At 41.6% G+C, this 72,089-nt stretch overlaps 1 long non-coding RNA gene across 1 annotated transcript; it reads right to left on the bottom strand.

The window, feature by feature from the left end:
* Positions 1-32,561: 32,561 nt before the first annotated feature.
* On the bottom strand, positions 32,562-57,189 carry LOC138067728 (uncharacterized). Its single transcript, XR_011142105.1, has 3 exons — positions 57,052-57,189; positions 56,650-56,745; positions 32,562-32,689 (listed from the first exon to the last, which is right to left on the bottom strand). It is a non-coding gene; the product is annotated as an uncharacterized lncRNA (long non-coding RNA).
* Positions 57,190-72,089: the final 14,900 nt, after the last annotated feature.

Below are 72,089 nucleotides of genomic sequence, written 5' to 3'. Positions count from 1 at the left end.
TATTCCTCCTTCTAATCATTACAGAAAAAACACCTTTTCCCCACGTTTTAGACATTTTACAGTATTTTGTCCTAGTTCTTTGCCTTCCCTCAGAGATCTCTTCACTTATTTCTTTCACTTTGACTATTATTCATGTTGCTGATCACAAGGGCATTGACTCAAATGAACTAAAGGGAGAAGAGTTTATCTTCCGGCCTGCAGGACTACCTCTATTAAACCTCCTCAACTTTATTTGAGTAAAATGTAGTGAAACATTCTTTCACCTGTCGTGGGAATTAGCCAATGATCTGAGTTAAGACAAATTCCCCTACCTTTCTGTAAAGTGCTGTAATTCATCTTTTTCACTTTACATGAGGATTTTTCTCATGGTCTGTGAAGCAGGTCAGATTACCTTAGATACTTTGTCAGTAGCTGAACGGATAGGATATTATAAACCCTAATTTACAGTCTCCTGTAAAGTACTGAATTATAAAATACTGAAAGATTATAGATTCACTTCAGTTAAACCCCTAAATGTCTGCATGCTTATCCAAGTTTAGTCATGGATTCATACATTTTAAGGCCTGCAGGAACCCTAATCTGATCCCTCCTGAATAATGTGGGCCACAGCGTTTCAGCTCTCTTGGTTTCACCTGGTGAGGTCCTGAACTGCCCTTGGTTATTCTGGATTCCTGACTTTGCTCCCTCTATGGCTTCAGCCCCCGGAGCTCACTGAAATCCATATCACCAGCCCCTGTGGTCTCTGGGTCCAAGCCCTTCTGCATCATATAACAGCAGCTCTGAATACTGGTGTTTTAGCACGATTGTGCCTTTTTGAATCAGCACAGTGCACTGCAGTGTGCTCTAACAATTCCTTTCAACCTTTTGTCCTCATCCACTCCTTCTTCCACATCAGTCAGTTTGTTCCCTCCAGATGTAGCCTTTCTCTTCTCTTACTCTTTCCACACTTTGTTGTCTCATCCGTGACAATGGACAGGATATGGCAACTGGGAAGGTCTAAAAGCTTTTGTTCGCTCTGACTTTCCCCGCTCTGCTCTCCTTTGCTAAGATTTGGCACAGTCCACCACAATATCTTAGCAAGTCTGACAGCTTCCGCTGCTTTTGAACCTTGCCTGTTCTGGGAGATGCAGTACCTGGTGCACAAGGTATAAAATACTCTTTAGCAGCGCTCCAGCTGCTTGCGTCAAGCAAGACGTCAAATCAGCTCCCGACTCCAGAAGCTGCTAGACCGGCTGCAATGGAAGTGGGGGAAATCGACAAAAGCAACAGAATTTCTCTGGGAAATGTACTTGGAGATCTCAGCGCTGTTCCCAGTGGAATCTTCCCATAATAAAATCTAACACCACAACTGACACTAATTACAAACCTTGTTACTAAACTAAATTACAGCCCTTGCTGAGGAAGCAAGGAGTGAGCAGACATATACTGCGGCAATAAAACCTTAGGCTGCTTCGTTCCTCCCCAGCTTCGAACAAGCCTATCTGATGCCGCGAGGCTCCGCCGGCTGCGTTTGCTATTGCATCCTCCTCATCTTCGGGACACGATCCTCGCAGCCCCGAAACATCCTGTTGCCACTGAATTCTCCGTGACGAGGGAGCACGGACTGGTATATACCACCGTTATCTACACTGCAACAGGGCTGCAGACAGTGAGAAGACTTGAATCCGCAGCATCTCCCATGAGCACAAAATATACATGTGTGCGAGAAGCCTTTTCATAATCATGAGGAAAAAGAGAGAAAGAAAAAAACCCCAAATTCTTAAACGTATTCAAACTCAGCTGGAATTCGGACCAAGAGATGGACTAGCTCTTACTTATCCCTGAGGCACATTCACCCCTCTATATAATTAAGCTCTTGGGCTGTTTTGTTAGTGTTGTGAAGCAGGCATTGCCAAAAGTCATCTGGCTTTTTCCCTTAAAACAGTGACAGGTTTTTTTCCCCTCCTTGCTAAAGAAACCTTTCAATTCCATTGCTTATGTGCTTTAGGTATAATTATTTTTTTACCTTTCACGGTGTTATTTCCTAACCATTACACTATACAAAAATGGTCATCAGCGAGCCTGCTGAAAAGACCGACCGCCATACATTGCAGAGAATAACCTTGATATTTATAAAAAAATAAAGACCACACTTCTTTTAAAAATCTTGCTCTAAACAAACTGAATTATTCATGCATAGAATTGTACAGCATTAGAACACCTGTTTTCAATCATGCATAATGTAAAATCACTCATTACCTCACAAGAGCCTCTACATCTCCAGCAATCAAATGGCATTGAAACAGCGAAACAGGTGCTTGGCAGGTGGATCCAAACAGATGTTTTGGGCTTGCTTGTCTTTTCTTGTACAGGTGTGATGATCTTGTTTTCAACGGCGTAATTGCTATTTAAATAGGTAATATTTAATTCTTATGTGCTTTAATATTTATTTTTGCTTCTTCAATTCCTTTTTCCACTTTACAAACTGCATAGGCTTGAAGCAGCCTATGAGACACGTAAAAGCTTCCAGTTTAAATGCGAGGCGGAGTAATGCCTACTGAAAGTGCAGCTTCTCGTACTTAGACTTTCATTGCACAAATCCTCGCCCAGCTAACTTTTCCCCTTCTCTAGACAGCTTATGCAAAAATACTAAGCCTAGGGCGAGCGCCACATTCGCAGCCATCCGACAGTGGCCAGAGGCCGGGGTGCCTTCCCTGAGGAATATTTTAAAGTTGGGTGTATGTCGATAGGCTAATCTTTCATGGGAACAATTCAAACTGGAGAAGGGAGCAGACGTTTGCAGCTTTTTTTTTTTCCAGGAGTTCATGATACACCATTTAAAGGCATCTGAAAAACCTGACAGCTCTGGTGCCCACAGCCCGAAGTTGTATACGAGCAAGAAAGTACAAACCTCGGCTCTGCTTCTGCAGCAAGCTCCTGCCTTCTCCAGCGGGCTCTGCGATGCACTGCGGCCACCTGTGCCTCGGTGACGCACCGCAGTGGCCTTTGCTGCAGTAGCCTGTGGGCATCGCACTCTATGACAGCTGCAGAAAGCTCTGAATCTGTAGAAAAAAAAATGGTTGGAATTTACAGAAAATGAATCAACAGTGGCCAAAAAGGACTTTGGTGTTCATAGTATTCAACCAGCGACTATTAGTTGGCCAAAACAGACATGCTCCTGTCTTAGTAGAGTTTTCAGCAGCAAAGTGACAAATCGTTAAAAAAATATTTAAATTTGGCACTCTGTTTAGCAGTCTCCACAGACATGCCAAGGACCAGCGAACCATGGTTGAGAACTCACTTTTGCGCAAGCTATATCCGCACACACCAGGAGCTCCTCGTGGGTCTGCACCTTGGGAGACAGAACGAAACTTGGGATGCGGTGCGCCCCATCCGTGCCTCACCCAAGTGGGTGAAGAGCAAAGCGATTTGGGGTGGTTAGGGGAGCCTTCTGGCATCTAAATGACTGGCTTGCTACATGGCAAGCTGTCCTGTATTATGGACAAGGAAAAATAAGGGCAGCAAAATTTTTGGACTGCAACATACCACCATGGCGATTAGCTCTGATCACACAGACAAGAGTTTACTCTGCGTTGAGAAGAACCCTAAAAGCTGCGGTCCAGCTGAATGGAGCTGAATGGGCCTATTAGTCTCTGGAGGGCATCCAGCACACGTGAGGGAGAAAGCACTCCTGACAAATGGATGGTGACTACTAAAATAATACATGGGAATATTTAATTCACAGGACTCTTCTCCTGTGATAATAGAATTTAAAATGCATTTTTGGCCTAATTTTTGTATATCGTAGTCCGCCATTTGAAAGTAGCCACAGGAATAGTGTAGGAAAAGCTGTATAATATAAATTATTGGATATGATGCCCAGAAACCATGAAGAGAAGTGTGATATCAAGAAGCAGATGTATTCGAGATAGCGCACTCTCTGTGCGCTTAGCCAGTAAAATGACATCTACCTCGCAGCTCTCAAGGAGGCTGGAAAGTATTTCATGGTGTGCAGAGGTACTGTAATGCACAGGCAAACATTACTACAAAGGGGTTTTGCCTTTTTTTAACTGGGATGGACACATGAATAGAGAAATAAACAGAAATTGTTAGCCAGAACATCCATAGTTACTTCCTTTCCTCCTCCCACCCTACCTAGCTGTGGACAGCCATCAGACATTGCTATTTTTAAATGGACCAATACGTTGGAAGCATATACAGGTACACATGTACAATCATAAAGACGATAATAACAGTATGGTTAGCATTAGTTCTTCATGCCAAGTTATGGAAAATCGGTTGTACAGTTGTACAAACAAATTGAATTATTCTGCCTCAATATACCTAAATAATTAACTCTGCTGTATTTATTAGTGTCAGAGATCTCATTTTTCTTTGAGTATAAGTAGCTCATTATTTTTAAGTAAAAATGGCCAAAAAAAACACTGGAAAGATATGGGATTTATTTTAGATCTACCTCAATGAAATAGGTGCTCAGATGCCAGAGTAACAGGAACAGTTAATGAGTCTGTCCTGAACTGGCAGAATTTAAATGACTGATACACAATTACCTTACCAAGTAAGATAAAAAGACTGATAATTGTACATACATATGTACATATATATAGTTCACACTTACATGGGCATGCACTATATCTAGATTAATTTGTGTGTTTATTCATGTGTAGCATTTAAAATATGTAGAAATCTCAGGGGGAAAAAAAACCCAAAAAACCCTACAAGTAAATGATGGCTTACCTATTCAAACTGAACACATGCCTCAAAATAGAAACTCTTCAAGAAATGACAGACGCCTGCAGTGATTGCTACACACCCTGTCTTCACACCAGTTTGTAAGACCTCTCTTGGGTTCGTCAGTTCACTCTGCTGTGAGCCACGTGAACAGGCGGATGCTGTTCCTGGCTGAAAATCCGGGTGAAGTCTTCAGCTCCAGAAAATCTTTCTTCAGCACATTTCCTCAGGGATTGTGAAAATCCTCTCTTTCTGGGTCAGATACATGCAATTCTAGTATAACAAAGGTTACCTTAAATGGGAGAACTGCATAGGGAAACGAAGGGAGAACCAGTGGATCCTGGGTGAAATTAAATCTCATCAAACACCTCCCAAATTCCATCCGGGAATAGTTTCTTATTGGCTTCTCTACGTTTTTTAAAGCAGAAAATACACAATCTCACATTTCACAAAATCAGGTCGATCTCATGAGCTCCAGCACAGACGTAGCCTCAGCTGCAAGTCTGAAGAAGTCTCCTCGTGCTTCTCCTTTGACCTCCTATCCAGCCCCAGGTGCTAGAATTCACCCTCATCCTAGGATGAGGTTTTTTTGAACATTTACACAAAGGACTGTTTGATCTGGAGTGCTGCCTTCAGGAAAAGGAACTGCTGTTGTCCTCCTTGTAAGAACTTTTGACCACTTTTCGCTTCAGGAACTTTTCCCATATCCTTGTCTCCATGACCAAGCTTCAAAGGACAACACGCCTACTCTTCCCTTTGACGCTCCTCACCAGCCACACGGGTTGTCTTTTGAGGCATATGTACAGTTTTTCCTCATGCCTCATATTTAGTCTGTGTCTCAGCTGATCACAGAGGTAGCATGGATTGGTCTCTCCAGGATGCTTCTGATCAATTTTCCTTTCACATGAAGTATGAATTATTAACAACTGCCAGGCACTCCAAAACAACTCGCTCCCTAAGTCTCCCCAGTCCACGTTTTGCAAAACCCTAAATAAATAAATAACTCTAACACCTTCCGCAGAAGATCAGTAAAAGGGGACTGCGTACCGTCAAGGTAGGAGGGGAAATCCTGAGATAAAGAACTTCTAATGAAAATCATCTTTTTCATTTATGGGCCAGTTTCAGCTATTTTGTGCCTAAGGCCAGAGAAGTCATTTTATATCTTTGTGACCGTTTATTCACCAATAAAATGGTCATACTGTTCATCTCACAAATATGTTGCAAGAGTTTTATAAAGTATTTTGAGAAAATAAAAGGATTTTGTCCAGGTGCAAAGCACTGTTAGGACTCCACTTATCTGAAATGCATATTGACCAGTATCTTAACCCAGTTGTGCCTTCTGATTGCAGCAGCCTCCAAACACATTCCTATTGCACCATCAAAGCCAGGAGCTTATATTGCACACTCGGATGGTTAACTTTTTTTTTTTTTTTTTCTGATGGCAGTGGATGGTCTTCAAACACAATAAATCAGTTTGGGTGGGCAAGAAAGGGTGGAGTCACTGCTAGAAAATCCACGAGCTGGAGCTGCACAGGATTTTTCTCTCCTCATAATTCTTGATCCAGATGCAAAGCCAGGAAGGAGGGAGCTGGGACCAGTCCACCTTTCCTGCGACTTCCTGAGCTGACCTAACGAACATGAGATGATCACCGACAGAAAGAGAAATAACCATGGTGCAGCTAGCTCCAGTGGGGCTGTGCACGCAACGTTGCTATGGTTCCTGTGTTCGATGCAGAGGCAGCAGCTCGAAGCGCAGCCCAAGGTTGGAGGCCACCTTGGTTAGATGCTTAACACATTTTCCTTGCATGCATCGTTAGTGTCTGGGGAAACAGGGATGGGTGCAGCCTGTCCTCCAAAATCCTTGTCGCACGAGGGAGTGAGCACTTGGAAACTTTACTGGTTTCCTGCCCTGTGCTCCCAGACTCCCCGCACAGCCCACGAGCTTTGTGGTGGGAGAGATCAAACCCTGTGGTTCAGTTTCACGCATTCCAACATGATATACTGTTACCCAAACCTTGCTTCCAGCCCACAGAAGGAAACCTTTCAATCCGTGTAAATGTGCTCAGATACTACATATATTCCTGAAATATTGGTTACTACTCTAAGGCAGTGCAGAGCAAAACTGTAAATCATCCAGAGCAAAGATATAGCATTACAAAATCTTGGTAAGACTGCGACATCGTGGGCTTGATTCTCCTCATTTACACAGGGTTTGCACACTTCTGGCTGTGGTGGGGTTACTCCTGATTTATGCTTGTCTCAGAGTGAGGAGAACCAAGTCCCCGGTCATAGAACAAGGGCTTGCAGTGATGACATTCATGCAATGGCAATACTTATTTCAAATCTTTTATATATGCATATATATGTGTGTGTGTGTGCACATATATATTATATATATATTTTTTTTAACATAAAATGGAATGAAGTATTAAATATCACAGCTAGCTGTGCTCCAGCAAACCACACCACTCGGGCTCCCTTTATCTTTTCCGCAGCTGCGGACGCGGGAAGCGCTGCCCTTCGGGCGCCCTGGGCACGGGGTGGCCACGGCACTGCGGCATGCCGGGGCTGGTGGCTCCGGTGCGGGGCTGGTCGCAGGCAGCTCCCCTTTCAGCCTGACAGCTGTGGATCCCAGGTGGTCTGACATTTGAGATAGAGGCTGCGGATAAGATTGAAGGTGTTTTAGGGGAGAAGGAGGCTGTGAATAACACCAAGCCCTCATCCAGATGGAATCATTCATGAAACAACCTGAGATATGCTGTTACTGTCCATATGTCTCCTAGGTCTCCAAAGGGCATACTCCATTGATTTATTAGAAATCTGCTTTTTTCAGCCTTGGTTCTTTCCAAAACAGAGTATAATGTGGGATTTATTATCATCTCAAATGCTCCTTTTTGAAAATCCGTTCTTCACATATACTATTCTTCAGAAATGCTTCAATAAACACCAGATTAGAAAGTAAATATTTTGGGGTGGGAGTCCCCTTCTCGTGTACCCTTTTAAAAAGTTCCTTCATGCCGTTATGAATGATAAGACATTTTATAGGGCACTTCTATGACAAATAAACGACTGAATGCATGGTACCAATGGAATAAAAGCTACCAGATATAACTGTGCTAACAGTCTGCCTTACACTTATTTCTTCCTTAGCATATAAGCCAGGAAGAATTATTTTATTGTTTTAGCACTGCAAACAGTTGTTATTAGTGTATCTTATTTATAGTCAGTTCTTTGAGGCACCATAGTAATATAGAAAAATATCAGTTATTTCATCACACTGGTGAATTTAATGAACCTGAAGGTGTGTGTTATTTTAGCACTTGCTGTAGCTCCTGTGAAAACCCAATGGTGCTAAAATCTGTAAACCTGTCACTGCTTAAGTAATAACCTTGTTAAAAGCATCTTCATTTAACTTATTTTAGCTTTTGCAGAATGCAGGTTTTATTTTATCAGTGTAGGGAATAGGTGTTTCCAACCAAACCACTTATTGTAAATATAGTTAATTGTAGTTCATTAATTTATTCTCAGTGTTATTGCTTTTATTTTAACACTTAGTTTAAATTAAGTATTGTCTAGAATTGAGTTCCTATTTTCAATTTTTTTAAACAAACTCTTAATTTATATAAAATATCTCTGGTTGCAACAGTAAATTTTTTCCTGCAATATGGAAAATGTTCTTTGCATTCATTAATATCCCTTTATGCTGCAAAAAATGAGCTTTTTTCCTTAACAGTACAGACAGGAAAACAAAATGAGTTTTTTTTTTTTTTAGCCTTAACACTGTGAAATTGGACTTCTTTCTTTCTTTTAAAATTATAGAGAGAATGAAATATTGATGGTGTGTGTTCCAAATTATCAATTGATCCCTGCAAATGTACATCTACAATTATTGAAATTCTGGCAGTAAAAAAAAATGGGAACTCCCTGCTATTTAGCACCATTCAGAAAGAGGGAACTGTAATTTGCACCATCGCTTTTTTATAGCAAGCATGATACTTCCTACATTATTGCACTGTGGACTTGTTTGTGACAAATGATAAAAGTATCAGGTACCTAGTAAATTTTTATAAGGTGGGCAATTATCCACCCATTAATAGTCTTTCTTTGAGATCTGCTGTGCTACCCTATGCTGCATGGTAGACACAAGACATTTCAGGAGAAAAGTCCACAGAAACTGATGTTCAATGCCAATATAAGCCGCAGTTCCTAAAGGCAAACTAACGGATGTAGTAGACTAAATGCATTGATTGCTTTAAAGTAAGTATTAGAATAAGGATGTTTGGGTTTTTTTTTTCCGTAGTTTAGCTCTCCTTTTCAATGTGTTTCAGTGTTTCTTGTGCCGTGCTTCAGGGTAGGGCCACGAATAAGACATATCAGGGCACCGTCCTCCAGGAGAGAGGAACAACCCTCCTTTACACTGGGCACGAGGTTGACCATAGCTATTGAACTGTTCCTATCACTAAGATGTTTCTGCCCTAATCAGGCTTGATTTTAGTGTGAAAACCAGTTAAGGATGTTGCTCAACCTCATCGCTTCTCCCAGTTTTGGCGCCTAAGAGTGCACTCGGCAGATCAGCTGGAAAAAGCACCATACGACGTGGGAGGCTGGAAAGGTGAAAGTGCTGGAGGGCTGACATGACAATTTAACCCGAGTGCAGAGCTCGAGACTCGGGATTACCAACTGCAGGTGGGTCCAACAGCAAGCCAGAGTAACGCTGCGAGAGCTGCTCTTACCCGGAAGTCAGGGAGCGAAGATGAGGCGAGGATGGTCAGCTGGCCGACCTCCGGGATGCGAACGATAAAGAAAAGCAGAATTGCACCAGGTGCCACCATCGGGCAAGGTCTGTAGGAGCATCCCCAAGCCTAGCTGCCCTGGTGCTGCCTCTCATCCCAGGATCAAGGGTAGGAGCATGCAAAGCTGCCAGCTTGCCAGCTCCCCTGGGTAACCTCATGAGCAGGATTTAGGGCAGAACCGAGGATGCTTCAAACCTGAACAGCTGCAGTATGTCTTAAGGAGCTGCAAACAGGGACGAAGCAACTGAAAAGGAATCCAGTTGTTTAAGCTTAGATCGGGACTGTGTTTATATTTGTTTTGCTTGTAACTTTTAGTTTCCAGCCTTGTAACTAAAAGCCTGACCTTAAGTCTTGCTTAATAAACCCTTTCCAAAAGCTTCATTTTATCGTTCAGCCTGTCCCATGCCGTAGGGAAGATGGATCAGCAGCAAACACAAGGCGGGCAGATCCCTTCTTGGCAGACACGGATTTGCCCAGGTGGACAGGCTGGCGGCACGGCGAACTTTCGGGGAAATGCTCCTGCTCCTTATAACACATTCAGCTGAAAGACTGATAGTATATATACAAGTATATAGCTGATAATGATCAAATGCTATTTCGGTATAAAAGTAAATCCTCTGCAAATGCATGCATTATTTTGGAGCAGGGTGCAATCCCGGAGCACTCTGGATGCGGCTGTACCCTAACTACCTTCATTTAACGGCGTTGCATAGAGAATTGAGATGAGCTCCCACCTAGCCTGAGCTCAGCTCTACGGACCATTAAGAGAAAACCTTGAGCCTTTTATCCTCATGTCCCCAAGATAAGAACAACCATCAGTACCAAACCCTGGGGCCAGTCCAGACACCCTAATACTCTCCTTCCTTTGTGCATGGTTGCCTTTCACACAGAGAAAAGGAAAAAAATACACGCTCTGCAATGCTCTAGCAAAACTAGGGAGGGGAATTTCCCATTATCAAAACCAGAGTGAAATGGCTCTGCAAGGGGTTTCACCCACATTTACACTGGTGTTGACCTAGGTAGGTCTACAGCTAAACTCAGATAGCAGACTAAATTCCACTCTGCATGCTTCTGCCTTTACGGGTGCAACGCGCCTCTGCTTTGACTACTCCGCACATTCGTCTACGGTGCAGAGAAACAAGCCAATTCCAGGTAGGGTTTTACATTAATAACCTTTTCTTTCTATAATTTAAAGCCTGCACACCATCGCTCTCTACATCTCTTGCTAGTACCAGACTGGATTTAAGTCAATACTATGCTTATGGGCTGCGGTGCTAAAAAAGTAAGATTAAATTTGAAATTATTGAGTGAAAATCTGATTTTAATAAGATTTTTCTTTAAGCTAGCCTAACGTTTATCCCTCACTTTGACATATTAATAGCAATTTGACCCACATAACTTTTTTTGTTTCTTAAGTTATACTATCACAGACTAAGTACACATTCTTTAAATAAATGTTATTAATTATTGAAATATTAAAAAGCTGAAGTCATTGTTTTTGTGCACTTAGCATAGCTTTTAAGAGATATTATAGAGAGAGAATATTTCAGTAGATAGTCTTAAAATATTCACTAGTGCTAGAACAATTTAATGAAATTCACATTTATTTCAAGGATTTTTTTAATTAAATCTATTGGTTGTTGGTATCCGTAAACCCTTAAGAATAAACACCTGCAGTGTTTTATTATGTAAAAAGGTAGTTTAATTGCATCATATTTATCACAGACAAATCAAGCCCTATTCAGAAGATAATAATGACACAGTAATTGGACCAGTAATTGGTTCAGGATGATTCAATATTGTACTAATAATCATAAATACTAGTGTCTCCTGCTTTGGTACAAGGCTGACACTATATTATAGATTGGATTTGGTGCAATAAATATTCGTGAACTGGGTCCAGTAGTGTCTAGGTCTTTAGTTCAACTGCATTAGTAAATAACAGGTATCAAATAATGCATGCTATGCAAGCAACCATTCCTAGCTGGAGACACAGGGAATGTTGTGCTTTTTTCTGTGTCCAGAAAGGCATAAAATAGGCATCTTCGGGATCCTTACCTTAAGCATTGCCATCTGTCCCAGAAATACTTCCACCGCAGGTAAACCCAGTCGCCTGCAGACTCAGCTGTGAAGTTGGCCCATTTGGTTTACGTCTTTCTTGCTTTCTTTGGCTTTTTGCCTCTTTGCCGGCTTTTATGTACATTCCTGACAACAGGAGAAAGCAGATCCTTCAGAGAGGCCCAATCTGCAAAAGATGCTGAGCGCTTAGCCGTGAAAGAGAAACAGGAGGGTGGGTGAGGCGACCCCAAACTGTCCCCTCCAACTCGAAGGCTCCCAAACTCGACAGCCAGTCGCGCTCGCCCGCACGGCCCCGCGGCCACCCCTTGCCCCCCGCGCGCCAAGGAAAAGCCGTGCCACCGCCGGCCTTGGGCTCACCCACGGAAGACGATGCGGCCGTCGCTTTCTTCGTACCTTTCTCATTTTTGGTTGAAAGCCTCTTGAAAGTAACCGTGATAAAAGGATCAGCCCTTCTTGATTCCCCGCTCTTACTCAGCGTGACACACCAGCAACTCAAGTTTGCCCAACACAGGTGCCCCTAAAGAAATGCTCTCGGTCATATTCAGGTGCGTAAATAAGAGATTTTTTTGAAGGTGCTGCACCTTCACTGGGTTTCTGCTGGAGCTTTGAGGAGATTTTTACGGAGTGTCCTGGTACGAATTAAGCAGCTACATAGCTTTGTGCCATCGGGGGTCCGTTGTTATGTTCATAACAGACTTACTTATCCCGCTTGTGCAAAATAAATCCACATACCGGTACCAGACTGTAATCTACTTTTTTGCTCTGTTTTTATTTGTATGTATAAAATAATATACCAGTCTCGTTTTCTTTCTTTTCTTGACTTGTGCCGGGGGAGGGGGAAAAAAAAAAAAAGGAAAAATCTAATCAAGCAAACACAACAGCATCATGGCAATGCGTTGGTGGTAGGAGGTTACAGTCGTGCAGCCAGGTGCTTGTTTATCGTGGGCTGATACAGTATATAACATGGCGCACAAAACCACTCTCATGCCACTTAATGATAACTGTGAAAATCGCGCTTGTCACCGCCGTATTCAGCTGACGCTTGGCGGACTCGCGGAGCTATTTCTTAGCCAGTGCCGCGGTCTTTCAAAAGGAGCCAAAAGGGAGTGGAGCCTTATTATCCCAGAAACAATGCTCCTTAGTCAGCAGACGCAGAAACTTGCTTTTCACAGACACGTTATACAGCTCGGAGCTGGAATAGAGATAACATATCCCCTTTAGCACCGGCATAAAAGCTCAGGGTCTCTGCTCCTGCCTTGGAGTAATGCCCTCAGCAGCCTCATCTGAGGCCTTTATAAGTGTTTACCTCGTTTCCTTTAATCGCTTTGCCTTAAAGAGAGGGTGCCTTCGTTGAAGCGAGGCCCAGGCACCCACCAAGCCGGGGCGTTGCGTTGGCAAGGCGGCGAAAGGCGGCAGCTCTCCGCATCTCCGCCCAAAGGCCGCAAGGCCACCGGCCTTCGCTTGCCTCTCCGCGCACGACCACGTCCACCGACGCTCCCTCTCCGAAACAAGATACCTGCAGGACGGAGGAGAGGGGGGCGAGGAGCGCCTGGCGGGAATTCAGACAGCCAGCGAGCCAACCCGTGTTGCAGAAGGCGCGCCGGGAAACCCTTTTTAAGACTATATGGTGCAGCAAGCGCACGCTGGGCGCTCAGGCTGAGAGCAAGCTCTACAGATGAGACATCACAGGAGAACCAGCTCCGTCAAAGCGCTGGAGCCCACACGCACGCGGTGCACCTTCGCCCCGAGATGATGGCGGCTGCAGGAAGGTAGGCAACACCAACTCATCCTCGTCTTCTTTTTTTTTTTTCTTCCCCCTCTCTCTTTCAGCCCCGTGCTCCAGCACGGAGATGTTTTTCCCCCATGCCTGGGTTTGTCCCACCTTGGCCTGTGGCGGGGAAGAGGGACAGGTGAGGCGGCAGGAGCGCCGCGGCTCCGCGCGCAGCCAGGCAGGCAGGCAGCGGAGGTAGAGGAACAGAATGTGTTGAAAGCATCATGATCCAGAGCCAGGAAATAACAGTTAGCATATCCCTGAATGACATTTACAGGAAACCTATGTTTCCTTTTCGGGGCCATAAGCTTCAACAAACTGGTGTGTGCAGTCAGCCCTTCCCCATGTACAGTATGGATGCCACAATTTTCTCAGCATATGCTCAGCTGCGTCCTTCGGATGGCATCCACCTTGGCGCCTTTCCATCTATAGGCATGGAGGGATGTCTTCATCTTCTGCAGGAGGCTGGGGCTACTGCCAAAGGCAGGAATCCAAGCACCGCAGGCAAGGAAAGTGGATCGTTTTGGTTCCTGAATAAGGATTAGGTTTCGCAACACCTGAGCAGTGAAAATCCCGCGGAGCCTCCGTGGCCGGAGCCAGGAAACGCCACGGTTCTGCTCAGTATGACCGGAGAGAGGCCTCTTTAGCCAAGGTGAATGTTTGCCGTAGAGTAAATTGCAGGAAATTTAGGGAACAAATGGCAAATAGGCAGCCACGTGTAATGTCCGTATAAATGCTTCAGTGGTTTTGGCTCTGGTGCTTTCTCAACACGTAATAGATAACAGTTTCATTATCTTAGCTCCGTCCCAGCTCTCACCTAAGGAAAAACTGTGCAGTCCGTGCTGTTATTATGTGAACTGGCTTCGCTACGTGCAGCAGAGCCTCCTTTGATCTTTTCTTATATACTATGGAGTAGCCCAGTCGCGCACACCATTCGAAACAACAATACTAGGCAAATCCCTTTATTATTTACTTCTTTATTTTTAATCACAAACAGCACAGAAAAAAAACCTTCTCTCTTTTTCCCCTGCAGCTTATCTGCTTTTAGTCTTTTCGCAGTATGGGCCAAAATGTACTCTTCTTACTTGAGAGAAAGGGATTTCACTGAAGTAAACAGGATACCCAGCATTAAGGGCAGGATTTTGTCTACACACTGTTTTATCCACTGTACATTTATTGTATCTGATACATTTAGGAGAGGAGAATGGAATTTGTTTAGATGCTGAATGGCCTTGGAAATCATTCTCAGCAAGGAGTAAGGCATTCCTTTTGCATAAAATCACGTTATAGAATAAGTGTTTATGTTAATTTACAGAGGAAACGTAAAAAAAACCAAAGGCAAAGTCACAGACGCATGAAGAGCCGCCCCCAAAATCACACCTCTCCTGCCTGAGCGAGAAAAACAGGAATATTTCCTCTCCTCCTTTCGGGTCAGTTTGTTTTACTGAAATGAGAAGATAACCTTATTGATTAGCCGTGCATAAAAGTCTGGCACGCGCAAAGAAGCAAGAGTTGACATAGATGTGAATTAAAAGCTGTTTTATGGCTGTCCACCTGATCAGAAAAACCTTTTCAGCTCAACCACATGAAAGAAGTTGTCTCCCACTTTTGAGCCATCTTTCTTCTCCTCCTTCAAACACGTGCCTCCCAAAGAAAGGGTGACAACACATGGCTAATTAACAACAAAGAATAATTGAACTATGACTGTAACTATCTACCTTTAAATCAAAGGAAGAAGGCAACCAATACTAAAATTTAATCTGTCCTCTGGGGCTGGAGGCAGCTTACAGGTTCAAGTCAGATAGCAAATGTAGCTAAATGGCAGTCAGGAAAGATCATGTGACTGGGGGCTAAAAACTAATTAATCTCCATAAAGCTGTAAGTGAGGTAGGTAAGATGACTTGAAATCTGATTACATTATTGCATTTAAGGAGGGAAAATGCAGCATGTATTTTTCATGTTGATTTTAACCACCTGAGCCCTTAATGACATTTTGTACCTTGGAAGGGAACTCATATTTCATCTATATTTAAAAAGAGCTGCGAAGACGCTATTGTCATGAGCAGAGAATTTACAAATTTAGTCTAAATAGCAGCCCTATGAACCACACAGAGTGCATTTCTAAACTTTTCCCGGTGTAAGACATAAGGAGATTCCATACAACTCTGGGAAGTCATGAAGCCCAACATTTAACAAAAGCTGAAATAAATCTTGCAAAAAGAATAATTTTACTATATGCTCCATCACAGGGGAAAAAAAAAAAAAAAAAAGATGGTGCACTCTAATTGACTGCTGAAGATGCATGCGCTCGGCTCCTCGGATTTGTAAACAACCTCCGATGCTAAATTTTGAATTAGTGGGAACACAGCCTTGCTTATGGTTTCTATTATTTATAAATGGCTACAAAGAAAGGAACAAACAAACAAACAACTCAAGGCAGATGATAGAGCTCAGCTGAACGACTCTAGTGAAAATACACACTTGATATCGCGACCGAAGCTGAGCATTCCTTATTGCGGAGGAAAACCGGCAGAGCAGAACGAGAGGGCGAACGCAGAAAGCTTTAAGCACACACCGACCTGAAACCAGCCCTGAACTTGTTAACAAGCACACGTTTATAGGTATAATAATGGCATTTTGCACTCCTGCAACACCTTTGATCCTACCGTTTCCAAGCCCTATGCAAAGATTAATTAATGAAGCTTCAACATCCCCCCCACCCCGGCACCAGATGTTGTTGAAATACTTCTATGGCTTTCAAACCCTACAAAATGCATATGCTTGTATTTCATGTAGTATTGCGTCTCCCATCCAAGGCAGTGACCTTCTTCTTCACGTGGCTCTGTGGGAAGTGACATCATGGCCCTCATCCGACACAAACTCTGAGACTCCTTTCCAGCTTTTAGTCTTTTATTGCAGATTAGGAAATACAGGGGCTCCTGCCTGCCCGTGCATCCCGCCCTGCAAGTGACTCCCCTGCCCTGCCTGTCATTCGCTCCCAAAGCCTCAGACTTTCCTTCTCCATTTCCTGTGTTGGTTTTTAGTATGACTGATCCTCCTGAAATGCTCGGAGATTTTGCAATTTGCTTTTTAGAGGTAGGAGGACATTTTTCCCACATGGTAAAATTGTCATGTGGCTGAAAAGCGTTTCCCCTGCCTCCTCCCTTTTCTCTCAGGAACCAAAGCTTTGCACTCCTTACATCTTCCTTCCTAGTTTTTGCCAGAATCCAATGTGAATTATACCTCAAACCCAATTTGTAAGTGATTTAAGGTAGAGCAACTTGGCAGTAAAATTTGCAGGGTGAGAATGTGTGTTTTTAAGGGCTGGCACAGACAGATGCGCCGCCTTACATGAACCCTTAGCCGTTAGAAGGAAAACGTACATGGGAATTAGCTCTGACGCTGCTCCTCCGCTCACCGCACTTCTGCAGAGCCGGCCGTGCACTCTACCCTGGGCTGTCATTCATAGAAAACACCAACAGTGAGAAAAGTGTGGCCCTGTAACTTATTAGACTCCAGAGAATCCAAGCAGAAACTTGAACGAAGGGTTTTCCTGCTTTTGTAGGCCGGCGCTGCTCAAGACCTTCAGTATGCTACAGGACGTGCAGGAAAAGGCACGTCCGAGGAGGCATGGCCATCTGCTGAGCAGCTCGGGCTCAGCTAAGCTTTTTGCAGCAGAGATTTTTCGGTGGTACAGAGGGTCCTTTGATTTAAGCCTAACCGTCAGTGAAAACGTGCCCACAGCTATGTACTGCGGGGACCCAAATTCCTTCAAGCGACGGGAGATAGAGAACCGCAGGCCACAAGCGTGCCAGTGAACAAAGTCCCCTCACCAGCAGCGCAGGGCTTATGGGCCACGGCCACCGGTCCTCCTAGACAGACGCTGCTATCCAGCCCGTTTTAACGGGGCCACTGATCAAGACCTAGGTGGTCGCAGAGTGAATAGTTTTTGGTGTTTCCTTACCTACGTCATTTTTTCTTACGGTGGTCGGCACCGTCTCGGAATTTACTTTATCTGAACTACGCTTTTGCTGCTCTAAGAATGGCTCACCAGAAACCAATTTCAAGTTTCCTGTATTATCCTCCAGACACTGAGACGGAACCACGTCGCTGGTTGTATTTTTAACAGATGTGCTGTTGCCTCAGTAGCTGCAGCGCTCTTTTAGCTTCTTTATTTCCTTTATCACTATACTTGCTTATTTAGGTCATAAAGAGTAGCTGTCTAACCAGCGGACATACATAATTCAGCTTCAAAGACCTGTTTTGTTTTGCTTTTGTATAGCAAAGTGCCATAACATTTTGTCGCATACATTCGCGTGCCAGCTCCTTGCGGGACTTCCGCTGCTGACCAATGTCAAGCGGAGCCTGTTGCTATTCCTTAAAAAGGTACTTTGTAGATTGCATTTTTGAAGAAATAAGTTTGCTCCTTTTACGGTCAAGAGAGAGGGAATCCCCATGCCAAGCTTTGGATTCCAGACATAATTCTCCACCTACTCTACCGTAATTATGCCCAGACACAAGCACATTCCCACACAAGTCGAGGACGTTATAGCTTTCGTGAGTCTACAAAGATCTGCTCCCTTCAGGGACGAGAAAAGACAGAACCGGCGATGAAAGTACATTTTCTTTAGATGAAGAGGATCTTTTAAAAATAAATGATGATCTTACCTTTTTCAGGTCATGCAGATAATGTAGCTTAGCCCAGCTGGACCAAAAAAGTATTTGTACCATACGGATGTTGATACCACAGCTCGGCGTGCTTAAATATTTATTTACACCAAGGTCTTGTACAACCAAAATACCTTGACTCAACTTAGGTTGCATCTGGAAGGATGTCATTTAAAGTGCCAAGAGATAGCTTCTTTTATTTTTTCTTTTTCTCTTTTATATAAGTCTAGAACTGCTACTGGTAACTACTTTTAAAGCATATAAAAATTCAACTTTTTTTTAAAGCAGGAAGATAGTATTGCAATCAAAGGATAGGTTTTCAGACTGCATAGTCCTCAGTTTTACATACTCGAGGCAAAACATTAGATACAAATCTATCTGAAGGCTCTTTAATAAGAAAGATGGCAAGTAAATTCTGGTTTAATATAAAAGCCAATTCAACTATTAATCATGATTACAGATAATTCCCAAAGTGGCATGATATCATTTAATTTCCAAAAAAACAGAGGAAGTGACAGCGCACATTTTTTTTGAAACTACGCCATGTAATATCATGCAAGGAAAGGCTTTATAACCTATTCCGTGCATAAGTCATAAATTACCCATCAGACATGTACATCCCATTTAATATTTTAAAGTCTCATTTTATATATTCCTTCTCCTTGTTCATGCTTTGTCTTAACAAATACACTTGGCCATAATGAAAATAAACCTGCTGAAGTCTCTGTGGCCTGAGACAAGCTATAACACATTTCTGCACCACAGGGTGGGCTCATGGGATACCTACTGAGAAAATGCATCCCCAGCACGCATGCCCAGACTATTAAAATGAATTGACATGTTAATGCTGACAGGAAAAGAGCACAAGAGAGCTTGCTAAATTACTGCTCAGTCAGGCACTAGGAATTCCTGAGTGGCTAACTCCTGAGCAAAACCTGCAGCAAAGAGGACGGGGAAAAAAAGAAAGGAAGAAAGGAAAAGGAAAAGAAGAAGAAGAAGAAGAAAACAGGAGAAGTGGGTAAAAAAAAAAAAAACTTTATTGTCAAATGCAACAGAACAAACAAACACTAAAGGGCTGTCATGTTAGTAATGCACCTACTCATAAATCATATGGATTTTAATCATACCTGCCACCTCAGCCTGCTTCTCCCCTGAGAAATTGTTTTCTTTTTGCTCCCTCCTTCACTCGCTTTCAATTATCTGGAAGCTGTTTCTCGTGTTTATTTATTTATCTAAAGTTCACATACAGTATGCATGCACAAATTTCCTCTGGGGGACTGAGACTAGGCAGATCATACAAGGATGCGGTGGAGCGTAGCAGCTAACAGCTCAGATGAATGTACTCAGTCTCAAAAAACCTGCTTTGGACCACGATGACAAGAGAAGGGGAGGACAGAAAGTAATTAGTGTGTGTACAATGATGGATTATGGCTTAATATTCAGGCATTTCACCTTTTGACTGTTATAGGTAGGCCTACAAGATGACAAACAAAGTCCACATTCTTACCAACAAGAAAAAGAAAGAAAAAACAAGTTTTGCACTCTTTTAACCATGCAGTGTCCTCTGCTTGGTGAGAAGATTGCAGTTAGTTGTTTTATTTGCATTTCAGATACCCTTTATAGTTTGAAAGACATCATATATGTACATACAGACATAAGAAACCTGAGGGACAGCTGCTTAGCAAATTTCTGACAAGCTGGCATAATATTGTTTTTATGTCTCACAGCTTCCATATGTAACTTTAGTACTAAAGAGCAATTTGGTCTCTCAAATTTTAAGGAGAGAGTGAACTGCCAGTGACCTTTCCTCAGCTCTGGGAGGTGAATGGGTAGCACAGATCCATCATGACATGAAGATCTTATAGACAACTTCAAAAAACAAAACAAAACAAAACTCATCCATTTTCATAAGTCAGACTGAGGGAAAAATAGATGGAGAGGGTTCAACAGAGAATTAGGAACACAGTTAAAATAGAGTTTTAACTCCAAAAACCTGTTTAGATCAGATTTTGTACTGAAGCGCTGCATGTGCATATTAGGTCGACGGCAGCTTTTTTAAGGACATTCGAATCTATATTTGCTACACAGGGTATTGCTCAATTAAAGGAACATCTAGATAGCTCTCCCGTTTGGAGCACTTGTAGAAATTAAATGGATCACATGCAGTTTGACATTTTGCAAAATAAAAGAATAATTGGGGCACCGTATTGTTTTTGCCTTTTAAAGAAAATATTCAAACTCACCCTGTGAAGCCTAGCTGGAATCAGAATTTGGAATTTGGGTCCAGATTTCTTTCCCTCACTGCTTTCTCAGAAAACCAATGATGCTACAATTAACTCTTTCACCACCACACACTTCTCATTCGATGTTTAACGCACCACTAGCCTGATATATTGACATCCTGAGAATTTACTTAGGCACGTTTATATGAGGGAAGATAGACATTTATAGGCAGAAGTGAACATCTGGCACAGCAGACTCTTCAGTTCAAAATTTTTCTCTTAAGGCCATGACCTGCATAAGAGACAAGCCCTATGTTACATATTTCTTTTGGTTGAAACCTTCTGTAGGAACCCAGCTACTTGCCAGGGTAAGGTAGAAGGTGAGGGTGGGCTTCCCGTCACCTCCAGCCACCCCATGAGCTGCGAAAAAGTGAAGCAAAGGAGCTTACAGGTTCTCTTGCACTATCTCTAGTCCTAGGTAAGCTCTACTAAAATCAAACGTGTGGAGGGCTTTTGAGCAAGTGGCTTCTTGCATCCTGGGAAAAACCCTGTGGGGACTCCTCAATAGTCCAGGGAAAGCAGCTTCAGATGCCAAGCCTACCATCAGTAGGCTTATATTCATTGGCAAGTGGACAATTTTAGGAGATTTGAAGACTGCAAAAAGTTGAAAGTCACTGCTATAGAAAATGATATTTCACCTGGCCAGAATCCCTCATTTGAACAAATCTGGGGAACAAGTGGTGATGTTATGCATGACTAACCTGAGATCTGATAACTACAGATTCCTCTGTGTACTTTGGCCACTATATTTTCCAGTCCTTTTGTGTAAAATGAGTGCATGCCATGGGGAGAACATATCATTCTCACTGGTGGTTGAATGCACCACGATCGCATCATTCACCAGATGAGGAATCACAAACACTTATGTATGTGCTGTCCTTTAAACATTTTAATAGCCCCATTAAACTTAGTTACATGAGCTAAAAGTTAAGCATGAAGATGTATTTTTTTTCTCACATTCACTACAGATGAGCCTGAAGCAAGTTCCCAGATGTTTCCAACCTAAGTTCAAAAGCCATCTTGAATCATCATTTTCCAGAGAAGTGTTTCAAAATGGATATACTCTGAGACATTCCTTTACCAGAGAAATAATAAATAGTAAAAGGCGACAGTAGTCTTCCACTCCCTCACAGCTAAAGCACTCGTCTATCCTCCCTCTATATTCCCTGCTTGGTCCTTTCCTCTGGCTCTGACAACTGCAACCTTGCCCCCTAACATACCTATTGAAAATGTTATTATAAACATCACTGACCAGACCTGTTCCTCTGACTACATGTCTGTCCTGGTTGTTTCCCTTAATGACTCTCTTCAGTCACACCAAACGTAAGCTATTTTTCTCCACTTTTGCATATCTCCCCTTCCCAAATCCACTCTTTTCTTTTCTCTCATTCAGTACCTAGGGGTCTGTTCCTACCTCTGATCAGCCTGTGGTACAGCCTCTTGTTACATATGAAAACTATGCTAAAGACATTTGAAAAAAACAGGGAGACAGTTCAGTTAACCTACTTCTCACGTGACAAGTGTGTGGGACACCTCCATCTATGGAAGTCCCTCAGCTGCATGTTTTTGAAGGCTCAGAAGATGCACAGAGGGGGTGTCATTTGCCCTCCCTTCATGGGTTTTCCTAGACATCTCAGTTGGCAGCTGCCAGAGACTGCAACGGCACAGGGACCTTTGGTCCAACCCACCATGGGCATTTGGTCCAACCCAGGACAGCCGTTCTTACATGCCCATACATGTTTGATCACTGGATCACTGGATCACCATACGCTCCATATCGTCCACTGCAGAAAACAAGCAGAACATGTCCCAAAGACATAATGCTCCATGACTAATAGTGACAAGATGAGACATTAATACCTGAGCGAAATCATATGTATGGCCTGAAAAGGAGCCCATTTAACTCTGTGTTTTAGAGTTGCCTGGGCTGGAGCATATCCTAGGTGATTTCATGTGATCGCAGCTCGTTTTCCAAAAACTGTGCATACTTTCTGCATACAGCGTTTTCAGCCTGAAGATCAAAGCCTTGAGTTGTATAGATTTCACTACTCTGAAATGCCAGCTTCCTTCATATAAATGACACATTGCAGATTTAGCATAACTTTCATTGCATTTCATATTTTAATTTGCAGTCTCAGATATCAAAGAAAGCTAAACTGACAAAAGTCGACTTGTAAACCTATTCAAGTGAAGTTTTCTATGGTTTACATAAATCAACCCATAATCTACTTTATTTAAATCTCTAAGTAGTAAAGGGCTGCAATTTGTCAGAGTAAGATAAAACACATGTATTAATGAGAATATAAAGGAGTACAATGAAGCAACTAATGTTGCTTCAGTTAAATGGTACGCAGCAGTAGGACATAAACAGACTTATGTCTATGAGTTGTTACTGGTCATGGTAAACCTTCTTGGTCTAGATGAGTGTTAATCATTGCAGAGATATATAGTTAGTTTGAAGGAGCATATCGCTTCAGCACCGCACTTTCTCGAGAATAGGTTCTAAATTACTTGGGACTTACCTCTGACAGGTGTTTCTCCAGTTTGTCACTGTTTTTGATATGGTCTTCTGCCAGCTAGCACTCCAAAAATGAAGAACACCGCAATTTTTGACTGAAGTTTTTTCCTCTGTGCCCTATAAGCCATCGTGAGTTTTACTCCTTTCTCATCAGTCACCTAAACCTTTGCAAAAGGAGCAGATATTCTGTGTAAAATTGCCTGACTATCAATAGCAATAAGATTATACTGTATGGGACTTTTATGAGTTAAATGGATCTAGATTTAATACGAATACCTTACCCTCAGTTTCGCATTACTCAGATAGCAGGAATTAGTGCCAAAGTTTTGACAGACCTTAAATTAAAACAAACAAACAAACAGACAAACAAAACAAACAAAATCGAACAAAATCCCTAAGCTCTTTAGTTAGCTTCAGTTTCTCCCAACCTTGCAATAATGCGAGTTTTCTTTATGTAGTTGGGGGGGAAAAATGAGTAGTTACCATGGAAATTGTCACAAATCTTTTTATTTCAGACTCCTCCAAGCTACAGAGCACAGTTATGAAGAAGCACATAGACTCTACTTGTCATTAAAGCGAGTGATGAGAACTTTGGTGGCAATATAACTACGATGTTTTCCCAAGTTTTACCGTGTATTTCACAATAATTTGCTCTGCTCTCGTTCTCATTACAAACACAATATTAGAATGATAATGACTTACGTGCTCTGTCATACTATACTACTCTGACCTTTTCAGTATTCTGCCTCTTGAAAGCTTGACAAGTCCACCTCTGCCGCACACGTTAACAGGGCAGCAGGCTGGGGCTGAGGAAGGGGAAGGAAAGAGAAGTGGATGATGGGAAAGGACATTCCACCAAATTTTTTTAAGCTTTAGGCAACTTTTCACTAACCTATCATTTTTGTATTTAGAAAGATTGCCTGTCTTTCCTTTATCATTTTTTCATCCCTGGAGTTGCACCAATCGTTCAGCACAGTGACATAACTGCAGTAGGTGCTTTATAAAGCAAGAGGTCCGTGTTCACCGCTCTACTGCTTGGATATCATTTTGGCTCTCTGAATTGTCCACCAACTCCCCCAAAGTATTGACTGCAAAGGAACAAAGTCAGAATTTGGCCCCAGATGCCCACACATCTCTGTTTTCATCACATATGACTTTTTTTTTTTAACTGTGTATTATAGAGACTAGGCCCATACCCTTAGACATAATGCAGCAATTACTTTTGTAGGATTGGAAATTTTCTTCATTTGCATTCCCTGTGGCAAATTCCCCTGTGAAAAATCAGAGGAGTGAAAGAAGTTGCACGTCGCGGAGGCCAAGGGAATGGAGTAGATACAGGACTTGCTGCACAAGTGCAGAGTCACAGAGGGACACATTCACAATGAGCATGTTCCTCCTACTTCCTCATTTGCCTGAGATAAAGCTTCAGAAAATGGTCCAAAAGAGAGCTGTTGTGAACTCTCCTTGCCATCATGCATCTTTTTTAGTGGTATAAGGCCATATCATTCCTTGAAATGAGTGCAGAAAAGGGCAGGCGGGAGCCTACTAAACCTTGCGTTCCAGGGAATAGTTCCACAGCTTTTGGGATCTGCAGGATGGACAGGACTGCCTCGTCGCCTCTCTGTCTCTCCCTCTCTGTTCCCAGAACATCCTTTTGATGTGCAGCTTTGGAACCAACCCAAGGAGCCAACAAATACTAATGCTGCCACTAATCTCCGGTTTTAGAAATGCTGAGGTTCAAAGAGAGGCTGCGGCCTCCTTTCGCTTATCAGCTTTCAGCCTGACCTCCCTTAGATATTCCCCTGATATTGCAATGCTCTGTACCTTCCTACAGCTGAGATGGAGCCTGAGAGTCTTCCAGCCTTTAATATCTCCCATCTTACATCTATCCTCTCTAATATTACATGCTGAGAAGATCCTTACACATTTAAGACAGACTATTAAGCCTTTTCTTCTTTACATTCTCCTGAAACAGACTGCCCCTTACGTTAGATCTGCCTACATTATCCTCTCCCTTCTCTCCAATATATTGCTTTGTCTTGGCTTCAGCAAGAAACAGGGCTTCAGCCACTTTCCTGTGGGATCCTATTTCACTGTTAGGCATGTGTTTTGCAAGATATCTTAATACAGTAACTAAAGAGTTAATTATCTCTGAGCCTACTGCCTGAGGATTATTTAGCACACCAGGTGCCTGCTGCGCTCTCACTGGCTAGAAGTGCATGGGAACAGGGATGAATCATTGTTGCAGCTGCACAAGAAAGTGGTCTGGAAGCTGGTGAGGGAGCTGGTGAGACAATTGCTATCTCCTTGGAATCTTCTTCTTGTGTTTACATAAATACGGAGCATGTGCTGAGGAAATCTGAGTGGCTGCTTTGTGATTCCAGCATCCACCTTCTGACTGCACAGGCTAATATCGCTTGACGTTCAGCACCAAGTGTCTTATCTTCTCGGAGAACGTCACACGGTTCATTTCGACCCTCGTCGTCTAGCAGTCGTCAGATACATGCAGATGTTTATCACAGTCTTTTATATATTGCTTGTAAAGCTGCACTCCTCGAGTACGAAGACTTCGTATGGCTGTGGGGAAGTATAACATTTAGCTACAGCTTTCAGTTCTTTTAATCTTCATACCCAAGTCAATCCCTCCAGCCATCTAAAGGCTCCTATTGCTCTTCTCCATACTCCTTTTCTCCAAGTACACATCTCTCTTTCTCCAGGGAATGGCTGTTTTTTTTGTTTTATTTTCCCAAGCAAATATATTTGGATACAATAAATAACTTCATTTTATAATAAATAACTTTTCATTTTACACAAGAATGGAAAACCCTAGGACAGGCTGTCATGCATAGGAATTTAGAAGACACCTTCTCATCTCACAACACCAAGAAAGGCAATTAGAATGAAAAAGGTATGGCCAGGAATTGGGCATCTCTCTTAAATACCAACCTCGAGCACAGAGAAACTCAAGAGAGAAATGATCTGTCCCAGAACTTTCTCAGGGCAGGAAGACTTCATGCTATCTTTTATTCGGAATATATTATTTCAGAGTCAGGTAATAGCAATCCTCCGCACCAATCCAGTATGATGTTATTTGCATAAGTCATAATGTAAACAACAACTAGATCTGTGGAGTTTCAATCAGCTTGTCAAAGAAAATAGATTTCTGTTAAAGTATTAAAGGGGAACCGATATAGAAACACACATTGCACTGCTCACAGGGAGGGAAGTTTTGACCCATATGAGCACACTTCATGTACTTAACTGTATCAGAAAAATCCATACAGTTAAAACCCTACACACTATATAAAAAAAAAACCCTGTTGGCTGTTTCTACTGATATATAATCTCCCTTGTCTCACATAATCTAAATATGTTAGAACCAGCAAAGGGAATACACATCTCTGACAAACAGTCATGCAAAAGAGCTTCTCTACCTATAGCTCTGTTACCCTGGAGGTAATAAAACTGATTTCATGTCACTGTATCAGATATGTTGGAGGAAAACAATAATACTTCAGCTTCAGTCCCTTTTCTGTTCACTCCCTGCCTTACAATATAAACGAACAAACAAACAAACCAACCACTTACTCAACTCCAGAGGCTGAAAAAGGATATCACACTGTGACGGCACAAGTCCCCGCGGACTACCAGCCTGTGCAATAGACTATACCTACTCTCCCAAGTGCTGTTAAAAGTCATTGTAGACACCCTCTGTTTCTCATTTGAGACCCTGGAGCGCTGGTGCTGCCCCTCTACGGGTACTACTGATGTCCTTCCTACAAGATGTTGGTCTAGCTGCTGCAGCGGATGATGTAAGCATTCTTGGTACATCCTAAAACAATCCCTGCGTAACTCTTACTAACATCTATCCCACATCCAGCTACTTTCCTTTTGCCTCGCTCTGCTTCATGCATTTCTTTTCAGTTTCCTCAGTGTTTACTGTACTTTGAATAGTTATGTGGCTACCATCCATAGGAGAACCATGGGAACTGGCAGGGAATGAATGACTGGCATGCACAAGTTTTTTTTTTTTTCTTTCCTTCTTCTTCATCTCCTTCTCCTTCTTCGAAACAACCTTGGCGAGCCATCAGATGAAAAATCTATTCTTTTGCCAGCTCCTGCCCAGTGCCAGTGTCAGTCCCACTGCTATTTAAAGCCCTCTGAGAAGTGGGATGGGGGAAGGTAGCATCAAAACAGTATAACGAGTTACATCTTTTCCCTCAATATAAAAATTAGAAGACATTGTGCTCTCTTTTCTACCTAGACTGGACTTAAGTTAAGCATCCCAGCCACTGACATGAATGTACCCTGTAGGAATCCATAATAAGATACTGTAGTTAAAACTAGCAACTGAATTTTCGATGAGAGAGCGTAATCCTCATTGTTACTGGGGAGTCTGGATCCTGCCACAACAGAGGTTTTTTTGTTATATTACATGCCTACCAACCAAGTTCTTTTCTTTTATAGCTCCCTATGGTAGGGAAAGGAGAAAGAGTGGATTTAAGTTTCCAGGGAGCTGTTGGCCTTTGTAAGAAGGTACATGGCTCACTGCTAGTTCACAAAGGGGGTTAGCACTAGAGCCGTGGTGAACTATTCATCCTGCCAGCGAGTTCAGGTGAACGCGCCTCTTGGAGCCAAACTGGAGAGCACAGTCCCATTCACCCACCCACTATAATGTACCACAAGCTGAAAACTGTTCATTGAGCCAGCAGGAAATTCAGACGTTAGCAAGCACTGGAACCAGCGCTGCTGTGATGTATGCTAATAAACGCACCACAGGAACCGTGTAATGACGCCGGTCTGAACGCGGGGCGGAAGCGCGTGCTCCGGCGAGGGAGGGCATCGCGCTCGGGACCAGGGGAGAGGGGCTGGGAGTGACAGCAGAACGGGCTGAGGTGTTGCTCCTCTCCTCCTCCCTGGGAAACTGCAGGCAAGAAAGGATGGATTTGATTTATTTTCCACTGGCATCCACAAGGAAAGAAGCAAAACTAAGAGCAGAATGCAAAAACAGAACAAAACAAAAGAATTAACCCTAGGAGGGAAAACGGCTATTCACAGGAGAGCAACGTGATACTCCCCAGCTTGCCCACTATCAGCACTCGGAGACTCGCTCCCAGCTGCTCTGCATTCTTTGGTTTCATCACTCAAATCTGAATTACAGGAGAGCGCTAAACCTGGCCATGCTGTTACTTCTGCTCTTCTGATACTGCCCATCAAGGCAACACTTGATGATTCCCACCAGAAGGAAGCAGCCTTCAGCGGTCAGTGCTTCCCACGGCAGCTTCACAAAGCGAGGCATGGTGACCCTGCTGGGTGACAGGTAAAAAAGCTTATGGGAGCTCAGGCTGGTCCCAGAACACATAAAGAAAATCTCTTTTTTTTTTTCCCAAGCTGAAAATACATCAAAAATGCCCCAGTAGGAAATTTTAATGGTCTTGAATGAAATTCCAGCAAACCGCTCCTGATTCTGTGGGGTGCCTCAGTCCAAGGGTGGTGATGGAGAACAGCCCTGCCAGCAGTGCCCAATCAAAGCCAGGAGCCCCAAAGGACCTGGGGGAGATCCGGTCCCTCCTCTGCAGTCCATCATAGCCTTGCATATCAAGGTCCCTCCAATACTCTTGATGCTTCTGCTTCCTTTGCCACCTCTGAACGAGCTATTAAAAATGTAAAGGCTTATTGACATTATTAATTTACAGGAAATGTATCCCCTATCCTGTATTTTTTATAACACTTGACATTCCATGAACTCAAATAACTTTCCAGCTGGGGAAACTGAGGCATGGATACACCACAAGGCGTCGTCCAAAGGCAAGAGGACAAATCAGTAGCTATCAGGATCAGGAATTTGGTATGTGCTGGTGATATTCCTGATTTTCACTCAGATGTGCTCCACCCAAACCGCACACTGTCCCAAGTCAGCACTTTGCTAAGCACTGCTTTTACTAACACAGGAAGGAGCTCTAAGCATAAGAGCAGAAATTGCTCACACGGACCCTGTGCACTGCTAATGCTCAGTTTGAATTTTCCTCCCACACCTGCTGGCATTAAGGTGCGATAAAATCACACACTGCGGTTCACCATCACCTTTTGGCAGCTCTGCACAGCCAGCTAAATCTTCCTAGAAAATCGATACCTGGAGAGAGGGAGAGGTGTTCAGGCAGGTGCTCGTCCAGACTATCGCTGCCTCTCACCACCACTTGACCTTCCTACCTCTTTGCTATCGCTGTTGTCCATGCACTGCCAGCTTGCCTGCAGCATTTAATGAAAAGGGTACGGAGAGAAAATCAGAGAGTGACCTGGCGCTGGCAGGGAGCAAGGGAGAAGTGGTTCTGATTCAAGCTCTGAGCTTTGAATATGGAGTGGGATTTACATAATAATTAACTCCGGTATTCTTGGACAACTCACTTTCTGTGCAACAACTGCAGATGATTCCCCTGTACACCCTTAAAAATCTGTCTAGCTAACAAATCCAAAAATCAAACACCTGTGTGTCAGCACGAACAGCTGTACACTTGCCACCACTCCTCTGTCTGCAGAAGATGCCACATGCCAGTTGCTTTGCTTAAGAGTGTGTTGGGAGGCCAACCCATTAGAGAGAGAACACAGCATAATTAAGAAGCAACATGCTTTCTTGTTCTTGCTGCCCTAATTTTTTTTTCCTCCACTTACTTTGTTTAAACAACTCCGTTAACTTTATTATGCTGATCTTTAGGCTTGCAGGGCTCGTGAACTTGGAAGGCAGGATATGTTTTCCCAAGTTCTCACAGCACTCATCAGCTGGCATGTTAGGGTAGAGAAGCTTCCAGTTGAACTACATATTTATCTTTTTCTTTTCTTTTTTTTTTTTTCCCTGAGAAATATCCTCAATAAGAAAGATCTTCTTGGCATAAATAATGGGAGAACCGAATCTAAACACATGCATTCCGTAAACTGTGCAGCAGCAACAAATGATTACATCCACCCTGAAACATCCACAGACGGTCCTGTTTGTTTTCGTAGCATTCCAGATATCAGTTGCAATCAGTCTATATATATATTTCTTTCTCCCTCTCTCTCGTGTGCATATGCGTGTTCTGTCTACACACAGAACAAAAGAAACATTTTCCTAAACTGAGCTTGATCTTCAGAAGCTGTAATCTGCATCATACACATTATGTATAAAAATATAATCAAAAAAGAGATTTTTAGATCTAGCTAAATGTCTCATGGTCCATTGAAGCCATAATGTGAGTTTATCTTCTTATGAATAATTTGCACGAGTAGTCCTAATTTGGTAAGCAGAGAGGGTGGCTTAGCTTTACAAGCCATAGTACCTTTGTGCTCTTAATCCTCTAGGGGCTACCTATACTTGTCTTTCTGTACATTGGTTCACTGCTAGTGGAGGTCTGAAAAGCATCTCCAACAATCTTTAATTCATGTGATTAAAAATTCAAAAGAAGCCCTTGTACCAGCTGTTAAACTATGTTAGTAAGCTGTAATTCAGAGTTCAAATCCCAGCAAATTGAAGGTTAGGTTAACAGGATCATTCAGTGGAACTGCATTATATCGTAGCAACTAGAACAGTAGGTGGACTGTTTTATACATGCTCATTTGCAGAAGATAAACTAAGGATGAGCAAACTCATAGCACTGCAAACCTTGCCTAGGATTTATTTTTCCCCCTTCTCTTTCTGCGGGTTGATTTTTTTTTAAAGCCTGGCAGAGGAAACCAACTGCGGGTTTTGTTTAATCTTTGCACAGATAGAAGCAGAATAAAATCAGCATGAAGTGTTTTGTTTAAGATTATCTGGAATCTGAGAAATGTGTTTTTCATCTCTGAGACTAATTAGTTTAAATATAACAAAGGTGAAATGAGTTTGATAGTCTTAAGTCTACTGTTCATTCTCCTTCAGTAAATAGTGAGAAAACGTATGAGAAAAGAAATCCACATTATTTAGCACAGTTTGATATGATTATTCTTTGCTTAGGCTGGTCCCAAGATAAACTTGCAGGAAGTCTGCAAGAATCAACCTTAAGTGCACATAAGGCTAAAAGTATTATTTACGATTACAATTATTATTTATTATTAGCATTACAACAGTCATTAGTCTTCAGCTCAGAATGAAATCCTATTGTGGAAAGCACTGTATATAACAGTGACAGTATTTGCTCTGCAGCACTTCCAGCCTCCTCAGCTTTACAGTGCTTTCAGGGAAAAGGTGAGAAACAGGATGTAATATCATCTTTATTTTGCAGATGGGGAATTATGGCACAAAGTGTCTCTCCCAAAACCACACAGGAAGTGTGCAGAGCTAGAAGCTGAATCCTGATCTCCTGCAGGCTTTAACCAAAATACCATCCTTCCTGTCTATTGAAAGACTACAACTTATTATATAATAGGCTGTAAAGCAGGCCTTTAACGATCCCATGACTCAGGAATTAGACGTGGTCCTATGACTATGATTCCCATGAAAAATTCTAGACCAGTTAAAATACATTGATAAGGTCTTTACAAATCTGTTTCTGGTGATTTAATGAGGTAAATTTTGTGCAATAGAGGAGAAACTCTAAAAAAGGCAAGAACGAGTTGGTGGGAGAGGCCAGGAAGGACTGATGGCTTGCTTAAGGTGGCAACGGAGAACGGGAAGGAAGGGAAAAGTAGCCTGTTGGGGGTTACTGGTAAGGTCATAGCGGAGGATAATGCTTCCCAGTGAAAGCAGTTGGGAAAACAAAGGTCTGTCTGAAACTGAGAAGAAAAGATGCCAAATGAGAAAAAAGTGCTGAGGATGAGCATGTCAGGGTGCTGAGAGATGGAAACTTGAGCTGAAGAAATAGGTGAAAAGAAGCTTGGCAGAAGAAAAGAGAAGATTTTAGGGGTACAGCCCCCCCCGCCCCCAACCGAAGCCTGGGAGCTTTTGCACAAGCAGTAACGGCACAGAAACTGAGAGAGGACTTTGGAATTTTGCTTACTTGTTTTTGGTAAGATATTGCCTTGAGAAAAGCCCAACAGACTTTGCATGCGCTCCTTCCAGCAATATACCCACAGGTTTGAAGACAGAGGACATCTGTCAGTACAGCCTTTGGCCATGGCACCTACAAACCACTCTCAGTGAGACATCATCTTGTTCCTTCTCCGTTCCCACCTGAAAGAGTATTTTTTTCAAAAAAATTAGAAGTCCTACATATCATTTTTAAAAATATTATTTTCAAGTAATCTCAAAAAACAAAATAAAAAAAAAATCTGTGTGTGATCAGCACAGGTTCGACTGTTTGCGATTGGTTATGATGTAGTTGGTTCCTTCCATTAAAACTATCCACTGGCAATTCGTTTCCCCTCTGGGTCAGATGTCGTATCTATCCATACACATGGCACTCCCAAAACACTTGCAATGCTACATCAAACGCAGCATTTAAAAATAACATTGTCTAACTAAGGACTGAGTAAAAATTGTGCAGGACTTGGCCTCATAATTTAGAGTCATCATCATCAACAGGCTTTCTCTTGGATAGCACCTTTCATTCAAAGATCTCAGAACACTTAATTTAATTAAGCCTTTCAACAATGCCATAACGCAGCCAAATGTTATAATAACTGCTTGTAGAGGTTTGAATCTGAGACAAAGAGAGGTTAAATGAGTCTCCCAAGGTCCCAGAACAAATTAATAACATCGCCAAGAAGAGGCTGCAAAGCCAGATTCCTAGCCCTCTGCCTCACCGCAGGGCCAGCTCCTCTCCCGCTCTCTGGCGATGGCGATCGTGGGAACCCGGCACCGGGACACGGGAGGCTTTCAGCACACTTTGGGCTGGGTGGGTGACTCCATCCGGTTCATCTCAGCTTCTCCGATGGCAGACGCTGCTCAGCCACGACCCTGGGGAGGCAGGGAGCAGTTTGCTCCAAAATCAAGCAGGATTTCCGGCTCGTAATGAGGACTGCCTTCCACCTTTTTGCCATTGGGAGCCCTGCTTGCCCTCCCCGCTCCCTCTTCCCTTCCCAGGTCCCCATATTTCTCAGCAGCATTAGCTTCATCCTGTAAAGCATGGTGGCAACAGGGACGTTCCCCCTGGGAAACAAGAGGAAAAACCACCTCCTGGTGCTCTCTTCCACACCACCACTTCCTCTGGGTTACCTTAGGAAGGAGGATTATTTTTCAGCTTTCCCATGGCTAAAAGCCGTGAGTTCTTTTATAGGGCATTAGTGGTGCGTTTTATAATCCGTGCCGTCCAAAAGGCTCGAGCTGAAAGCGCGCAAAGTCACCTTAGCAACATGTTGGGGAATTGGTGCAGCCGTGGCCCAGAGGGAGGAACATCTTGTCCTCATACCGGCACAATCTACCGCGCTCTGATTTTTTCTAGGAGGTCTCTCTCATTCGAATACTGCCTCGGCCTGACTCGGCTCAGCTTGGGAGATCTGCGGCGCATACAGACTGCAGCGGGATGGCTCCGGGCCATACAGCACGCACTAAGCACTACCATATGTCACCGAGGCAGCTAGACAAAACCTTCCCTGAAACGTGGAGAGGAGCGCTGGATATATGTGAAACTTCACTAGTTTAAAACCAAACAGCAAAGGTTTTGTAAAACAAAACCAGTTTACTGCTGAGCATCAGCAGCTGCTCTCAAATTTACAAACACGTTTGCGTTTTACAGAACATAAGTGAAAAAGCAATCGCTTTTCCAGCCGGCTGCCAAGACCTGAGTTCGGGATGTGCTTTTTCCCGGCTGTTGCTGCAAGGGTTTCAGACGTCGCTACCTGCAGCCGGCCCGATCGAGGGAGCACGCCGGGCTGCTCCTCCCACCGCACGGCAGGAGCAGAGCGGATTTTCCATGCTTTATTTCTGCCATTAATTGACCTGGACTCTGCTATCTGGGCCAAGCAAGCTCCTACATTTTGGTCCAGGAAGGATGCGGTACAGAGTGCTGCAGTATGTCTTTATTCCACCTAGGCTTTCCCAACATGGATGAGCTCCAAGATTAAATATTTGGCTTTATGGCCCTTTTGTTCCAGCGGACTGGCACGAAGGAGGATGCGCTGGGGCTGGATGCACAAGATGTGATGGGCCTACGCAAGCGTTGCTGTCTTAATTTGAAACCTTACGTAGTATATTTACTCCTCCAATGTGCAACTCTATCTGCTGAATTTCTGGATTTCTGCACTTACTGTTTATATCTAAACCGCAGCTCATTCTTGAGCTTTCTTTGCTCACAGAAAGGCGGCACAGGTATAGTGCCGGACTCATGAGTCTTGCTAGAAAGGCTACATTGCATATTCTTCCAACTGTATAATCTCACCAACACAAATATTTAACATCCATCCCAGCCCCAGATTTATAAAAGGCCATCTGTAAACTGCTTTCACTGGTTTCCAATTAAGCTATCTCCACTGTGGGATTGATGCCACTCACAACTGACATGATACCTTCAATTTGAGGATAAGATAGTTATTTGGACTAATTTCCTTGTGGAAAGGCCCTGTGTAATTGAACAGCGATGAAAACCAGTGGGGCTGGGCAGAATTACAAATCGGTTCTGCGTTGCTGACTCTACCCATCTCACTAGTGACGTTGCGATATACATTTAAAGCACAAGCTCCTGGAATCATACGATGCTCAAAAGCACTGACTTCCACTTTTAAAAGCTATCTTCCTGTCCTTATTACTGAGGAGTTTAAAATGTAAGGTTTAAGGCTGAAAAATAAAAGGACAAAGAACAATTCCAACTGTATTCTTTAAAACTAATTATTCTAAGCACGGTTTTAGAATGCTAGAGGTTGAAAGCAGCAGTGCAAATTACGTTTGAAGTCCTACCAAAATGAAATGTCATAGGTTTAAACTACCTTGCAATGGTTTGAGCTTATACCTGCTAATTAAGCACATTAAAATAATATCCAACTGTGAATATATAAAATAAATATTAAAATATATAATCATTTTCTCTTAAAGGTCAAATGGGCTCGATTCTTTGCACAAATACATTATTGTCACTGCAATGATTTAATTGCCATCTTGCTTATCCGCTTCTCTTGAAAAATGTAAGGCTGTGCGCTGCTAGCATACAAGTTTGGCTTTAAAGTCCTGGCCACGAGAGACATGAAAACGACACTTTATTTGCAGTAAGCCTCCGGAAGGGCTCACCTCGGCAGAGCTCAGCTGCAGCGTGGGCTGGCGACCACGGGGAGCCACGTGGGAACCGCGCAGGTAGAGCAGGGCCGGGAAAGGCACCGTAAGCATCACACAGCGTTTCACGGGCTAGATTAAGGGCTCCAAGCCCTGCAGATATTTTCTTCCAGCTGTTGTTCAAAGTCTTTGCCGCACACAATGAAACTTAATTCTGAATTTGCTTTAATGACCTGAAATTCGTGGTCCTAACTGATGCACGTGTAGCGTGCTCTTAGTTACGCGATAAACAATTCACTCCAGTACCAAGGAAGCATCAGGCCAGGTTTTGTCAGCATCCCGAATATGTGCAATACACCCACCCCTGGGCTCGTTGCGACCGCTACGGCGAAGCGAGGCTCCCACGCCGAGCTCGGTCGCAGCCTGCGGCGCCCCGCGGCCGTCCCCGTCCCCGTCCCCGTCCCGCCCCGAGCCCCGCTCGTGCCCGCCGCCCCCAGCCAAAACACCGCCTGCGCTCCTACAGGTGTTACATTTTTTGCTCCCCCAGTGACCAGCAACAGTTGGAGCGGACTAGAATAATATATCTGAAAACAATGTGCTGGCATGGCTGAAAACGTACATATAAGGCCACGGAGGTCCACACAGCAAGGATTGCACAATAACCCATTAAAATAAACATTTGCAGCCACAGATAGCTGGACTGAAATCCCTGCTCTGATACAAATAACATCTGGACAACTTTTGTATGCATCTTCCAGCATAAAACACCCTTGAGAAAAAATAGAAGGCAAGCTGAAAGACAAAGGACCACTAAAGATTTTATTATGCTATGGGTGTGGTGCCATAAATTTGAGGGGATTCAGGCAACAGTTGCCAAGCCTGAATTTAAACAGCATGTTGTTTTTAAAAGTTGTAACATTAGTGACGAACAAGTCAGTATTCTTACATAATTAATCCAGTGTGAAATAGAGTGACTGGAAGACATCCAGTGGTTTAAAAATAACTCAATCATTTATAAGATCCACAGTACTATAGGATTTAACATTAAGGCACAGGAAGTGAAGGCATCTTGGTAGGGAGCATGCTGTTTTAATACTACAAAAGCTTGATGAAGTCAGCGGAGCCGAGCTAGCTGCACAGCAGCCCGGCGCTGGGCGACGGCAAGGGAGGCTCTCCGCGAGCGGGGGCTACGGTTAACGGTCGGGGGGGCGGCGGGAGGGGGAGTTGGCGGCCGTGATTTTTTGGTTTTTTCCCCTCCCTCCCTGCCATTCAGAATCGTCACTAGCTATAAATGCCCTTAAATAGACAGAAAAGGAAATGCTTGTCTTCAGGATGGTGATACTTAACTGGAAAGACGCTAGGGGACAAAGATGCACCAGGCAGCCAGTGAGTGTCTGCAGAAGACCTGTAATCATGGTATGAATCTGAACGGACTTTAACATCTAATGTTACTCATTAGCGGCATTTTCAGTGGGCGAGAAGCACAAACAAGTGCAAACTGGAGACACAGCGTGCGTGAGGCTCAATACAACGATAAAGAGCCAAGTGAAATAATCCTTACTTAGTGTGCTGACCTGAAGTTGCCACTTCTAGTTGTAAACTGAGGGCCCGATGCTGCAAATTATTCTGACAAATCCCCAGCAAAGCTGCCTATGAAAGTAAGCTAAGTTTATCGTCGCTGTTTCCTCTGGCTGGAAATGGGCATAGTTATATTCGCCCCCTCCTCTTGCATGGCTCAAATCAAGGGGGGAAGATCCAGCAAAGCTGTTTCTAGCTATATTATTTCGCATAGTTCCCAAGCGAAACCCGTGGCACTGCCAGGTCGGCATACGCTACAGCACCTCACTGAGCTGCAAACCCTCAGGACGCCAATTCACACGCAACGCCTTAAATTCCCATGTAAGATGGGGGGCTGGTGGCATCCCAACGGAGACATCAGCGTCACGTCCCTCTCCATACCTACACCTCCAGTCTCGTCCCTGGTACGGCTCAGTAAACGGCATGTCATCCCTTGCTGCATCGTCCCACTTTGCGACTGCCCACCAGCTACCAGCCTACGAGCTGAGCTTGCCCCAAAGAACATATGAATGCCTGATAAAGGAAAATAATGAATAAAGCAGATATAAGGTGACTCATCTTCAGCAACGCGTTTCCTCTTTGCCTGACTTGATGTACAGGATAAGAACAAACGTATCAAAACTGTAATCTTGACTGATCAAAATAAATCACATACAATTGATTTTGACTAATGTAAAACTAACTGAATACATTTCTGGAAACAGTACTTATGAATTAATAATAGTGATTAAGATGAATTAAACACACAGGCTAAATTCTGCCCTACAACATGCCGACTTCCATGGAAACTGTGTGTGCATTTAGGGTCTGAGTCCAGCAAGTGAATTCTAGATTATTTTTATCTGTTGAATCAAAGCGGTATGTTCAAAAGAATTTATGTAACTAAAGAACGTGCTGTACTTACCAATGTTTTGGGGTGTTATTCTCTCAATTAACAATATATTTGCTTAACAATACAAACAATGGCCTTGTAGAGCCCACTGATGCAAGACAGCAGCAGGTCTAAGTAAATAAAGGTGAGATATGTGTGACAGTATTATTATTTCCGTGGGTAAGGGCAAATTCCAAGAACCAGTGATGCTATCTCCTATTTTTCACTTTTTCCCATTCACTATTAATGAGAAAGAAACCTAACCCACAAATTCCCCTTCCTGCTCTGATAGTATTATGTCTCAAGTCCGACCCAGCAACATTATTATAAATCTTCTCCTGAAATATTCAGTTATATTTTAGTGATGTATTTTCCTTTCTATAAACTTGTCCTTTTCATAAATACATATTTATGCACATTGCATATATATATGCACACATACTGTTAAGCACATGCATACAGACAAACACATATGTTTTTTCATATGTATTTGTCTATTTGCCCCTATAATGGATTTATAGATTCTTTATGGTAAATTCATTCTTGGACTAGAAATGGCATGAAATTTAGAATAATAAAGGAAAGAGAGTAAGCCGCAATGATGATTTTCCTATGAGAATTTATACAGGTACATTTAAGAAAGATAAAAAAATTGGTCCAGCCAACTTCAAATATGTTAGGTGGATTAATAGTGTTTAAGGTTGGGCAAAAGAACTGAAAGAAGGAATAATTATGGATAGTGAAGTAAATGAAAAAAGAGCTGTGTTGCCATACAGGTTTCTTAAGGGTAGCATGTGTCAGGTTAACCTTTCTTTCTCTGATATCTGTTCAGATTAATTCAGATGAGAACGTGTGCAAAGAAGGACTTGTAGGTGATCAGAGAATATGAAAGCCTGTATTATGGGAGGAGATTAAAATAGCACAGTCTGCCCAGTAGAATGAAGACTGAGATGCAATGTCTGCTTACAAATAAACCAAGGGGGTAAAAAAGTAGAGAGAGAGAAGATTTCCTATAGCCACAAGAACAAATGGATCATCTGGCAGTTAATAAGTTTCACTGGAGACTAGATGAAGGAATCATGTGGTGAGAGCACCCCTGCAGCGAGCACTGGGATGGGGAAAGGGCAGGAAGAAAACAACCCTGGGGCTCATTAGGATGCAGCTCGATCAGTTCACAAATGGGATTATGGGTTGTGGGCACGAAACCTCGTGCTCAGAGGGTTCCTGCCAGTCCTAAGATACTGAAATAAAAATATTAACATTTAAATATCTGTAAACAGTTAAAACTTAGAAAGACTAAAGCGAGGAGTTTTAGTCAGCAAAAGTGATGAAATCATAATTTCCTCATCAAAACATTCCCAGAAAACATTTTGATTTCCATAAAATATTTTTTTTTCAGTAGAAAACTCTCTTATATTTTCTGTAGCAGCTCAAGGCAGAAGCAAGTAGGACGTCTGGAAGGGACTTAGACTTTTATGCCTCACTGCCACAGTTTGACCTCCTCTAGAGCAAACAGGGCATGCTTGGGTTGGTCTTCACGTTTCTTGTGATTAAACAGCTCTTTGTCTCACCTCATGCTAAATCCTAATGACATACAACACGCTGTCGCTCTACGAGAAGTTAACAGAAAAATGCTCTGTTTTCTGATCCATAAGTGTCTGCCAAAAGGAGGGACTTCTCTGTTCTCCTTTTCACTGCAGACAGGCCAAGGACAAGGTCTGGCTCGTGGCAAGGACATTAAGGGGCAGACACCAGAATAGTTTCTTGGAGAGACCGAAGGCTCGCCTACATACGATTAGAGGGAACGAGTTAGGCAAATATCTGCTGTTATGTACTTATAGTACATCTTACCTTAGGCCAGCTGGGTGCACCAGATGCTCTAGTTAGTAGACCATATCAGAACTTTTCTGCAGAAATTGCTTTCCTAATAGAAAATATCCTTTCCAGGAAAAGATTGTTGGAAAAAACGTAGTTAGTTTGAAGAATTTTCTTTCTACGTTGCTAAAATACAGCTCTCTGGCTAATTGGCTAAAAAGTTTTAATCAATTCCATTTTTATCAGCAACTCAAAAAATTATTGTGATTTTCTAAATATATAATATTTTTGGAAATCCTTTTGTATGAAAAATGTTGTGGTTTTTAATTTTTATCCAAGACTTGGATTAATTCCTTTTCTAAAAACAAAATATGTAATGGGAAGGGATTCCCATTTTCTAGGCAGCCATAGCATTTAGTGGTATTATTATAATTAGTTATTTTCATTCTTTTTATGTAGAACCATTCATAAATGTCCTAAATTGTAGCAAGTTGTGTTTGGGACTATACGCAAGCTAATTTATACAGAAGAGAGCTATCAAAACCAGAGTCCTATTTTTTTGAGAGTAAAAAGTGTAAAATGAAGACTTTGTTTTGTCATCAGCATTTGTATGAAAATATAAGTATGTGATAGGTCAGAACACCTTAAAAATGAAGGTTTTTAATGAAATAACTGCACTAACAATAGTTGAATGTGTTCACATGTTCCCAGCTTTTTGAAGTTGCCATCAGGTGGCACAAAGCAAGTGATATAGGCCAAACTTGGCCAACGCTTTTCAAGAGGCCACATGCTGCAAGTTCTCAAGAACAATCATTACCTTGATGGAAGTTACTTCTGACAACAGGGACTTGCTGCTAATGGGCAGAGGCCAACAACAAATTACAGAGAAACATCTGATAACCCGATAAAATAATTTTGAGATTTCAAGGGTGATTTTGATTACTCCTTGGAAACTTGTAAGCAGAAAAGAACTTACAATAGCCGTGACCTGCTCCTTGCAAAGAAACAAAACCAAGGCACTGCACAGACATGAAATTCTTAACACTGAGTAGGAATCTGGATGCCAGAATTTGAAATTCCTGTGGTGACATGTGAAAGAAATCCAAGAGGAGGCCCCCAAATACAAAAAGCACCTCATATTCAGAGTGAAAAGTGTTTAAAGATAAGTGGCAATGCCATGCGGCCCACCCATATGTTGTAGATATTAATCCAAATATCTGCCGTGAGAGGCATGAAAGTCAGTGATAATCCAGGTGTTGATACTGAATCTATATTGCACAGATAGGATGGATCAGGATATCAGTCCTACAGTGGTTTAAAATACAGTATATAAAGCTAAACACATTGATTATAGAACTATGTAGACTCTTAGCTGGTATAAATGCAATCATAGTTTAATTTTCTGTGATTTTGAGAGTCCATAGGATAAATGGGCTTTGACAAAATATGCGTGTTTTAGGCTGGAAAAATAGTATTAAAGTGTTCACTTAGACCTTGTAAAGGCAGGCTTCCTTTCCCATTACCTGTGCGCTTTTTATCAGAGCAAACTTCCTTGTCTCCTCCTTTGCCAAAATTTCCAAGCCACAAACATATCTACAGCAGAACGAAGCCCATCTGCTGTCACCTGATGCGTAGCAGCTCAGTTGGCAACCTACATCTTGCATTAACATAAAGATGAAATATTTCTTTTCCTGGTAGAAGCATCATGCATCTTCCTGTATCTCTAAAGTTAAAATGGTTAATATGACTGAGAGGAGGCATGCTCTGGTGCTGGTCTGGTGCTGGTAGATGAATTATTCACTGGACCTAGTCTATGCCAGGGACTGGTGATACCAGGGTTCGTACAGAGCAAAGAGGATTTTAAGAAGCCTTGCTTTAGAGGACCAAGCAACAGCCTATGACTTTCTGGAATCACAAGCTGAGGGAAGAAGCTGCTTGTACCTAGACAGAAGTGGCAGGTGTAAATCTAGCAGCACTTCTGCAAGTAAGAATGACAGTAGTCCCAGTAGTCCCCAGGATGGAGAGGAAAGATTTTTGTCGGATGCTATATTGCCTCCTACATTTGCTGAGGGAACGCATGCAGCATCATTAAGCTGTGACGTTCCCACACACATTTTAAATGCTCTACCCCTAACCTTTTTGGTAATCTAAAGGAAGGAAAACATTTCAGTCCAGTCATTTGCTGATCATTAATGGGAAAAGGGATAGTTTGCCTTTAGAGAAGATACCCACTGAAAAATGATGACACTGTGCTCTATTTCAAAGGATGCTGCAGCTTTTATAGATGCTCTTGGTACAATTCATTTCACTGAACTGCATTTTAGAAGGTTTTACCACTGTCATTACAGACAAATGCTATGGCTGAGCTGGGAACACCTGTCTCGGTGCCTCTGAATCTTTTGGTTGCATCCCTTAGATGTAGAAGAAGAGCTGAAGTTAAGCTTAAAGTTTGATAAGAAGGAGTGATAAGATTGCTTTTGCCTGGCTAAAAGTGAAAATCTGAGAGCACGGAAGGTGCACAAAGGGAAACGTTAATTGTCCTGTGAATTGGGCCCTGGGGTTTGCACTTCAATCCAGCCACTGCAACTGGATCAAAAATTCCAGTGAAGTGACAGATGTACTTGTTTCTTCTGTGCAATCCAATGCTTTGTTTCTCTGACATTATGCAAACAGCCTGTGTTCTTGCACTATGCACCTCCAAGCTCCAAAATTACATATTTTGCTCGAATTTAAAAATCGTCCTGGAGAGATGTGTTATCCACTTTAAAAGTGGTAACTTTTTTTTTAATATAACTCCATTATTATTCTTCAATTTACTCGCATATAAAAATCAGAATAGGCTGTTCCAGTCTCTAAAGTTGGCATTTTTTACACTGCATTTTCAGTAATACTAAAGTCTAGTCTAGCTCAGCACAGCTTAGATGAAATATTTCATGTGATATCAGCTTTTTGGCAGCCATTGGATTTGTGTACCCATCAAAACTGCATCTTCTGAGAAGAGAAAGAATTAAGAAAAAGTCATTTACCCAGTTAATACTGTAACTATTGATTTCAGTGTAAACCCCTTCCTCTTTATAAGATTAATTTTGTTCTTCCCATGCCCCACAGAAAAAACTTGTGCCCAGAGAAAAGCTGCTATGAAAGGGATACAAATGAATCTACTTAGATAATTGTAATTCCAGTCACACACTGGCACCATATAGTTCATGTTTTTATCATAAGGGACCAATTTCTAAGATTTAGTCATCAGTCTAAAATGTGGAGTGCAATGCAGAATTTAGACCCCAATTCCGCAGAGTTGATGCTAGTCAAGGGGAGCACACCTGGGACTGTGCTCCAGGCCCTTGAATAGCGGGGAGTTTTTCTGCTGTGACAAAAACAAAATTTGGATCAGACTCACGATGCTAATGTGAAACATGTATTTGTCTAGAAGGAGACCTTCAGCACCAAACTGACCTTTGGCAGTGGATTTGGAGGGCTGGCCAAGGGAGCACCCATCCAATCCTGAACACGGCTTCCTATACGCCTGCCCTATATTTGAGAAGTAACATCAAATAAAAACCTCATGAGTTTCATGTGTTTTGTAGTGGAATCACAGCAGAAGGATTTCCCCCTCCTCTTTTTTTTTTTTAATCAAAGACTGATTAATTAATTCTCATTATCTCCATCTCTGTCACAAAGATAGCATGGTGACACTGTCAGAAAGCTGTTGTAATTTGCCTCAGGCATGGCTGTAATTTGGCGGTGGTGGAAGCGAACGCTCGCTATTTTAGTAGGTCCAATCACCCCAATGCCCACAGAGAAACGCTCACAGACAAAAGCTCTGTCCGGCGCTGCACCGGAGATAGGTTGTAAAACGTGTACAAGCCTCATGCTCTGCAATCTTCAAGTGAGTGCAGCTTCAAAGAATATACCACGACCTCAGATACTGCCACAACAGCACCAAGTCAAGACAGAAACCAGCCTGAAAAACAACAACAACAAAAAAAGCCCTTTCCTACTGCAAAATCTACTCAAGGAAAATTTATATGGAACAGCTGTTACTGGGGAAAAGGGAAGAATTAAAAAAAAAAAAAGCTTTTCCTAGCAGACTTGCAAAGTAGCAGTCCGCTAAAAGTGACCACGTCAGGAAACAGCCCTTACCACAGCTTCATCAGGGTGAGCTGAGACAACACCATAAACGTGGGAGACCAGTAGGACCAACTGTTACTGGCAGTGCGCAGTATAAACTGAAAGCATCCATAGACAATTGAAACCACATTGCACAAATCCTCCTCAAATCACAAGGTTAACGCAGATCCAGCTTTTAACTCAGTGAGCTACATAAACCAGACGAGGTACACTGAACAATAGCTCACGCGGGTGTCCCAATTTCCACCAACAATGTTAGCCACATTGGTGGTGACTCAATTTGTTTCCATCATATGCTCTTTAGAGTTGCCTCTGGCAGCTTTAATTTTCATGCTCCTTTTCCAAATGAACATTATCCAACTCCAGCAAGATGAGTTGGCACCCAGCAAAAAGCATATGAAGCTCAGTTTTCATATCATACCTAACGATACTAGGTTGGAGAGGGTTGCTCTTCTTTCTTTTGACCCTTCTGGCTGAGTTTCAGAGTTTAGCTCATAGTCCAATATCTTGCTATAGAACTGTTCAGCAAAGCAAAAGGAGTCAGTAATAATCATATACAACATTAAAAAAGCTTGGTTCAGAAAAAATGGATATTTATCCTGTATATATATATGCATATCTTTCGCATGGAGGTATGCTACATCTTCTTTGGTGCAGAAGTAATGAACTACTCAGGAGAAAAAACACAGAAATATATATCTGACCTCAACGAAAAGATCTTCTTTCTCGATGTAACATACCATAACTTGAAGTTTGCTCTCCCAGCATTATTTGTTTAATAGAAATATTTTCCATACCACCTGGTTCTGGCAGAAAGTCAAAATTTGCATTTATATGAGGTAGTTTATCAAATATAACATACAGAAGTCTGTTAAGTACACATTGCATTTTGTTTGTGAGAAAATCTGTTTGTATTTAATGTAGTTTTTAAATTAACCTTAATGAAAGCTTCTGAAAATTGTTGTTCTAAGCATTTGAAATATGCAACAAGAACTGGTGGAAGACATAAACATGTTTTCCATTATATGTTATCAGATAGTCCAAAATTACTACAAAAAAAAAAAGGGGACTATGTTAAATTGGAAAGATAAGGAAGCATTTAGTTAAAAGGCAAAGGTCTTTAGAAGAGTAAGGCATCTGACAGTTAACCCCAGCATCTTACCATCTCCTACTAAGAGTAGTATGGCACTTTCAGAATACAGTGGGGTGTTTTAACTACATCTATTGCTCACATGAAAAACAAGGCATGTTTCACAGAAATCCCCTGGTGGATGTTTGTTTAATCCAATATTTAGCAAGCAGTTGTGTACCCATTGCCATTTTTGAAGATCTTACTGAAACAATATCAAATATGGTTTGCCTGCAGTTTTATCTTTCGAAAAGAACCAGCCTAATATAATAAACTGACCTTTTAAGTGGCCTTATGGTAAAGAGACGTTTTACACACAATCTGTTCAATTATCAAAATAGTATTTCCCTGTTGTCCTCTGCTGTTTGCTGTTTTGCTTTTCTCTTTTAGCATAAGATGAGTTGTTTTCTGTTGACAGTCTCATTGGTGGCTTCACAAAGAACATAACATAGGGAGTAAACACAGATCACTGGCACTATCATGTTCTTTCCATCTTTTCCTCATATATCCAATTAAATATATTATAAAGAATAAAATGATTCTGTGGAAAAATGGCCAAACAAGGACAGACATCAACAGGACATGTTAACTTGTGATAAGTGAGACCACAGGAAACTGATACCTCAGTAGCTTGCTGATGAGTTGTTATAACAAAAATCATTCAAATAATAGCAATAAAAATATCACTGGTAACAATCACGTAAGGGTAGGAAAATCTGACTAATAACTTTGTTTTACTATTCTGGTAACCCTTTGCATAAAGAAAACTCAGTAAAATCAGGTTTTAATCAGGGTGATATTTTTCTGGAAACTCTTTCTTCCCAACACATTCTGGCACCTAACCAGTGTTGGAATAACGTTCCCACAGCAAGTCTCAAGTCAAACATCTTTTTCACAAGCAACTTCTCTGGAAAACAGGAAAATCTAAGAGCTTTTCTCAGAACGTCATTACTTTTCCGAGAGATCTGAAAAAGGGCTAATACCCAGTTACCTGTGCCTGGTTATATAGACCACAGGTTTTAAGATTAAATTTTTCAGCTCTGGATGCTTGAACTAGGTAAGAATTATTCCAGTATAACACAGAAGTCCAGGTCCTCTAGAAGTCTCCCTGCAAAGCGGTTCTAGAAGTAACCAGGACATGAGATCTTCTTAGCCCCTCTTCACAAACCGAATTTCAGACCGAGCTGAACAAATTTGCATCTAGCTATGCAGCTCATCCCCACTGAATATCTGAGATTTCTCTTTGACTGTACTTAATTTATATTCTCGCACCAACATTTTGGAAAATGGGGTTATTCTCGGTTTCATTTTGAAGCATAATATAGGCAGGGCAGTCTCGCTGTCATCTAGGTCATGGAATACTGGAAATCCTATTTTGGATCATGTTCTCAGTCTCTTATTTAAAAGGAATGATTTCCTATAACTGGTCTACAGATCTCTGCTTATAGGGTGGTCACAGAATTCCAGCTCTGCTTTACATTAAAAGTGGAATTTTTAATAGTCAAGGTGGGGGTGGGGAGGGAGGGAGAAGAAAGAACTGAAAAGTTACAGTATGAAAATTTTGGAGTAGAGATTGTGATCCTAAATACTAAGCAGGCCCATTGCCTGTTCTGGGTTTCCTATCAGCCATGTCAGATGAATAGTAAGCTGGAAACAGAAAGTCTGGGAGATCCAGCCTCCCAAAGACCTTCACCCTTTGGCTGTCCTGAGGTTTCTCGGAGATTGTTAGCAGACACCTACAGCCGTGAGTATCCATATGAGCTCTTTGATCCCCTTACTCTATGATTTGCAACATTAATGTAAAGAGCACAGAAACCCTGAAGGCTCTTAAGTTTCATGATTTTGGCTTCATAACTGGGTGCCTGGAAGGTTTAAGAGCTGGAAGCAGAGTTTTCCATGTTTACAGGCTCCAGATCACCATTCAGATGAGGAATTCTGACTTCTCGGGAGCGCTGAGCTGCAGCGAGTGTCACAGGGAGCTGAGCTGCTGGTAGGAAAGCCGAGAAGCCCAGCTTCGGCAGGAGGAAGACCTCAGAACAATAGCAAAGAGCTTGAGGACATCTTCCATGAATAAGAAAGTTCTTGGCGTACATAATAGTCACACTTAGGAAAGTCTTCTGAGCCTTTCCTAAATAGCTACAAGAGATTCTTTTTAGGCTTTTTATTTTGAGAACTGGAATGAACAGAATGTGCACTCTTTGGACACGACAGGGAGAAAGCTGGAACTATTCTTCTGTGGGTGGGCCAAAAAATAATTAAGTCAATAATTTAGTGGAAAGGAATATCTTATGCTATTCCCAAAGGAAGACTTGTAGCCAGATACGACTGATGACAAATATTTTTCTTTTCGTTATATGTCAACAGCCCTAGGAGGCTAGAGACACCTATAAGTATAGATAAATGGCATTTAGAGTGCCATTTTGGTCATGCTTAGCACAAAAGCTTTTCCCACATGTAAATATATGTTTTAAGGAAGATTCTAAACTCTGCCTATTGGGGAACTGTGGAAAACAGGATGAGCAGAGATTCGGGGCAACTTGGAAAAGATCTGGAGTTGCTTTGTGAAAGCTAAACGATGTAAATTTAGTATAATGGGAAAAAAAGACCTGAGGATAATGTTAGAGCAGCAGGTTTACAGCTATCCATAGACACAGAATGGATACAGGAGATCTTTGGCGCAGGAAACTAACTGGCAGACTTTCTGCCTTAGTTGGTTGCACGTGCTGAGAAGGCAGTGTCGTCAGTGGGTAGGAGACGCGACTCTCAGCAAAGAGCTGAGAAACTGAGGGCGGTTCCAGGAAACTATCAAGAAAGGTATTGTCAAAGTTGTTAGGTAACATCAGGGTCAAAACTAGAGATAAGAGGCTGATGCATCACAGCATTAGCAAACAGTCAGTGTTAATATGCTTGCATAGATAAGGAAGATTTGGCGTAGTATACGGGCATAAAAATGTTAGAGCTTTATGTATGAGAAGCCAACATTAGCTGAAACTGAGCTCAAAGCACCACTGCCAAGAGATGTAATTCTTGTCTTCATCTCCTTTGAATATCAAGGTTTACTTAGTTTACAAACATATCGGTTTTCGAAGCTATTATAACTGCGACATCGATTTAGAAGCTACAGACATCCAAGAGGTTAAGATTAGAGTTGGCCAGAAATTTTCTTACAAAACAGAATCTTGCATTATAGCCAGGATTAGTTAAGACAACCGAGTCTTACAACATCATATTGCCAGGTGAAAAAATGACTTGCCTGCCAATGACAGGGCTGATGGGATGAGTATTTTTGAAATGTGTATTTCTGTAAACATGTATGTAATATTATTATTATTAAGAAAAGATGCGATACCTTGTTAAGCCAGGGCTATTGAAGGGTGTTTTCCATCCTGGTGGGCCAAGCTCAGGAGCTCCCAAAGTCGCCAAGGAGGATTGGAGGCTGCTGAGCTCCAAGGCTCGGTCCTCCAGAAACCGGCGCTGTTTGCTGACAGTGACATGCCAACAGCTATAACTTTTATTAAAGTGGTGGGGGAAGTTCTTGCTTCCCATCATTAGCATAGATGAGGGTAGCTCACACCTTGGTGTACTGCCCTATATCCGCTATAACCTTTGCTTTGTTGAAAGCTCATCAAAACTGAAGCCCAAACATTTTACTTCTGAATTTACTTTAAATTAGCATCTAAAAAAAAAAAAATCAAAATCAAATAAAATCTTGTTTCATCAGAGCATTCCCTGCTGGCTATGAAATTAATATCCAAATACCATAACATAAACTAATTATATCATGTCTGTAGACATTCTTAGAAAACAAAAACTCTACCACAAAAAGTGAAAAAGCATACGGGCAAGCAGTGCAATCCTTTGCCCATTCACTGCATGTTGAGTCAAAGAATTTTGAACTTCAGCTGAATTCACTTAGAAATTGGGGATTATATGGACAGAAATCTAGATTACAAATCAAAGAGCATTGAACAGTGCATGTATCTGTTCTAGTCATGAAAGCTGCTTAATGACTAAAGTCAGCTATGCCTTTAAAAAAAAAAAAAGAAAGAAAAGCCAAACTGATGTTGAGGCCTGAAAGCATGTCTCTGGATTGACAGGTCATAGGTTAAATCCAGATGAGGGTCACTCAAGCCTGGTGTTAGTCTAAATGAGTACAGCATTAATACTGAAAAATCCTCGCAATGAGCTCGCCACCTGTCCGTCCCAGAAATCCTACTAGTGGAGGTTCGGTTTAAACTTGATGTTTACTTGCATTTGCAGTACCTACATGTTGCTAACGAGGGAGAATGAAGTAGGCAAGCTGGCTTTTGATTTCAGGCACTACTACTATCCTTAAATTACTTTTGTCTGCTGCCTTTGGAAAAGGTAGCATTTTTCACTACAAGCGCAACAGGATGCTCGTACTTATAAATACGACAGCGTTTTCACCATAGCAGGACTTCTGGTATTGAACGCTGTTGGGTATATACAGTATGAGCTTTTAAAATAATTTCCTTATTTACAATATGTTTATATTGCACTTTTACAAGAGATCTGAAAAAGGTAAAGGAGAATTTCTGTAAAATATATACTGGTAATTACAGCTGTATTGGCAGTGCTAATATTTAGGTCCTGATCTCAAACATAAACATATTCTGTTGATTCATAACTGAGCTCAAAATAACATCAGAGGGTTAAATAACCCACCCTTGAAGGAAAGAGGAACACATCACTTAATATATATATTCTATTATTTGCTTAAAACTCACAGGGTTGATGTAAAGCTTGTTATCAGTCACTAAAAGATAACATTTGCTGCAGAAGGTACACACTTTGCAAGTGTATAACAGCTAATCTCAGACCACTAATAGATTTAACCTTGTATATTCATAGATATTTAAAAGTGTTATGGTTTGAAGGTCAACTTCTCTGTCTTACAGTAAAAGGAAAGCAAAGAAAGGAAGAAAAATTAGAAAGAATTAATTCTTCAAAAAGTTTTTACAAATCAAAACCCTGCAGTTTCACACTGAGAACAAAAGAAGCATATTAAACACCAAAGTTTATCAAGACAAATTAGGTCCCAGTTTCAAATTTTCTTTAATCTTTTGCATCTGAACGTTTTTTTGCCTCATGCTGTTTTCCCTAGTTAAATGTTAAAATGAATTCTAGCCAATACCATTGACTTCCTCCCTTAAAAATATTGAGACACATAATAAAAAATTAATTACTTCCCCTAATTTCCGTGTGATTCTTTAAAAAGATGTAAAATTCATTTAAAGTAAGTGGTGACTTTGTCTTTGAAGATCACGACAATTAACATGGATCAAAGCTTAGGTTCTGTAACGATGATAGCTTATTAGCATAATGAAATTAACTTAGAGACAAGAATCTTTAATAGGTACAACAAAAACGCTTTAATAATACTTGAAGAAAATTATGTATTTGCTAGAAGTACAACAGTTTCAGACTTTCTATCCAATTAATAAGTTGTTAATTAACTCCTTTTCCAAACAATGTGCACTTTAAGTTAACATCTGCCCATTGGATAACACTTTTCTATGGTATTTTTTTTAATATACTGTAGAACTGCAACACTGTTTTACTGGGAATTCCTTGTAGGACTATTCTTATACCAGGGAAACAGGACCCAAATATAGTAATATGCTTTCTATAGCCAGCCAATTAAAAAAAGGAGAAGACTTATTTCAAAGATGAGGAGAAGGAATGGGTAATTCCTTAATTATAGCTGCATTGTTTGTGGTAGTGCGCAGTTTCAGATTTCTTTGCATTTTCAATAATTTATTTTCTGCACTTTACGTGCCCCTGTGAAATGGCTCTCTGCTGACTGGTGCCATATATGGACTTGACTTGGGAGCAATTTTCAGTTTTGTTTTCATATCTATTTATAGTTCTGTGTTATAAGACTTTACAGTCTTATTTATAAGATTGTAAATCAATAACTATTGTTTTTAAAGATATGGAGGGGGCCAGTGGTTCACAAAAAAATTAAAATAGAGCTTTATGTATAAAAATAGTATTTTAATAGTCTTCGCTATATAGTACAGGCCAATAAGGGCTTTTAGTACTTTAATTTTTAATTAAAATGACACTTTTTTTTTTAGGGGCTTCTGCCTCCATAGAGGTTTTGGGATCAAAAATTTCACAGAGCATTTTATATTTTGCAAGTGGATTTGGAGAATACGCGCGACTGTATATTGAACTGATAGGCCTCAAAGCCTCTACAGGAATTGCTTAGGCCAGTGATGGAACAATTAGATAGGACTTATATGAAACAAATGAGTTATTATATTCTATTGGGTCAAGGATTCATGTTTTAATAAATACCTAATTACAGTAACTTTTCATTTAATCTGGTGAATTCTACGCAAGTTAAGAATTTATGAGTTGGACTCAGCAATAAAAAATATGCCTGTCTTCCTTCTGCTCAAGGCCACACAGGTTGATCTCATTTTGAGTAGTGTGGAAGCCAGGAACATATCTCCTGAGCAGGGCACGGTGACATGACTTTTTTTTTTTTTGAGAAAAAAATTGAAATTTTTATTTCCCTCTTTCCAGAAATAACAAAGAAAAACAAACAGAAAATCAGCGTAAGCATGAGAGTATTCCTAAGTATTTTTTTCACCTTGCAGAACTTTTCTACCACAAACCTGAGAGTGCACAAACCCTTTTGTGCAATGTCCAACCCAAACTCTCCCAGTGACAGCCAGTAACCTTCACGATTTCTATTTCCGATCATGTACAGCTCTGGCCAGAATCCTTTTAGCTTGTTGGCATGTGGCTGTCGGAGCAAAGTCACCTCCTAGATGAGATAAAAATGAGTCTTCCCGTGACCCGGGGAAGAGTACAGACAGAGACTGGGTGATGCCACGGGTACAAAGAGCACTCCAGGGGAACAATACTCCCTTTGTCGCGAGGGTCTGACCCTGGGTCAAAGCCCAGCATGTTCTCTGGGACTACCTGGCTGCCCCATTGTATGCTATGGCTGAGATGTAAAGATGAAATATTGATTCCCCCCCCCCCCGTTACACAGGATTAGGTATGAAATCCTCTTATTCTTATATAGGCCAGCTTGCCCTTATTAGAACTGAACCTCAAGTCAGGCTGGTGTAGAAATACATTTACTAGCAAACAAGAGAGGACTTGCAGAGTAACATGAAAAAATTGCTTTAGTAGTAGTCTGTTCTGACTGTGGGACACATTCAATCTCTCTGCACTTTAATCAAGGATGTGACCGCAGCTCAGAAAGGTGAATTCAAGCGAGATTTAAACTGCTTAGCTCAGGCACCAAGCAGTGCACTGAGAGAGTACAGTGCTACCCGCTAGCGTTACAAGGAGCCTTTGCGGCCCACACCGAGTTGCATGGTGCCTCCACGTGATATTTTTGGTATAAGAATAAGCTGGTTTGACACCAGGAGTACCTCTCTGCTAGCTGCAGTGCTACTTCGACTCCATCCTGGGGGTGCTTTGTGAATATTAACTGATTAATGCTCATTACACACTCATAGCACAGGCAAAGAACGTGTGTTTTACCTTTCACTGAAATTCCTTCCTCTCTGGGATGGAAACAAGATGTAATCAACAACATGCATGGAGACTGCATAATTGTAGGCTGAAACTGCGGGAACCACTGTTTTCTGCAAGCAAATAAACAAAACCTGTGCTCTGACAGTTCTCTTTACTGGACATAAATACACGAAGTCCTGGCATCTCACCTGGCAGCCGCACCCATAGTGGCTGAAATTATTATTTGTTTAATCTAATGGGAAATTTTTACATTTGATTTTGTTGAGAGTCAGAATTAATCATTTTTCAACATTTCTCCTAAAATGTCCAAGGCAGAAAACCCTTCTTTGGAAACAGGGAAGAGCAAGAGCTCTGAAACACAGCTTTCTGGGACCTGGTGACCTATGTTCACAGCATCATGCAGCCCACTCCTGCCCTGTGACCAACGATGACTACGTAACGTGGCGCAGTGCAGGGATGGCAGACGTGGTGCCCAGTTTGCTCAATAATTTCCAGGCTCACCTTGTTCCCCCGGTCTGGGACAGTTCTGCCATCCAAATTACTCTTGGGATTAACAATCCTAGGACCTCTGTAGCCAGGAAGTCCTTGGAGGAGGAGGCTGACCCAGACCCTGGCAGCATTTGGGGCCATAGCCCCAGGGAAGTCTCTGTTCCTGATCTGCCTGGAGGTGAGGCCAGAGTGGGGTGGCTGAGCTGTCAGGGAACCAAGTTCACCGACTTCCAGCAGAATCTCTCTAAAAATAAAGCCATTTCCTTTTAACTACTTGCTTTTGGCAAATCAAGATTTTGGGGGACAGAGCATTTCCAAATTGTAACCCTATCAAATAACTCCTCAGTTGCTCAAACACAAGAAATATGTTAGGATTGCGGCTGGGAAGTGCAGTCAAAAGAAGATTGTTGCTTATTGCACTGCTTTCCTATAGGCTTCCATAGCATACCTGTTTTCTGTGGATGGCTCCCAACTAAAGAAAGGTCTATCCTTGCTTTGTTAGTAAAATCCAATGTCTTGACTGTACAAGATACTATGACTACAGGCCAGAAACCTTACAGATTCTTTTAATTAAAACACAATCATTTTTTACAGGAGGAGAAAAAAAAAAGTTCATCTTTGAAACTGAGAAGAGTTCTTATTGTTCCAAATTTTGAGGCCATCTTCAGAGTTAGGCTATATATAATATTCTGGATTTTTACTGGAGCTTGATACAATGCCAGAAGATACTAAATTCTCATTTTTAAATGAATGACCACTACATAGAACTGCCAACTGAGAGTTTCCTTTATAGTAATAAAGTGCTTGCCAGGATAACCTCAGTAAAAATGACGTTGATAAATACATCGGTTTAAAGATAATCAATACAACACTTCCATTGTTTACACGTGGTTTTATTTTTGGTCAGTAGAATATATTTCCTTGCCCAACTTCTACTTCCAGTGAAGTCCTCCAGTTTTTTTCCTGCTTTGGAACCAGAATACTCTATGACTAAATCACATGCAATGCTATCAGTCAGCATAATACACTGTGCACACGAGGGCCGAATCTGGCCATTAAGAAACAGCAGTGTAACATACTTTTCAAACAATATAATGGCTTCCTTTGCCAATCCTATTCCAAATTATCCCTACAGAATTAAAAAAATATTGTAGGTCCATTTTTTCATTGATTATTCCCTTTGAAATAACACCCTTCCCTGTTAATTTGTTGTTGTTACTCCCAGCTTTCTATGATTTCTCTCAGTTGTGTCCTGGATTTGGATTTCCCTCGATGGCCCTGTTCTTGTAATGCTGCTCTTCCTGTCTGTCTTCAGAATAATTTATGTTTCACACTTCATTTGCATGTTTTCTGAATTGCTTGGGTAAAAACAAGCACAAGTTTCCTAGTCTCGAATTTCACAACTGAGCAAAAAATTTTCTCTCCTTTCTTCCCATTTCCCCTGCCCTGTTGCAGATTCAGACATTTCCCTACAAACAGTCACGTGCATCATCGTAGAGAAGCATGGGCTGAAAAGCCAGTCATAAAATGGGAAAGTACAAGCAGGTAGAAGAGCAACAGATGTTATCTCTGTGCTCTCTGGCTATTATCTCATTTTTGGGAGTGCTGTTGGGCTTTCTTTTTTTTAACCACGGAGGTAAGAACAGACAAAATAGTTATATCACAGTTGTAGACGGTGACCTCAAGGCCACACACCGCTAGATCAACACAAGAGGCACACAAGCTTGAGGGAAGAGCCAAATATGAGAGTTTTCTTCTTCATTTCCAATCCATGTTGACTTGAAACCTCTAAAGTTACCTCTGGATTTGGGTTAGTAGATACTAAACCCCACCTTTTTAAAGAGAGTTTTCACCACTACTTCTGCCAGAACCTATCAAGTCATGAATTTTTTTAGTATGAAACTAAGACACGTACGGACAGATCAACTCAAAAGTATGGTGGTGGGGTCAGCCCCGGCTCTGTTGCTTTTGCTCATCGTTAGGGTTGCTCTCTCTCTCTCACTCTCTCTCTCTCTCTCCAAATCCTGCAGCACACATTGAAGACATCACTAAAGCAAAAGATCGTACATGGCTTAGAAGTAAAAAAAATTACAACATGCTAAAAAAACAAAAAATAAAAAACTAGACTCTAAGGAACGATGGAAGTGTCAGAAAAGGAACACATGACGCTGAGAGACAGCAGTCAACATTATTCCTAAGAAAACCACAGTGCCTCTGAGCAGCAAAATGATTATACACCCACCACTGTTCTAGCAGCTTTGCAAGACGGATATGAAGGCAAGGTCCATGCTCAAAAGACTGTATAATCTATGTCTAAAATAAGAATATCATTTGATCTTTCATAATACTGGTACCAGAAAAGATATCCTGATACCACCAAGTACGGTAATACATTGCCCATTGTCGGTTAAGAGAGTGTCATAAAAATGAGGAACATAAAGAAGAAAGCACGATTTAGATGCTGAAGCAAAGCCACAGATATCACCAGATTCCTCCTCTCACTTGTAAGCCTTCAGCACTCGAGTTGGGCAGGGATTAATTTCACTAGTTGGTGTTTCAGGGTGTACTAGGCAGTGCTTATTTGTATATTGGCAGCAAAAGGCAGGTCAGGGCTCAGTGGTACTGGAAGAAAGGTGCCCACGTGTGGGAAGCTGCACCCTCCCTAAGGCCACCAGGCTCCCGCGAGAGCTTAGCACTGACCTCCCTCTCCCAAACCGTCACCCCATAACACAACCCACAGCATTACACTCCTCCTCTTAGCCCTCGTTACCGAGCACTTACGTTCACACCCCGATTGTCCGGTCTTTAATAAGAAATAAAATTGTTTGTGTTATACCTATTTCCCTTGTCGTTTAAGATTTACTAAATGCCATCAATCTTTGCCTCGGTACGTTGACCTCGCTCTAATTGTGAGGACTCTAAATTCTGCACAGATGTTATTACTATGAATTTAACTTTATATAGCAAGAAATTCAGTGCTGCCATATGCTGTCTTTTATGAGCTTGCAGTTTGTAATGAATATCCATGACTAATGCTTTTGACCCAGGTAAGCATGATTATGGGAGGTAAAAAATTTACTAAACTTTATTGCTGCACTTTTACTAATATTACCAACAATCAATGTGTAGGAATTTTCTTGCCAGTGTATCGATATAAAATATTGCTTAGCTCTTCTTAATGTACCTTTCCATATCCTCTGTCATTTAGGGACTCTGGAGGAACAGCTTACAGCTCAGAATTTCCAAATTCATAGATTTCATGTCAGAGGGGATAGGGTGATTTTCACTGATACCCAGTACAAGCAGACATTTTTATGTTTTGTTGTTGCTGGGGTTTTTTAATCAAATAAGAAAAATTTCTGAAGCTTAGCAAGAACTAGTCAGGTGCCAGAGAATTCAAATACATCTATTAAGACTGTAGTTTCAAATATTTTAAACAATTGCTATATAACAATAGGGAATACCTATTCATAAGTAACTCAATCGACATTAATCCTCAAGGATATGAACCAGATATTACTTAATGTCCAAATTAATTTACTGAACTAAACCAATCTTACCAGATAGCAAATTTTAAACCATAAAATTAACCTCCAAAAGTAGAAAACTGAATAAATAGTGCAGTCCAATTAGCTGCTCCCCAAAACTTCTAACACAGAGAGGACCTCTCTATATGGAGGAATCCTGCAGCCACTGATCTACTGCAAAGGAATTTACCTAAGATTAAATCACATATCTTTCATATTCTAGGAGCCTCCTTTCTAGAGTCTGGACTCGCACAGCCACTTGGCTGGTGGAATAAGGAGTGCAGAGGACCTTAGAGCCAACGTGCTCCTGAGCTTTCACCCCGGTGGCCCGGGCAGGTTGGGTGCTCCCTATTCCTGCTTGGCTCTCTGCAGAGAAATTCCCCCTCACATTAGGTGGGATCTGGTGGGGGCAGCTAGAGGAGATCTGATCCCCTCCTAGAAGTGTTTGCTATGCAACGTGGTGAGCAGATACTTTATTTTTGAGAGTGTTTAAGCTAATTCAGAAGGTACTGACCACTGTTGTGATCTATTATCTATTTTCAACGGATGATTACTGTTTGGTCTTTCATTTCTAAATAACAAATCATGGGTCCTGAAAGTCAGATTTAACGCACTCACTATTAAACATCTGAGTCTGCTAAAGATGACTTACCCAGTACAGCTGAAGGACACATCCCACACTGCAAACGTGTTGATTGCCATAATATCCACAAGTAAAATCAAGAATATGCGCAGCTAGAAATCCACACTGACAACCAAAGAAAAAATATTAAAACTCCCTACCATTAACAATTTTCAGTGCAGCAACAGAACACTAACAAGACAAAACAAGAATACAGTGAGGAGATATTTTGTGACTAGACAGTAAGAGATTGAAGGTGAACTGACAGTAAACACTTGACACTGTCCCTTTATTCAATGCTGAATAACACTGGTACATTGGCAGCAAAGGGTGACTAGTTCTCCATTATTAAATTTTTGGCATCACTATAGGAAATGTTTCAGCTATTACTGCCTTTTTTGCTTGTGTTGATGTTATGGAAGGGATGCTTACCTCACGCTGATCTAATCCTAGCAAGTTCAATGGAGGGACACGTAGTAAAACTACTGCAAGGCAAGAATCAAGTCCCCTGTCCATGAGTCCTCCCTCTTCTTCTTTCCACATAGTCATGTTCACTCTGCAAAGTGAAAATAAGGGATGACAATTCTGGAAGAGAAGCAGCATCCTCATGCAGAACCCATGAGCAGCAAAGTCCTCACCAGTTCACCTGATCTGAGCATATAGCCCATAGAGGCTATTTTTAAAATTATATCTGGAATAAATTTGAGTTTTCTTTCCCTCTGAGTCGGAAAGGTATCTTGCCTCTCAAACACAGCTCCAACCAGCCAATGCAGTCACAAGGTCTCCCAAGAAAATCCTTAGTAGCACCATAGTTTGAGAAAACCACCACACCGGGAAAGAATTGCCAATACAGTGTCTGAGACATTGCTCCCTGGGAAAGATATCAACGAAAAGGCTGTCCGTGTTCCATGCAGGTGTCCTTCCAGTGAATTATATCAACTAACAATTTGGTCTAGTCTCTTTTTTTCTGCCTCAGATACTCACTGTAATTTTAGTGCCTTTTTTATTTTACTGCAATATTCACTTTTTAATGTTTTACTGCTATGCTTTATTTTCACTTAAGGACATTTATTTATTCTCAATTAAGTTATTTTCAGAATTAATGCTCCTAACTCTTGTGAAGTCAACTGTCAAACTTACCAGCATCAGCTAGTGAGATGAGAGAGATTTATGCGATTCACGTGCTAACATAGTTTTAAGTTAGCACAAGAGGAATTTATGCAGAGCTCCATCACCATGACTATGGTTTAGAAGCTGTTTACTGATTTTGGCTAAAGCAAATAGTGAAAAGTTAAGATTCTTATCTGAGGCTCTGGAATCTGGAAAACATAATAAAAAGAGAAAAATCCCTCATTAAATTGCACTTCCTGTTTTAGTTTACTGGAATTATCCTATACCAAATTCTGCAGTCTCTCCTTGAGGGCCTCTTATGCTCTTCTATGGCTTCTTCCATCTAAGGAGCAAAAAAGCTTAAATTAATTTCTGACATTCTTTAATACTATGGGAGGAGAAGTGAATCTGCTGCCCCTCTAGAGCTGACAGAGGTTTTAGCATCTAAAACAAAGAAACATAAGTCTCAGATCTATACTTGCCTGTGACATTTTTCTTGGTTTTTATAGAATATTTTCTCATCTTTCCTAAAGACCTGCATGGGAGATATCACCACACCTAGGAAGAGCAATCATATATTAATCGCAACTTAAACAGATTTAGGTAAAGTACGTGGGAGAAATACCCATTCTGTGAGCAAGAGTTGCACAAATTTCCCAGCCACTGGTGGAAGATGCACACATAGAAAAGAAGAATGGGGATCAGAGGGGATCATGCTTATCATGAAAGCAGATCTTAGTGTCATACACGATTTCACAAGTCTTTGTCACATTCTCATCACTATAATATATAGAAACATAAGATTTATAATATTGAATCTACTCCTTTATCTTGGCTTCTAGATTAAGTTTGGTCAAGCTGCTGCAAATGTCATACAGACACAGATCTGAGACATCTCTGCTAGAAAGGGTAGCAGAATTTTCTATTTACCATCTCTATTTCAGGCAAAAGTTCCATTGATCTGAGTGAACATTTTGTCTGAATAAGGGAGTCCAGTCTTAGATTCATGGGAAGGGATTTCTTGACCTTGGTTTTGGCCAGAAGTAGAAAAGTTAGAGATGCATCAAAAAACGGGAAAATTTATGAACTGTGTTTTGGTTTATGATCTTGCTAAATTTCATTGTATCCAACACAAGCTGGAGGCAAGAGAGAGAAGATACATCTGAGTTTATTAGATGATAATTTTTAGCCATTAATATAAATCTGTGAAAAGGTAGTGTGAGATCAGGGTGTAGTGGATGAATTATTTCCAGAATGATGTGGTAATGTCATTGCAGAGAGGACCAGTTAAAATTTGATCTGAAATATGCTGTATGGTGAAGAATTCAGTTTAAGCTAAAGCTCCAAGAGAACTGGATCATTGTTTGTGAATCTGTCAGCCTGTAAACACCACGGAAGAGAAAATATTATTCGAGCTAAAGAACAATCTGGAGAGGAGAGAAGTTGAGAGAAGAGGATAGAAAAGAAAAAGCAAGTGCGTATAAATTAGCAAACTATATTCTATACATACAATTTACATAAGTAATTTAGGAGGATTAAACAGCATTAGGAAAATTAAACAACAGAGAACTGAAATTCTAGAGCTTCCTCACTGCGGAAATGGAGGAGTCAAGAAACGTAACTTATTTCAAGACGCAACCAGCTACGTTTCCGAAAGTGACCAAGCCAAGTGCACCAGCAGGTATGTGGATCTGAAGACCCAGAAGGTTCCTGTCACTCTTATTTCTGTGTTCCTACCCAATCTGTTTCCTCTATCCCTGCTAAATACATTGCTTAGTTATTAGTAGTCAAACAATAACAAACTGCTGCTTGTTGGCACAAGTCACATCACAGCCGGGAGAATAGGAAAAAACTGAAAATGTCAATGAATCTGAAACACCAAAAAGTTAAAGTTGCTGGTTAATAAGTTTCCTTCTGCTTGTAGCAACTCATATCTTCCCAGCAGTTCAGTGCATATCTACTGATGCAGCTAACTAAACAGGAATTGGAGCGTTGCTCTCATGAGTCACTCTATTTGGAAACCTTTTCATATTAAAAAAAAAAAAAAAATAAAAAAAGAGCCATGTGTTAAAAGTATCTTAGCCAAACATGTTATTTTTCTTAAATATACAACAAAACACCACTGTCCTCAAGGTAAATATGCTCTGTTTTATTACTTTAGATCACTTTTCAGTGCTGTAATCATGTCATTAGGATTGCAATTCCTGGCTCCAAAAGAAGTAATCCTCTAACTGTAAACTTCTGCTTTCCCACTCTGTTTTGCCTATGTCACTGTGAGGGGGACAATTAGAGTTCAGTGGGTCTGAGCCTACCACTGAAACCAACGGGAGGAGGTTCAAGTCTCCTTGTCCATGGCCCTTCCCAAGGAGACTAAATTTCTTCTCTGCACTGAGGTTTATAACAGATATTCAGGCAGTCCAGAACTTTTTTTATGAGCGGAACTGGAATGCATAGATCGATCTTTGGCAGGAAAACAGTGTGGACAGTCTGTGTTACCCACTGCTGTATCATCACCATTTCGGTTGGTACCATCAAGGGCTTCTGTGTTTCTGTTATTTTCTTTTGTGTCCTGCAAAAACATCAGGGGAAAGGAAACGTTTCTTCCTTTCCCCTATAGTTGGAAAGGAATTTGAAGACGAAATCATTGAAATTATTCTTCCGCAGATCTTTATAAGGCAGCTACACAGACTCCCAGGGTGGGACTGCTTCTTAGTTGCATAGTAAAGCCTTTACTTAAGGATTTTATTCCTTACTGTGTAGTATCCTTGAGGATAACAACTCAGAAAGTTCAGTTTCACCCCATTATAGCTAGAACAGGGATAAGGTATGAGAATTCCAGTTGTTTTGTTTTCATAAGTTTCTGAAATATGGTAAGTTTTATTTTCACTACCGCTTGAGCCAGGAAAGTTGTATCTGTCATGAGTAACGTTTGCAAAAAGTATGACAGTGGAAACCAAAAAAAACAAAAAAAATGCTTTAACACCGAGGCGCCTCTCTCTGTAATAACAGCCTTCACCAATTATGGTAACAGCAAGTGGCACCAAGACTTAAATATCCTTAAACTACTTTCATGTCTCTCTGCACAGTTGCAGGGAAACTCAAACCATATTGATAAATGGTAGACAACATGTCCATAAACTAAATCAGTGCAAGGTGGCCCCAGTATTAAGAAACACCCCAAACTGCCCAAAGTTACTTATGTACTTAGGCATCATAGCTTATGCTGGGCCGACCAGTCCTAACCTACAGTGGATGCTCAGATTACAATTTCCGCATCCCCCATTTTGCTTACTTTATTTTTTTTTTAAAGCTAGGACTGTAGGTTCAAGATGCAACTTCAAAGACTTTCTAGATTTTCTTTCAGCTCTCCATTACATCTCTGTATTTGCCACTTTTCCTGAGGTCAAACCAGTGGCAGTTTTAATTGCACTTATGAGGAATGTTGCTAAAATGGGCACAGAGTCCCAAAACTCAACATTTTCTTCATTATTTTGCAACCCTGGGAGTCTGCCAACATCGTTGCAAGATTTGGCATGCATTTACCTGGAAAGAATGAGAGACTCAATATTTCATTACAGCTTTGCAAAGTTTCCTCCCTCCTGCCCCCCCTCCCCCCAAATTAAAAAAAAAAAAAAACAAGAAAAAAGAGGTAAGCTGAGAAATTGTGAATTAGAAACATAGTCAAAGGGCAAGACTCTCGTCCTTCCGACACAAGTATAAATCCACACAGGTCAACAGCCTTCGCGGTAGCTCTCCCTGGAAAAGACATGGGGGCCATTAGGTGTGATTGCGTGCTTTGTGGGTAGCCTTATTTCTGCTCCGTGTGACTTTGGGGAGGGGGAGTGGATTTTCACCCGTTCTTCTTCCTAAGACCAGTTTGCTATGTGAGAGGTTCACTATACTTGGATTTGGAGGTGTGAACTTTAAAGGCCAAGCTGATAGCCTTACCCACTGCAAATGGTGCCTTAGAGACAGATCTAATGAAGGTCTATGTCTAACTCCCATCTTGGACCTTTAAAACAGAAAATAATCCTTGCACAGCTGCTAGCTACTTGGTGCTTAGAGTCCATAGGTGCCTTAGTTTTGGCATGCAAGCTTGCCAGCCAGGTTACGTGCTGGGTTATATACATTCAGTATTTTTAATGTAAAATATTTTAATAGCCTTGAAGCAGAGAAGGAAACACAGGCTACCACCTTTCCATCACAGTCATTGCCCTACTAATATGCCAGAGAGTTTCACTGGTCCTGGAGTTGTCTTTATGCTTTCTGCCCAGGGCTGGTTTAACCAGGATTTCACTATGCCCACGTGAAACGAAACTTTCACAGAAAGAGGTGTTTGGTGTACCTCCTTCTGCCACCTTCTGTTGCCTTTTGCCAGGTTGGAGAGAGGGATTTGTGGGCTTGAAATCTCTCAGGTAAATCAAGACATTGAACCCATGTTTCTTACCTCCTGGAACAGCTCTTCCATGGCAAAGTTATCGTACAAAAGTGGGGCATGAGGTGCGAGACGAGCACTACGGCCCAGGGCTTGGGGTAAATCATGAGCAAAGGACCTACCTCCATCCATGTCCTCCTGTGGGGCCGGGGCCAGGCCCCAAGTACACCTGTCTCCATTTAGATGCTCTTAGCAGCTTAATAAAAGCCTTTGCCTGGTGACACTCCTGGAGCTGTGCTTTCCACCTCGAGATTTCTAACTTTTTCCATGCACCCTGCAAATTCTTGCTAACTCCTATCTCAAGCTATGGTAATCTGTTGGGCCTACAGTTTAAGCGTAGCTATATCAAAGTCCTTTTGTGGATTGAGTCCTCGCTCTGCAGCTGAAAGGATTAAGCTATTTGAGAAACGAAGCACTGTTCACGGTGAACAGGGATGTCAGATATGGGTCCCACAGAAGCAATGTCTCAATATATTTTGGTTTAATATCCTTACGTCAACGGCAGGGGTAGAAAATGGAAAAGGGAAAAACTCCGTGAGGCATGTAAAACTGGCATGGACGAAGCAATAGGACTGTGACAGTAGGGACCGACAGTGCATTAGCGGAGGGCTGGGCACGGCCGTGACGGGGGCTAGCGCGAAGCGCTCCCTCCAGCGCCTAACACGCTTACAGCACTCCGGGCCCCACGAGTTAAAGCTGGCCCTTAGCTACAGTGGTATAAATCCGTAGCATTTCGACTGAGTCCCATAGAAGTAAATCAGCGTAAGCGAGGCCAGAGTGCGGCCTTGCAATGCTGCAGACCAACAGTGAGAAAAATAGGCAGCGATACCCGGCAGCCCCAGCTCCCACCACGGTGGTAGCAGAGTAGCGCAGAGGCAGCCAGAGAGCAGCTGGGAGGGAGCCAGATGGGTAATGAAAGGGGCACAGCGAGCGCCTCAAAAAATAGTTTTTTAATTGTAGGAAATTTTGCAAGACGTCCCCAACATAAAGTTGAATTATTTTCATTTTTTGCTAAAACAGCAAAAATGTAAATGTTGCTGTTTGCACCGAATATTTTTTAAGTTGTTGTTGCAAGACTGCACTTAACGGGGGGCTGGTATTAATCATCACTATGCAGAGGAAGTTTAAAGCAGCGTATCAGCCAATTATTTGGAGCAGCTGATGGGCAGTAGTCTATTTTGCTGGCTGGTGTTTTTTCGGAGCTGGTATCAAATGGGTCCACGTGGCATGAACAGAACATAGCTCCAGATGGGAGAGTAGTTCCCATCTTTTGCAGAATAAATCTGCTGCTTGAGACTATATTATATGACTGAAATTTTATACACATGACTTTGTTGGAGCTGGGATCTCTTCCTTTGAAAATGTGCTACAATAATAATTGCACTTACCAGTTGCCAGTCCTCCTCGCAAACACTTTTTTTTTGTTCCGATTGTGAAATTAATTGTCTCTAGCTAATATAATTAAAAACAAACACTTCTGATTTCAGCGGAGGGAAGGGGAGAAAAAAACATATATATATATATTTCTGCAGCCCTGATTTTCTATTGACAACAAGAAAGCTCTGCCATCCCTGAACTGTTTAATTATTGAAATGAACTGTAACAGTACACTGGATTGCTGCCGAGGTCACTGCATAGTACGGGATGTCAAGAGCGAGCAGCAGCTCCGAGAGCCCTCCAACGCCTCAGGCTCCCTCGAAAAACCCACACACTTTTTCTCAAGCATTCAGCCCTTGATAGGTAGCCTGATAGCGAGACCGATTTGCTAGCGCTACAGAGGTCCAACGGTGCTCGCTTGTTTTAAGACGAGCCAGAATATGCTCTGGTGACCACCGTGACGCTGTGATTCCCATGCCCTATCGCATTCCTTTTTCTCAGATCCCAGGCATTTTTTTTTCCCCCTACGTGCAGGCCAGGATGTAGACAAATGAATTCCAAGTGACCTATGTGGGGGTGGACTCTTTGGAAACAAACAACAAAAATAAGATATCTCCTGTCCTCACTTTTTCATTTGCTTGTTCCCTGGATACAGTTTATTCGTGGCAATGAAATACACATTGTGTCTCTAGAGCCAGATCCAGCAGCAACATCTTTACCACCCCCTAACTTTTTTTTGCTTTTTGCTTTTTTTTTCCCCTTGATTTCCTATTTCAGTCTTTACAAAAGAGATCTTGTTTTATGTTATCTGTTCCTTTGGAAGTCGGGCTGCTCTTTAAAGCATATCATATCAAGGCTTGCTATTGATTTAAACTGTGTTTTTTTCTTCTAGAAAAAATTTAGGAAACTGGAAGTTCTGAAAAAATACATACATATATCTGTGCTGGCAGCAGGATCTGCTGTGCAAATAATCACCGTGTATCTGTGGAAAGGAAAAAAAACTTCTTTTGAAACTTTCAATGTGAAGAGAATTCTGTAGATACAAAAACTGCTAAAAAGAAATAAAACTGCGGTTGGGGAACAGACAATAAACATTTCAGATTGCTTTATGGCATACTATTACAGGCAACTATCTTGCTTAAGTAGGCATAACATTTTTCACAGTATATATTTAAGGTTTTATTATGGTTTGGATTAACAACAGGAAACTATCACTCTTGAAGGGAGGGGAGAAATGATTTTTGCCAGTCTAGTGGCCTGGCAGGTAGCAAAAAGCACTTTTAAGCAGGACACGTGAGTCTGAATTGAAAGTGCCCCAAGAAATGCAGTGCAGGGTCGGCCGCGTACTGCGTCCAGCCTACAGAGGGGTTGGACGCTTCTCTTCTGGGATGCATATAAACCCCCGGAGAGGGAGGAGCGGGGGGACACTTGGGACCAATTTTGGTCCCAGGCACTGGGTCAGCTGCATTTTTAGAGACTTCTTCTGGGACAGCTACACAAATGGGTGGCGCTCCCATTTGGCAAGAGCAGTGCCCCGTGTGGGCAACAGCTGGAAGACGCTCTTCCTGCTGTTAGACATCCGAATATCTCCAGGCATTTGAACATCTCCCTCAAAGGGCTAACTGAGTAGCCCTGCCCATTCGCTATCATGTAAGTCTACATTGCTCCCCAGTTTGAAGGATGATTCTCCAGCAGGTAGAAGCATCCCCTGACCACGTGCACTGGGTGCTCACCCTGCCCTGTGGCCAGCACTGCAGCCCCCAGGGTCTGACTGAGGCCACCTCATGCCCCGGAGCCCTTCCCCGACCCCAGGATTGGCAGGAGTGGCTCTCTAGGACTGCGAGCTATGCACTGACATCTACTCCAGATCGCCAAATTGTGTGCGTTTTAAACAATAAAACAACAAATAACGCAAAAAGAATAGTCCGCATTAGACATCCAGCACCAACCATTGTTCTGGATTCCCTTTGGCTCTCTTAAAATTAGTGACATCCTTCAGTTCTGGGTGCACCAGACCTCTCTTGCTTTTCACAAAGCACAATGCAGCTCCGCAGAGCGCTGAGCAGCAAACAAATAGCTCTTAGCCCTTTTAGTGTTTTCCTTACTGCAGTGACTGACTCGAAGAATCCAACGCGAGCCCAAACGCTGCACGCAGAAACCACGCTTCACTCGCCAGGTCCGTCTCCTCTTTTTCCCTGCACTCTGTTGTTTTGCATCTCAGAGGCTTCAGCTGAGAGCTGGGACCTGCGCTTGGAAGCTTGCAGATTATAGGAAATAATGACCTGTATATATTTAGTTGTTCAAAGGAAATTAGTGTAACCTGATTTTTATTATTCCCCATAGTCCTTCATTCTCTAGTGTAATAACTTGCCCTGTTCTCTAATTTACTTTTACATCATCGGAAACGTATACCGCTTAGCCCAGATTCTCCCATGACCAATCAGGCCCTCACGCTTGCTAGGTTAACAAAACCTTCTCTGGAATGCAAAGTTTTCTCAGCACAAGCTAGGCAGAGACACAGAGGAGCTAATCTCTTTGAAAATTATGTGAATTGAAGTAAGTAATTTAACAGCTTATTCCCCCAGGTAGCCAGTGACCACTGTATGTCCCTGTTATTTAATTTGACAGTTAACCTTTCGAAGGCTGGTAGTCATTTTGGATTAACCTTTGTATCTTAAAAATTAGTAAGCAATTTCCTTCTGGTTAATTTTTTTAATTGTTAATTTTTCCACATATTTCCAGTGGTCATCTCATCTACTACATTTGTTCCCCCTTTTGATTGCATCACTTTACGAATCAGGAGTGGAGGGGGGAAAGGGATTGCGAGGAAATTGGAAAACATATTTAAGGAGGTAAGATTAAGTATTTGTGCCATAATTTACAACTATAATAAAATAAATCTAGAAACTATTTCATGTATGAGAGTATGTACATTAGAAAAAAATATTTCTAAAACAGACAACCAGCTTATGAACACTAGAACCCTGGTAATTTGTCAGTTTTTTCTTTTAATTAAAACTGTGAATATAGTTCATGCACTGTTTGATTCGGTGTCAACATTTTGGAGGGGGGCTAAAACTGATTTCCTCTTAGATCTGTTGCATTTCTCAGGACAACTGACAGAGTGTGCCTTAACATTAAGCTCTTTAACCCACGAGGTTTGCTTGTTTCAAGATCAGGAAATCAACAGATATTAGAGTAATAGCCTTGATAAGACTTCTAATGCTTCTGTAAATGCTCTCTTTACCAAAACTGCATCCATTTTTCCTCTCAGACATCCCTTTTTAATTCATTGCATCATTACCAAGTTGGTCCACTGTAAAATGAAATAAAATTGTGCTAGTTAGAAGACTTTCATTCTAATTATTTTTCTCAGTGGAAGCCATGAAACACTTAAACAGGAAGATTTTTTTTTTGCCAACTCAGAAATCTGTCTGATTCTTTGAATATGATTCTTCGAATCACTTTAGTATTGTTATCATTATTTTATCTTCAGTCTTATTCCGGGAATACATAAATTTGTCTGGCTTAAGCCTATGTCTCCCAAAACAATAACAAGTATTAGTCAGGGAATGGCTCCCACGACACCTTTGCCAGGGTGAATATAGCTGGTTTTGACCCCCTCAGACATATTAGTTGCTCAAAATCCAATCACTATATGAAACATGCTAATTTAAAGAATTTAAATAAAATTTCAAGTCAGTATCCACCAAAATAAGTGACTGCAGTTTTACGGCTTGTGTACCCCGGGAAGCTTAGGCAGTCTCTTCTCTTCTCCTTCCCACCAGCTTCCTCTGCAGTGGGCAGGCACACAATTTCCAAACACATTAAAGAGCTGGGCTCAAAATCTTGCTAACCTACATAAAATACATAAAAACCTACATAAAAATAGACACATAAATTTTGGATTTACGTAGAAAAAAATGCCTTTTTTAAAAATAAATTTAGAGAGGAGATAGCTTGTTAAGGAAGCGATGATCACTGATTTCTAATGATCTCTCCCACTCAGTTTATTAGCCTGTTAATATTCAGTAGATACTGCAGCGGAAGGTCCCGTGCGGGAGGGACAAGGAAGCGCGGACACGTATGGCAAAGGGAGGTGACCCCAGTAACCATGCTTAGGGTGAGCTAGGGCAGCTCTCGGGCAGGACAGGGCCAACGTGTTCCCTGTGGATATATGCGATTACCCGAGTAAGTTTTTTCACAGAAAAGCAGACGACCACAGAATTTCATGCATATTGGGTATTAAGGACTGCATCCCCATGCTTCAGCATCTGACTGCTTTCCTGCTCTTTGCCGCAGTGGAGCTGTGCGTCCCCAGTTCAGGTGCCAGCAACTCGTACAAAGAGCAGAACTAATCATTTTGCTTTCTGAAAACACTCATAATTTACCATACATAGCTCCAAGGTTTAGTTCCTTCCACCTTGCCTATTTTAATAAATACTCATGGCACTCAATAAAATTAAAACATCAATGAACAAAACAGATCCATATGAAATTTTCCCCAGGGATTAGGAAAGGAGAGGAAGCACATCTGGTGGAAGAGAGTCATGTTGCTAAGCATGCTCAAATGCCATGCTGATAGGTGAGCACGGTGATAATCTAATTTATCTGTAATGTACCTGAATGCTCCTTGGATCACAGCCTAGGAGATGCAAAGGAAGAGACTAAAAAGTGACGAAACCTAGGAAAAGAAAGATGGTAACATTAAATTTTCTGTTGTAAGTGCCACGGTGGTTCGTTCCGTGAGAAAGAGCTCTTACTTTATTCCCTGGGAGTTTCCATTTTTCACATGGTGAAAATTACTTTAGAAAATATTTGAGGGAAAATGCACCATGAGAAAGAAGAGCACATGCATTTTAGAGTTCAGTGTTCTTTCTGCCTCTAACTTCACATGCCCTTTACACAATCTTCTACTAATTTTTCTACACTGATAATCTATAGAACCTAATTACACAAAGTTTCAAAAAATCCTTCTATAAAATGCATGACGCCTGATATCTAAGTCACAAGCATCGTTAATGTAATCTAACACATATTGCAGGAACCTACTGCACACAGATATTACCAATTAGCACATGATTTTAACAATCAACATTCATGCAATTAATAGAACACTTCATATTCCTTCTAATTCTGAGCTCTGCATGAGCATATGTTATCATGACGGAATGTGGAATCATTTATTTATACTGGAAGCAAGGTTCCGCGCAGAAAGCCGAGATGCGGAAAATGAGCCTAAAAGTGAAAAAGGCTCAGTTTGCGTTGGAAAAAGAGTACATTTCAGCTGGTTTCTAAAAGCCAAGCTGGGTCCTTACCTGCTTGTTGATCCCTGCTGTCAGCGAAGCTCTGGAGGGTAAAGGGGGCCCTGATTACAGCTGTGGAACCCGACCGTCAATTAATTAATTAGCAAAGGGGTACACAGTTGTCTCTGGAAATGGAAACTAATAAGTAATCAGGATGCATAAAAAACATATAACCATTCTGTCTTGCTTTGATTTTCTACATTTACAGATTATAGGAGCCGAGCACCTTATTTTCCTTAATGTTTTTATTGTTACACTTTACCGGGACTAGGGAAGAATATTCTCATTTGACAGATGGAGGACTCAAGTACAGAAAGATTAAGCCCAGATCGCCTCAATATTTAGGCAATAATTTCTATTGAATTCCATAGGATTTCAGCATTTAATATCTTTAGGATCAGGTCTTTTCTAATTTTCCTGCCGCAAAGGAAGCAAGGAAGTGAAGCCCTGTTTCACAGAATCACAGCAATGGCCAGCCTAGCTTACGTGTCTGTCTTCTTACTCCGGGGTGCTAACGTAAGCAAAAAGCAATAAAAATTTATTTTAGCTACTCAAATCAGAGACGTGTTACTAGCTCATTAAAGAGAAGAGGTGGTCCCTAAGAGGGTGGTTTTTACACATAGACTGGAAAGAACCACGCTGAAGGGCAGTTGTTTCTAGAACCGCCCCGTTTCCACTGCATTGCCACAGTGCATTGACACAGGGGCTGCGCAAGCCTTCACTCCAGATCATCCAAACGGTTTCACATATCTTATTATTAAAAGGTCCCATCCGCCTTTCCAACAAATAAAGAAATTGCAGCAGCCCTTGGGAGTCAGCACTCGTGCTGTGGCTGCAGGGGCCGCTCCTGCAAGCTCCTGCACAGCAGGGTGATACGCCAGGCCCCTATCACACTGGCTTTTCCTTTGATTTAGGGAGTTGCCTCGCCTAGCCTTAATTTTTCAACAGATTTTGGAGAATGCAACCGGAATTGCTAACATCAGGGAGTCCTCTTCTGGTTGCACAAGGGGCAAGGCTCGTGCCGCAAGGTGGGGCGTCTGACGGCAGAAGCAACTGCTTTTCTTGCAGCCGAACGGTGGCTTTCCCCTCCTTCCTCTCCGAGCAGTCAGCTCTAGGGTGAGGTCCCCTCACGGTTTCGTTGAGGAATTCCTGTCGGCTCCCGCACTAGGAGGCTGGCAATCCGAGGACTCTTCCTCCAGCAGCAGGACCTGAAGCAGCTGCAAGAGTTGCAGATGTAGACTCTAAATCATCGTGTCTTTTCCCTTTTTCAGGACAAGCTCCTGTGAGAATTAGGTTTACCACACATCTGACATGTATTTATGTGTTGCAGAACAGGAGTAAAGTAGTGATTCTTTGCGTATAGCTGTATTTCTCAAAAATGTCACAGCACTATTTATTTTCCCCATCACTGTCTCACCCCTTGAGGTTGCTTTCACAGAGGCATCACCTTTTGAGCTGCTGATGTTTCAAACGAGAATAGATTATAGTAATCTATAGGTGGCTAAAGAAAAGAAAGATTTCACCTGTGACTGCACCACTTACACTTATCTCAAGGGCTCTTCAACCAGATTCTAGTAAACAGGGAGGTAAAAGCTGTCTGAGTGTCAGTATCTGACTGCGTAATTTGTATGCCACAAAATAAGTATGCAGTTAAGTCAGTCCAAATTTCCATGCTGACAAGGGAAGATGCAAGAGTACAAACAAATAAAAGGAAAAAAAGAAAGGCTTCATGTCTCACATCCAGTTTTCCTAATGTAACTTCATCTAAGGTAATAGAGTAGCGCTCGCGTCAGGGACAGATAGGTAAACTAAACGTAATGTTTGTTTACGCTGACTAAATATATTAGCAATGGCCTTCCTGCCAAAAAATCAAGAGATACTTTGTTTTGCTGATATCAATAGTAAATATGTATTTTTCCTAACCATTATTTTTACTGAAGGCTTTACTGCACAAAGATTCCAGAGGGAACAGAAAATCATATAACTGTGCAGGTTGGGGAATTCTCTAAAAATACGTAACCATGGCACCCTTGTCATTACCAATCAAGTAATCTTGATAAAAAGTAAAGTAATTAGCCTTTGAGAAGAGCTTAAAGCTAATTAAAAATGACAACTTAGTCATCTCAACAAACAACAGCAAAAAAAATCAGTCAGTAGTTCTAACTATAGTACCATGCAGTAGCCTAACCTGTCAAAATGGCCTTCTTTCGAGCCCACTAACAGAAATTGCAGTTCATAAAAGTAAAACTTTGATAGCATTTTCCTCTGTTTTACAATTCAGATTTGCTTCATTTTCATCATCCTATCATTCATTTCTCCTTATGTTATGTAACTCAAACTTATTACTATATTTAGCCTACAATATTTCTGTCTGTTCTAACATCTTTTACTATTTGCCCATCTATCAGTAATTTTTGTAGTTTAAATGACATTTAGGAGAACAGAAAGTTGCATAAAAGGAGAGAATATAACATACAAAATATGAACATATGTGTTGTCTAAAAGATTTATAAGTTGCAAATAATGATTTTATTCTCATAACAAAGTTGGTTCTCAGACTTTATAAATGATAATTGGAAATAAGAAGGAACCACCAGTCTCACGGAGATGTCAATGGCAACATCTGAAATGATTTCATTGGGAACAAGAGTGAATATTTCTTTTTCTGTTGCCAAAAAAATCTTTGAGGATTCAAAAATTTTGAAAAGTGCCAATGCTTTTCTGAGTAGACGTCTTTACTCAGATTACAGGTACTAAAGACAACAAATATCCATCCCTTCGAATCACAAGATTCTGCTAAATATTTACGAGCTTTATCATTTTTATTTTAATAGCCAGGGCTCCACGGTACTAAATTCCTTACAGCCTACAGCTCTTTGGCTTTTAAGAATTACTATGTGCTTACTTAAGGTACGGCACACAACCTGTTCTCCACAAAGCTTTGATGCAACTCCCGAACACGCAGTCATACGCTTACATTTAAAAAGGACAAATACTGATACCTTGGTGTTCTGGACGAGCCCAAACATCGATATTTTCAGCAGATCCAGCTGAGCGATGCGTAGCCACACCAAGGAAACGCAGGACTGATCTGCATCCTGAGGGATGAGGACGGACTGGAGTAGGAAGGAAAAGAGGTTATGACTAGGTTTTGTTTTGACCTTTTCTTGCTAATCTTTGGCTATACTTTGTTTCCTTCTTGCTATGAAAGAAAAGAGTAATAATTTAGAGGAGCCCTCAGG

This window comes from Struthio camelus, chromosome 6, assembly GCF_040807025.1.
Source record: "Struthio camelus isolate bStrCam1 chromosome 6, bStrCam1.hap1, whole genome shotgun sequence".
In the NCBI taxonomy this organism is placed as follows: domain Eukaryota; kingdom Metazoa; phylum Chordata; class Aves; order Struthioniformes; family Struthionidae; genus Struthio; species Struthio camelus.
This window is presented reverse-complemented; position numbering and strand designations above follow the sequence as displayed.